Genomic DNA, 70,632 nt, shown 5'->3' with positions numbered 1-70,632 from the left:
ATTTGTATCACACCATGCTAAATGCTAACCTATGGTTCTTTTTTTGTTTTTACAATATCTCCACCATCTGATTCAATGAACTTGGGACTCCTTTGCGGGAGTTGTCTTTGAGACTTAGTCTACCCCAGGAAACTCGTCTTTGCTTTCCTCCATCTGTTCGCGGGCTTTAACCTTTCGCCCATCGGTTCTTGCGCCTGTTGGGATCATTGAGCTTTCGGTCTCTTCGAAGTACTCGACGCTCAGATCTCTTGTTTCCAACTGGGTCCGTTGACTCGAACTTCCCTCCCTACACTTGGTTCAAAGTGGAGTCAGCTCTCTTCAGGAGAGTGACAGGGCCTCCTATCGATGTCACCTCTCAAAACTCAAAACTCATCGCCATCAAGTCAGTGCTGACTCCCAGGGACCCTTTAAGACAGGAGAGAACTGTCCTGAAGCTTTCTGAGACTGTAATTCTTTATAGGAGTAGAAAGCCCTGCCTTTCTTCCGAAGAGCGGCTGGTGGTTTGAACGACTGACTTTGCAGTTAGCAGCCCAGCATGTAACCATGACGCCACCAGGTGGCTCTGGGGCTGGACACAGCTGCCCCAATGTCTTGGAGTGACACCCAAGCATTGCTTATCTCAATGCTGTTGGACGATCCCAACTCACAGCGACTGTGTAGGACCAGACAGAACTGCTCCTGTGGGTTTCTGAGACGGTAACTCTTTTTGGGAGTAAAGAGCCTCCTCTTTGTCCCAAGGAGCGGCTGATGGTTTCGAACTGCCAACCTCCTGGTTAGCAGCCCAACTTGTAATCACCACGCCACCAGGGTTCCCTTGGAGGCTTCATCATGTGCAGTCCTTGGAGGTCTAATTCCACAGTGCTCTGCGGGGAAGAGAAACAGGGCTTTCTACACCCATAAAGAGCTACAGTCTCAGAAACTCACAGGGGCAGTTCTACCCAGTCCTACCGGGTCCCGAGGAGTCGGCCTTGATTGGATGGCAGTGAGTCGGGCGTTGTATCTTGCAATCATTCATTTAAAAAGTAACAATCTGGAACCCTAGCACCGAGCCCAGTGCCTGTCCAACAGAAGCAGTATTGCTGCCGCTCCTCTCTCTCGGAGGGTCGGGTCGTGGCATCACCGTGAAGCAGCTGGGCACCGGTATGGGAGGAGCTCTGAGGTAGAGAGCTAATCAGCTGAAGCTCTGCAGACGGATGCTGCTTCGGTCGGTCTGCGTGCCCACTTCCTTTCCGGAGTCAGTGTCTGGTGACCGTTGCTGAGAATCTGCTTGTGCCTGTTCTCATCCTGTGTTCCTGCGGGCAGCATCCCGGAGGCAGCAAGCTCCTCTGGAAGTTCCTTCTGGGCCTGTTTTTGATTCTTGGGCTGACGGTGAAAAGGGCAGTGAGAGTGAACAGCGACTGGACCAGTAAGACCTTGGATCAGGACTGGGACTGGTTGCCCTGCCCCCAGGGAGCCTGCTGTTGCTGTGGGGTGGGGGTGGGGGAACTAAAGCCAATTCTCCTAGGGACAGTGAGTCACTGGCCTTTCTGATACAGGAGGGTGACAATGTCCAGTCTCCAAGGAGTCTTTCCAGGTGCTTAGGGAAGCAGTTTGGGGATCGAAATCTGCTTCGTTTGTCCTTGTTTCCCGGGTTGCCTGTGAGCTGCTGCCATGCTAGGCTCTGGGGAAGGCGGGAGTGTGGTGGGCCTAGGAGGGTCTCACTCCAGTTCTGCTCCTAACTAGCCAGGTGAGTTGCCCTCCATTGCCTTTCCTCCTTGTGCCTCTCAGCTTCCAAGTAGTGTACGTGTCTAGCACAGAGTCTAGGCGATCACTCGGGCCTCATGGGATGTGAGGAGTCCTTCTGGACATGAGAACCTGGTTGCTCCTTTCTCCATGTCCCTCCTCACACTGTGTGTGTGTGAGCTGTGTGTATAGGTGATGAGTGTGAGCTGTGTGTGTATGTGATGAGTATGAGCTGTGTGTGTATGTGATGAGTGTGAGCTGTGTGTGATGTATATGTGATGAGTGTGAGTTGTGTGTATGTGATGAGTGTGAGCTGTGTGTATAGGTGATGAGTGTGAGCTGTGTGTGATGTATATGTGATGAGTGTGAGCTGTGTGTGTATGTGATGAGTGTGAGCTGTGTGTGATGTATATGTGATGAGTGTGAGCTGTGTGTGATGTATATGTGATGAGTGTGAGCTGTGTGTGATGTATATGTGATGAGTGTGAGTTGTGTGTGTATGTGATGAGTGTGAGCTGTGTGTGATGTATATGTGATGATTGTGAGCTGTGTGTGTATGTGATGAGTGTGAGCTGTGTGTGATGTATATGTGATGAGTGTGAGCTGTGTGTGTATGTGATGAGTGTGAGCTGTGTGTGATGTATATGTGATGAGTGTGAGCTGTGTGTGATGTATATGTGATGAGTATGAGCTGTGTGTATAGGTGATGAGTGTGAGCTGTGTGTGATGTATATGTGATGAGTGTGAGCTGTGTGTATGTGATGAGTGTGAGCTGTGTGTATGTGATGAGTGTGAGCTGTGTGTGTATGTGATGAGTGTGAGCTGTGTGTGATGTGATGAGTGTGAGCTGTGTGTGTGAGTGTGAGCTCTGTTTATGTGATGAGTGTGAGCTGTGTGTGATGTATATGTGATGAGTGTGAGCTGTGTGTATAGGTGATGAGTGTGAGCTGTGTGTGTGAGCTGTGTGTATATGTGATGTGTGAGCTGTGTATGTGATGAGTCTGAGCTGTGTGTGTGATGAGTGTGAGCTGTGTGTATGTGATGAGTGTGAATTGTGTGTATATGTGATGAGTGTGAGCTGTGTGTGAGCTGTGTGTGATGAGTGTGAGCTGTGTGTATGTGATGTGTGTGAGCTGTGTGTATGTGATGTGTGTGAGCTGTGTGTATAGGTGATGAATGTGAGCTGTGTGTGATGAGTGTGAGCTGTGTGTATAGGTGATGAGTGTGAGCTGTTAGCTGTGTGTGTGAGTGTGAGCTGTGTGTATGTGATGAGTGTGAGCTGTGTGTATATGTGATGAGTGTGAGCTGTGTGAGCTATGTGTGTGATGAGTGTGAGCTGTGTGTGAGAGTGTGAGCTGTGTGTATATGTGATGTGTGTGAGCTGTGTATGTGATGAGTGTGAGCTGTGTGTATAGGCAAGGAGTGTAAGTTGTGTGTGTGAGTGTGAGCTGTGTGTATGTGATGAGTGTGAGCTGTGTGTGTGAGCTGTGTGTATATGTGATGTGTGTGAGCTGTGTGTATATGTGATGTGTGTGAGCTGTGTGTGTGATGTGTGTGAGTTGTGTGTATATGTGATGAGTGTGAGCTGTGTGTATAGGTGATGAGTGTGAGCTGTGTGTATGTGATGTGTGTGTGCTGTGTGTGTGATGAGTGTGAGCTGTGTGTGTGGTGAGTGTGAGCTGTGTGTGTGTGTGAGCTGTGTGTATAGGTGATGAGTGTAAGCTGTGTGTGTGGTGAGTGTGAGCTGTGTGTGTATAGGTGATGAATGAGAGCTGAACTGTGTGTCAAGCTGTGCGTGATGTGTATGCATGTGTTGTGAGCCATGTGCGTGTGTGAAGTGTACAAGAAAGCTTCTAAAAGTTTTTAGAAAGAGCCCATTTCAAGGGGGTGAAGGGAGACGTCGGACAGGGCAAGATATAACAAAATAATGATTTATAAATTATCAAAGGCTCATGAGGGAGGGGGAAGCGGGAGGGAGGGGAAAAAAAGAGGACCTGATGCCAAGGCTTTAAGTGGAGAGCAAATGCTTTGAGAATGATGAGGGCAAAGAATGTACAGATGTGCTTTACACAACTGATGTATGTATATGTATGGATTGTGATAAGAGTTGTATGAGTTCCTAATAAGATGTTTTAAAAAAAGAAAGCACCATTTCCTTTTCATTCCATTTCTCCTCAGGCGTGTGTGTGATGCGCATGCTTGTATGAGTTGTATGTGTGTAGGTGCTCTGTGTACATGAAGTGTATGTGTGATGTGCATGAGTGTGATGTGTGCATGCGTGTGTGTGCATATATGCAGAAGATTAGAAACAACCCCGAGCAAAGAAGAGATCCACTCATAATTCATGCCACCCACGTATTCTCTCACACACCCTGACTTCTTCTTATGATAAGTGGTCTTGTCAGGGGTCTCAGCCTGAAGAAACCAGGCTAAGGGATTTGACTGACTGCCAGAATGCCAGAACACTCCTCAGACATGCAAAGAACCTCTTCAAAGGACTGGTAGGACCCAGGGCACCAGGGAGAGTCCTCGCAGAGCACTCTGGGAGGAGGGAGCCCAGCTCTTTGCCTTCCTCAGCTGCTTCTGAGTCTTCAACTGCGTCATTAACTGGAGCAGGAGTCTTGGGCAGCACCACACAGCTGCTGGCTAGCGTTTTCCCTGGGGGAGAGCTGGGAGACTGGCTATAATCACTCCCATTAGCAGTTGGCACCTCCCCAGTCTGCTTGGTCCCCTGGACCGTCTCAGCCCTGACATCTGCCGGACCTGCTGTGATGCTCACACGCGAGTAGAGGCTGTATCCACTGTCCAACCCCTCCCCCCTTGTCCCCTGTGGGTGGACCTTGGCACAAGCTGGAATAGCTGAATCTCTTGCACCGTGAAGCTGGAGGAAACTGGCCCCAGCAACTTCGCTTCCTTAGGGCAGTGGCTCTGCTTCCTGGCACTTACCCAAGTGAAGCACCTTAGGCGAACCGCCGCTGAAGGTGGCCGCAGGAAGGGGTCCATCCCTGGACACAGCTCTCGGTGGCCTGTGCTCTCAATGAACCTTCTGCTGGAGGCTTCTTCATTGCCAAGTGGGATGACCATGGTAATGCCAGCCCCTGTTAACGGAGAGGAGCTGGCCACTGTACCCCGCCACTCACACAGGGTCCTTCTTCAGTCTCACAGCCACCTGTTCAGGTAGGTATTGATCTCTTTAAAAAAACAAACAAACACCCTTTTTATTGTGGGAAAATATACAGAGCAAGAAACTTGTCATTTTAGTCCATTTTGATGTTGAATGTGTAGATCGCTTTGGGTAGTATTACCGGCTTCATAAGAGTATTGTCTCCCAACCCTCGAAGGCATATCTATTTAGGCTTTCTTTAGTATTGTCCCTTTGGAATTTGACTTTTTTAGTTGAATAATCTGAAACTTGGGTGAAATAACTAGTTCAAGATCACAGACAGCTAAGTGGTAGATCTGGGGATCAGCCCTAATGGGAATCTCACTGTCACACCTGCTCTGCTTTGCATGGTAATGGATCATAGAACGTTTCCAAGATTGTGTGTGCCAGGGGGAAGTGGGGATGCTTAGATAATGTGGTAGTTACATAATTTCATGTCAACTTGCAGGTATATAAAAGTGTATGGGTGGAGCCTAGCCTGTCAATCATGTCACAGCCTGATGGTTCCTCTTTGTGGGCATGGCCTTCTCATAAGGAGGGTCTTGGGAACCTCTCCCCCTCTCTCTGCCTCCACTTTCCTGCGGGCAGCCACTTTGGGACCTGCTAGAGCCCTGTGATGCTTCCACCGCCATTGGATCCACAAGACTTTGCATCTACCAGCCTGTGATCTTCCTGCATTCTGCATCATTGCATGTGGCTGTGTGAGTCTGAAGAGGGACTTGTGGACTAGTATCAGACTTATAGACTTTGACTGGGCTAGGATGTTTTCTTGATTTAAAATGACTTGTTGATCTAAAGCTCTTTCTTTTTTAAAAAATAAATCATCGTATTGGGGCTTATACAATTCTTATCACAATCCATACATACATCAATTGAGTAAAGCACCCTTATACATTCGTTGCCTTCATCATTCTCAAAATTCACCTTCCACTTGGGTTCCTGGAATCAGCAGCTCATTTTCCTTTTTTTCCCTCCTCTTCCCTTCCCGTTCCTCCTCCCCCATGAACCCTTAATAGTTTATAAATTATTATTTTATCTTATCTTACACTGCCCGCCGTCTTCCCACACCCACCTTCCCATTGCCCATCCCCCAGAGAGAAGGTTACACATAGATCCCCGAGATCGGTTCTCCCTTTCTACAACCCCTTACCTCCCAGTGTTGCCACTCTCACCACTGATCCTGAGGGGTTCATCCGTCCTAGATTCCCTGTGTTTCCAGTTCCCTACTGCACCGCTGTGCATCCTCTGGTCTAACCAGGTCCTCAAGGTAGAATTGGGATCATGATAATTGGGGGGGAGGAAGCATTCAAGAACTAGAGGAAGGTTTTGAGTTTCATTGTTGCTACACTGAACCCTGAGTGACTCATCTTCTCCCCACTACCCCCTCTGCTATAGCTCTTTCTTACACATACATAAGTATCATTGAATTTGTTTCTCTAGTCAACCCCACCTCACACCGAGAATGCATTGTAAATCCCTCATCATCATGTCATCATGTGTCAGTCTTAGTTCAGACTGACTTCCCAAAGTTCAAACTGACCCTTATGCAAGAGTTCTGTTTACACCCAGCCCTGAGAATAATATTCCTGCTCAGAGCAGCCAAAACACAGAGAGTACCATAGGGGCGGCCCCCCTACAAGACACAACTTCCCTCACTGATCCGTAGTACTATGGGGACAACACTGGAGACACAGTGTGGGAATTGTGCCCAATCTGACCCCACCACCAAGGTGAAACACTAAGGGTGCACAACAGAACAGCCAGGGGAACCGAGCAACGAAGTTCCCAGGGAATACTAAAAGTAGACTTTGGGGCCAGGGCATGGCACCCCATCAGACTTGACTGGAAAACAGTCCGACAGGACAACAAACTTTGAACTATTTATACGCTTTTCTTTTTCTTGTCGCTGGTTTTTGCTGTTGTTGTTTTGTTTTGCTCTGTCTTGTTTTTGTGAATATTATTGTCTATCTTGATAAGGTAGGCAGGATAAACAATCTGGAGGAGAAAACAATGGCACCAACAGTTCCAGGGGGAGATGGGAAAGGGGGAGGCAGAGGAAGTGAAGTGGGTGTTGTTAACAAACCCAGGAACAAGGGAACAATAAGTAATCCAAAATCAGTGCCGAGGGGGGTAGAGGAGGCCTGGTAGGGCTTGATCAAGGGCAATGTAACTGAGAAGAATTATTGAAACCTAAATGAAGGCTGAGCGTGGTAGTGGGACAAGAGGAAAGTCAAAGGAAATAGAGGAAAGAAGTAGGAGGCAAAGGGCATTCATAGAGGTCTAAATATAGGCATGCACATATGTAAATATATTTATATATGACAACAGGGAAATAGATCCATGTGCATATATTTATATTAAGGTAGCGGATGGATTGGGCCTCCACTCAAGTACTCCCTCAATGCAAGAACACTTTGTTCTATTAAACTGGTATTCCATGATGCTCACCTTCCCTACATAATCACTTAAGACAAAGCGGTACATAAGCAAATGTGGTGAAGAAAGTTGATGGTGCCCGGCTATCAAAAGATATAGCATCTGGGGTCTCAAAGGTTTGAAGATAAACAAGCGGCCATGTAGCTGAGAAGCAACGAAGTCCACATGGAAGAAGCACACCAGCCTGTGTGATCATGAGGTGTCGATGGGATCAGGTATCAGGCATCAAAGACCAAAAAACATATCATTGTGAATGAGGGGGAGTACGGAGTGGAGACCCAAAGCCCATCTGTAGGCAGCTGGACATCCCATTATGAAAGGGTCTCGGGGAGGAGACGAGCCAGTCAGGGTGCAGTATAGCACCAATGAAACTTACAACTTTCCTCTAGTTCTTTAATATTTCCTCCTCCATAATATCATGATCCCAATTCTATCTTACAAATCTAGCTAGACCAAAGCATGCACACTGGTACAGATAAGAGCTGGAAACACAGGAAATCTAAGACAGATAAATCCCTCAGGACCAACCATGAGAGTACAGATATCAGGAGGGGAATGGGAAGGTGGGGAGAAAGGGGGGAACTGATCATAATGATTTACATATAACCCCCTCCCTGGGGGATGGACAACAGAAAAGTGGGTAAAGGGAAATATTGGTCAGTTTAAGACATGAAAAAATCGTAATGATTTATAAATTATCAAGGGTTTGTGAGGGAGGGAGGGTAGGAGAGGGAAGGGGGAAATGAGGAGCTGATACCAAGAGCTCAAGTAGAAAGAAAATGTTTTTAGAAGGATGATGGCAACAAATGTACAAATGTGCTTGACATAATCGATTGATGGATGGATGGTGATATGAGTTGTATTAGCCCCCTATAAATGATTAAAAAAAAAGAGTTCTATTTAGGTTCAGACCCAGGGAGGGGCAAGGCGTACAGCAAGTAACTAAAGTGGTTCTCCTGCACATCCTCCTTTATGCTCTGGACCGCGGGGTGGTGCTGGGTAGGAATGTGAGCCGCAGCAGCGGCAGCAGTGTGAAAGGTAAGGCAATGGATGGTCGCAGAGAGCCACTGAAGTATGTGCAGAAGAGGCAAGAAGCAGGCAAGCTGGGCCAAGGCCCTTTACTGGGGTTGGGGATGGGATGTCTGCATTGTGCACCAGCCTCAGATCTGTTCTGAGGCTCAGTGGCTTCCCTTATTTCCTTCTGACCGAACCCACCTAACGCGACCGTTTCCACCGAGATCCAGGCCCAGCCGTGCACTAAGTGCACCCAGTGAGTAGGCTGAGCTTGTTGGTGCACCCCACACTCCCCGCCACCCCCACTCAGCTGAGTCCGCCCAGCATGGGCTGTCCCATTCACCATCACCCCCTATAGGGGATTGTTTCTAATCAATTGTTTTTAATCATACAATGCCCCTCTCTTTTCCTCTCTGCTAGATACACCTTCCTCTTATTTCCAAGTCCCATTTCCGAAATCGCTAAGGCTACCCAAACCTTTACTGGGGCCCCTAGAACAACCCCTTCCCAAGCAGTTACATTCCAGGCAGTTCCATGCACTGGAAGTTGGGACCCCCTCCCCAGGGTGGCGCTGTTGAGTAAGCACGGGGTTGGTAACCGCGAGGTCGGAGCCCACCTGCGACGCCAAGGGAGAAAGACGCCGCTATCTGCTCTGGTAACGATCTACAGCCTCCGAAATGCTGCCTGCGGTGGCTGTAAGTCGGCATCAACCAATGGCAGTGGGCTTTGATTAAGGGGGTCCTGGTGCCAGAGTGGTTATGCGTTGGGCCGCCCTCCACAGCGGACTCGACTCCCGCGAAGTGACAGGAAACTCACAGGGCAGTTCACCCTGTCCTCTAGGATCACAATGAGTGGAGGCAGTGAGTTTGGATTTGGCAGGGAGACCAGCAGTTTGAAACCACCAGCTTCTCCGCAGGAGACAGACAAGTATTTTCAGTCCCGTCGGAACCCACAGGGGCGGTGCTACCGTGCCCTGCAGGGTCGCCATGGGTCAGGAGGGACTCGATGAATGGATGGCAGAAAGTTTGTTGGTTTTACTGTCGCTGAACCCAGGAGAGGGCGCGTGAATGTGTAGAAATACGTGACCCAGGCTGTGTGGGTCACTTTTCCTGATCCCTCGTTTTGAAGCACCTCGGGGAGAGGCCGGCGACCCAGTGGAAAGAGCTCTGGAGGGGTCGAGGCCAAAGCTGGCCCGCAGCCTGCGGAAGGTGCCGTGGCTGACCGGTGCACAGCCCTGACCCCGCCCTGCGCCGGGTGCCCTGGGGGCCGCTCTCACCCTGCGACCACGGGTCCAGCTGGTGGGACCTCAGGGCGACTTTGGCCAGACGTCCTGTGAGCAGCTGCGGCCTTCCCGTTGCCCGCCTCCTACCGCCTCCTTTCTTATTCTAGCGGCTGCTTGCCGCCTCCTCCCCCTCCTCCCCCTCCCCTCCTCCTGCTCGCCCCCCTCCAGGGGCAGCCGCCCCGCCTGCCCTCTCCCCCCTCCCCCCCTCCTCCCTTTGTCTTCCCGCTGATCCAGCAAGCCAGGCTTTCTCCTCCTCTGGTCTTTCCTCTTCCTCTCCCCCTCGAAATCCAGTCCTGGTTTCCCCGCCGCCAGCCTCCCCTGCCTCCCCGCCGGGGCTCGTCCCGCCTCCGCCCCGCCCGTTGCGCACCCAGCTCCCCCGCTCGCAGCCACCCGGGGATTGGCTCGCCCGGTCCGGCTGCTCCAGTCCGGATCTCGCTGCCGTCCGGCCCGGGTACGAACCCAGCCGCCGGGGAGGAAGCCGCGGCGGCTGGCCCCGGCTCCCGTCGGCCGCCTCGCCAGCGCTGAGTTGGCGGGGAGGGCGCAGCTGGGCAGCCCCCCGGAGCCCCCTCGGAAGACAATGCACCCCGTGCTGGGCCACCCCCGCTCGGTCTCGTCCCTGTCGGGCTCCTTCCCGCCGCCCCCCGCCGCCGCCCGGCTGCAGCCCCTCTTCCTCCGGGGGGGCTCGTGCCGCGGCCGGAGAGGCTCAGGCGACAGCAGCACCAGCACCAGCACCAGCAGGGGGGGCGGCGGCGGCGGCAGACGCGGCGGGGGCGGCGGCTCCCCGAGCAGCAGCACGGGCGCCGAGCGCGAGGACGACGACGAGAGCATCAGCGTCAGCAAGCCTCTGGTGCCAGCCGCCGCCGCCGGGCTCCTGGGGCCCCCGGTGCAGGGGGGCGCCCCGGCCGCCGACCCCGCGCGCACCGCCTTCTCCTCGTCCGCCTCGTCGTCCTCCGCCTCCACGCCCTCCTCCTGCAGCATGACGGCGGCCGACTTCGGCGGGGGCGCCGCCGGGGCCGTCGGGGGCCCCGGGGGGCGCTCGGCGGGGGGCGCCGGAGGCTCGGGCCCCGGCGGCGCCGCCTCCTGCTGCTCGTGCTGTGGCTGCTGCGGCCGGCCGGGCCGAGCGGGCCGCCGGGGTGGGCGCCGCGGCTGCTCCCCGAGCCCTGGGTGCCGCTGGGGTTACCAGGCGCTGTCCGTGGTGCTGCTGCTGGCGCAGGGCGGGCTGCTGGACTTGTACCTCATCGCCGTCACCGACCTGTACTGGTGCTCGTGGATCGCCACCGACCTGGTGGTGGTGGTGGGCTGGGCCATCTTCTTCGCCAAGAACAGCCGGGGCCGTCGGGCCGGCGCACACAACCACCACCAGCACCACCACCACGCCGCGCCGCCCCTGCACCTGCCCGCCGCCGGGACCGGGGCCGCCGGGGCTGGGGCCAAGGCGCGCAGCGGGCGAGGGGGCGCGGGTGCCCTGGGGGCGGCGGGTCCGGCGGGCGAGTTCGCCTTCGCCTACTTGGCTTGGCTCATTTACTCCATCGCCTTCACGCCCAAGGTGGTGCTCATCCTGGGCACGTCCATCCTGGACCTCATCGAGCTGCGCGCGCCCTTCGGCACCACGGGCTTCCGCCTCACCATGGCTCTGTCGGTGCCGCTGCTCTACAGCCTGGTGCGGGCCATCAGCGAGGCGGGCGCCCCTCCAGGCTCGGCGGGCCCCCTGCTCCTGCAGCCCCAGCAGCACCGCGCTGCCGGCTGCTTCCTGGGCACGTGCCTGGACCTGCTCGACAGCTTCACCCTGGTGGAGCTCATGCTGGAAGGCCGCGTCCCGCTGCCCACGCACCTGCGCTACCTGCTCATCGCCGTCTACTTCCTCGCCCTCGCCTCGCCCGTGCTCTGGCTCTACGAGCTCAACGCCGCGGCCTCGGCCGTGTCGTCCTGGGGCCAGGCTTCGGGCCCCGGGAGCTGCAGCCGCCTCCTGCGCCTCCTGGGCGGCTGTCTGGTGGACGTGCCCTTGCTGGCCTTGCGCTGCCTCCTGGCGGTGAGCTACCAGCAGCCCCTCTCCATCTTCATGCTCAAGAACCTCTTCTTCCTCGCCTGCCGCGGCCTGGAGGCCCTGGAGGGCTGCTGGGACCGGAGCAGTCTGCCTTCTCCCAGTCGGGCACGGGGCGGCTATGGTGCTCCGCCCTCTGCTCCACCACCGCCTCCACCACCGCCACCACCTCAGGGAGGCTCCCAACTGGGCCACAGCATCTCAGAGAACGAGGGGGGCCCCATGGCTATGTAAATACCCTGCCCGAAGATTCCCAGAACAGAGGGGGAAACCAACGCAGGGGACCTTGCTTCGTTGCTAAGCGCCCCCAGCTGCCTTGTCTTTTGCCCTTCCCTGGCCCAGATTTGATCAGACTGGTTGGGAAGCAGGAATCGCGTGCCAGCGTTTACTTCTGCGCCCCTTGAGTCAAGACTACTTGGAGGGAGATCAAGCAGTCAGTGGTGAGGATGAAGGCTCCACTTGTCTTATTCTGCCTTCTCCGTACCCTACCTGAAACCTAAGGGCCTCCAAGGGGCTGGATCCTCCTGCTACTTGCTTTTCTCACCGCCCCCCCAATCCCAATCTAGGAAAGGAATGCCTCGGCAGGGGGTGCTGGGTGCTAGATATCCTCCTGACTTGGAAGTGCCAGCTTCTGCTAGGCTGTGTGGTTCAGTGGCTATTGCCCCACATTTTGAAATTGACCCAGAATCCACTCTTTCCCTGTTTCCCTGATGTGTTTACTGGGTGTCTTCCCATTGGTAGATGCAGTGTGTGTGCACGCGCGTGTGTGTGTCATGTGTGTATGTGTACATTGTTTTCTTGTGTCTACCTGGTGGCCCCTTGCAATGGGAAGGAGACCTGGGGAGCCTCTGCCCCCCCACACATGCCACCACACTCCTCTTTCCATGTGGTCATGAAGTCCCTGAAAGAGCTGGGCTCCTGGGAGTGACCCAGTTGATCTCCTGCAAGAGAGGAGCTCACCAGGCTCTTCCTGCACCCTGCTCCTCTCTTAGCCTGGGGTGAGAAGGGACCTGTACTCCTAAGGACCAAACCACACCCTTTCTTGGGTGAGTGAGCATCTCTACCTCTGGCTTTCCACGTTTGTGGCATCATGTACTGATGCTGCTTTGCAAAAAAAGAAAGAAGAAAAAACCCCACAAAAACACTCGGCCTAAGCTGCATTCAGTATGGTCACTGGATCGCGTGGGTTTAGTGCCAGTATTATTACAGGGTCTGCGGACTTATTAGCCATTGGCCTAGTGGCCCCCTCCCACCATCCCTCTGTACCCAGCCTTCTTATTCCTCTTGTGGTTTGGCGCTGCTTGGGCCAGATCTTGTTGCTTGAGTAACAGCATCAGGGGGGCTCCTGGATACATGTGGTTGGGTCTCTCATAGGCCAAGAAAGTAAGGAACCCAACCCTTCATCTTTCCTCCTCAAGGAGGCTTGATGCAGATCAGAAAGGGTAGCGGTGACCTTTCTCCTCTGTTCTGGTCAAGGGTATCTAAGGAAAAGGCTGCAAGGAGTTACAATGGGGGGCGGTGCTGTCTGTCCAAGCTCCATCCTTCCTCCATCGAGTTCCTCTCGGTGAGGTTGAAGACAAGAGTCATCCACAGAATGCCCACCAGCAGCCTCGACGCGGGTGGTCACTTTTGGACTCTTTGAAGCAGGTCACATGCTTGTAGGGGAGGTAAGTGGGCAGACTCCTGGCACATTGTGGCTACACATTAGGTGCTAACTGCAAGGTTAGCAGTGTGAAACCACCAGCTTCTCCATAGGAGGAAGATGAGGCTTTCTACTCTCGTGAAGAGTTAGAGTTTCAGACACCCACTGGGGCAGTTCTATCCTGTCCCACAGGGTCACTGTGAGTCGGCACCTGCTCGGTGGAGGTGTGAAGAGCGCAGAAGGCCAGGATGGAGGAAGGCCAAGAAATGTTTTCCTGCACCCCTCCATAGACTAAGGCGAGGGCAAACCAACCCAATGAAGAAGGATTTGTTTCCTCGGCCTCCCTTCTCGTGTCTGGGAGGTTGAGGGTAAGAAACCCTAGACAAGGGACCAGATGGGCATCTGGTCCGACAGAGCTCTCATCTTTGAGAACGAGGCAGTTGGGTGAGTGATCTCAAAATTTCCTTCCAGTTCTAGCACCTACTTCGTGGGTCTCTGGATCCCTCATCATTACGTTCTCCTTGAAGCGGGGAGGAGAGGAGCCAGTCAGAATGGACTTGTGGATAGTTCCCGGCTTCTGTGTTGGCTGGGGGAGCAGGGCAGAGGGCTACCAGCCCATGGGCTGGAGTGGAATTACAGGGTTTGTCGTAGCTGCACTATCTCTGGTCGTTTCCAAAGGGACGGGCCAAAGGTTCCAAGTCACCGACCAGTTTTTGGTCCAACAGGGACTGTCTCGGAACCAAGGATGAGTGGGACTCTTTTCTCTCCAACTTCCTTGTTGGGGGCTTGCTGACAGAAGAAGATCCATGTCATCAGAGACACTAGAGAGGCCAGTGGCTTTTCCAGAATTTTCCTGAGCCACCCCATACTCTCAGGGGGGAAACGATGAGGGGAAAGGTTTACACTCAGTGCGTTGTCTGGGCCCTCAGCTCCTTACCCCACCCAGTGCAATACTAACTGCCTGGATTTTGTAACCAGTTTTAGTTTTGTTTCTGTCATCTCTCCTTGCCATTGCCTCTCCTCTTCCTTTGGATTCCGTGTCCCCCAGGATCTGGGGCCTTGCTCTGGGTGGGCCTCCATAACTGCTCCCCTGTTCCCATGTCCTCTCTCGAGCTCTATGCCACCTAAGCTCCGTGACTGAGAAAGGACACTCTATCTGAGCCATGGCCTGCCCCTGCCCCTCTTTCTCCTTTTTGGACACTGTGCCCGTCCCCCCTCCCACCCCTGCCTGGTGTCTGAGGGGGCGGCTATGACAGATTCTGGTGATCTGCCACTTTCCTGAGTTCAGCAAGAGACTGCTGGCAGCTGGGCCACTTCTGGCCAGCTTTAGGACAGTCCCCAGCTTACCCTGGAGCATTCAAGCACTTTGTGCTCAGGGGGACAGTCCCTTCCTTCAGGTATGTTTTTCGGGGCTCCTTTTCAATGGCTTCACTCACTACAAGAAATCACCCGACAGCTTCTTGCTTCATGGATCTGTGGTGCAGGGAGCATCGTGCCCTCTCACCCGAGGTTCATGCCAGCAGCTGGTTGTCAGAAAAGAATGCTGGGTTGGGATTCGAGTCCCCTGTGCCCCCCATCTGAGCCTCCAAGGCCTGACCTGTTTTGAAAGGGGCTGGACTAGACCCTCTCTAAGGGCCCTTTCCATGTTACCATGCACAGGGCTGTGCTTGTGGAAGAGAGCTAGCTGGCCGCCAGAGCCCAGAAGGAGGGGGAAGTAGCACTTCGCTAGCATCTATTACAGTTTCCCCCTCCTCCCTCTCCCTCTCCTTCTCCCTCTCCTCTTTTTAAAAATAAAACCAGACTCTGTTCTGAAAATAAGAAACTTGAGACTTGTGACAAGCTTCCTGTGTGATTTGTTTCAAGATCTCTCCTGTCCTGGATTCCTCCCTAAATTCCTAAAATGTCATCCACACATTTGCCATCCTTGTGCCGATCTGTGGAAACACGGAGGACACATCTTAGTGATTTCCTTCCAGGCAGCTGGCATGCTGTTTCAGGAGGAAGGTGACTTTGACCTTGACCTAGTGGACTCCCAGCCTGAGAATGACTTCCCCACTCACCCAGACTTTCACTCGCATCTCTTTCCAAGAACTTACCCAAAACGGAGGATGCACTTGAGTGAATAATGCTCTTGCTCTCCTCTCTTACCCTGGTCCCAGCCAAGTGTGAACACAAAGAAACCGCCAAGGTTTTGAAAAACAAAAACACACACGGGGGCTATTATGTCTAAGCAGAACACTGGGTGTGGACCAAAATAAAATATATGTCTGTATCTACACTGTACACACACACACACACACACACACACACGGATACAGAGACAGCTAGTACTATCAAACTGCTGTGTGTTACCCTAGCATGTGGTGAGTCTGCCTGTCCCAGCAGCTTTCAGGGGTCTGACCTAGTGAGGCTGTGTTGAGGTGCTGTGGTGTTGATCTTGACTCAGAGACCCCAGGTGACAGAGTTTGTTTTTTTTTTAAGAGAACATTTATTACATCTTACACGGGACAAGGATAAAGCAACTCCAGAGACATCACACTCAGATGAGGGAGACCATTGGCCTGAGGTCATAATGGGGTCCGAGGGTTTGCTGAGCTACACAGCTTCGTGGGAGGCCAAAGAAAAAGACGACAGCATGGTTGGTGGCAGGTCACTCCATCATGGTGACTGGTGGGGCTCCTCCCCAAAGTAGGACTGGGGCCACAATTGGGACACGGACGCCATGTGAGACAGTGGTGCTTACAATACTGGGCCAGAGGCCCCTTGGGTTTTCTTGACTGTCATTTTCACAGAAGGCTGCTAGGTTTCCCCCCCATACAGTCCCGGGGTGAGTTAGAACCACCAACCTTTGGGTCAATAGTCAAGCCCCTTCTCATCATTGTGCCAGCAGGGCTCCTTGACCGAGTAGTATGAGGGAGGTACCCCCACCCAGTGGAGGAACCCAGGAGTGGGAGCTTGGCTCTGTCATTTACTAGCCTTGGCCAATGGGTTGGCCCCCTTGAATTTTGGCCTCATTTATAAAACAGGATTCAGATTCCAATGATCTACCTCACAGCGACATTGGGCCAAAATTAAACAATTTGGAAAACATGGTGGGATGGAAAACAAATATACAAACTGATTCAAGAACAACTTAAGACTGTGTCTTCATGCCTTCCCAGATCTACATACAAAACAAGATGATTAATCTGACAACGTGTGTTACAAAAATTTACAAATTTCTCATGTACTTAAGCAAGCTAGCTCTCACTGATTTGGGTCACCTGGCACCTACCTGGAGCTGCCTTGTCAAAGGTGAAGGACAGGTGGAAGAGTGAGCTACTCGTGAGCTGGCAGTGCTGGGGCCACACTCAGGCTTGAGTCTGACCCCCCAGGAAGAGCACTGAAATAGACAAGCATCCCGTGGAGGACTGCATCAGACCACTGAGTAGCTGCCATCGAGTAGACCCCCCAACTCCTGGCGACCCCTGAGCAGTCTCACAAAATGTTGCCATGATCTGTTTGGGGCTGTCGGGTTTCATCGTGGGCTGCGTTTCAGAAGCAGAGAAGACCGGCCTCTCTCCCCCGGGAATGCACATCAGCTCAGCTCTCACAGCCACCTCGAAGGGGGCTTTGTCTCCATTTCCCAGAGGCTCAGGAAGGTGGCGGAGCTGGTGGCATGTGCTTAGCTGTCAGAAGGGGAACTGAGGTTTGAGCCCAGGACTGTGTGCCTCAGCCTTCAGGGACTAACAGGGCGCAACTGCCATTCCATGGAAGGTCGACAGCGCTGGCTGAACAGCTGGGCTGGCTTTAACCTTCTGTGTGAGTCTCCTGGGAGAGACACCAATGAGCGAAGGTCAGGAAGGGAGGACAGGACACCAGGTGCGAGCTAGCCCATCTTGCCCCACAGCTTTCCGCTCCCTCTCCGCTGCCTCCCAGGCCACTGTTGTACCTTCCTCCCATCTCAAGGTAGAGGGAAGGAGCAAGTAAAATGGTCACACGTGTGTCCAAGCAGAATTGTGCTCCATAGGGTTCCCCATGGCTGACTTTCTGGAAGCAGAAGGCCAGACCTGTCTGCTGAGGTGCCTTTGGGGGCTCTTGAACCTCCAGTCTTTTGGTTAGAGTCAGCACGTTAATCATTTGCACCACCTGGGTGTGCCAAGTAATTCATATTAAAGTGATAATGACCTCAGAGGCGTGTGAAAAAGAATGGTGTGGTGTGGGTGGTGTCTGACCTCCTTCCAGCTAGGGGAGGGGAAGGGGAATCGAAGTCCATGAAGCAGCGTAAGTGCGCCTCACCAAGGCAGGGTTCTATGAGGCTGGGGTTTGACATGCCCTCCTTCCTTACCAGCTCGGACACCAACACTCCCTCCCAGGGCACTCTACATTTTAGCTGGGGGCAAGAATTCGCTGCGATGGGCACACAGGACTTACAGATGACGCTCACCATTATGAGGCTTCTTAGGGAAGTTAACAGGCTACACAATTCAGGAGATAAAAGCTCAGGAGACAGTTGTTCAGCCAGGACAATCTCTTCTCTGTCATGTCCGCAGGCAGGCTTCTCCCTGGCTCTCAGCCTCTTGACCTGGGGTCTGTCCAGCTTGGGCAATGTCATAACACTATTTTAGGGCTACCACTAAATGCCCAAAGGGTATGTCACCTCACTTCTAGGAATCAGCAATCCAAGTTCCCCCAATTAAGTGTCCAGAGGCTCCGCTTCTACAAGCCACACTTTTGCCCCCACGCCTTCCAGCTCTGTGCGCTGGGAAGCCCACCACTCTGGCTCATGCTCTGGCTCTTGGTACCATTGCAGCCACCCCTGTTCTGCTTCTTTGGCATCACAGTGGTCTCCTGAACACAGGAGGTTCAATGCTGAGGAATCTCGGGGTCCAAGGAATGTGCTCCACTTCTGGCGCTTCCCTCTTGCCGGTAAAGTCCCTGCCCCTTCCTTGCTTCTGAGAAGCAGCAGGACGGCGTCACAATGACCTCTGCTCAAAGATCACTCACAACTGAATCATAGAATCCTTTCCATACCTTCCCAAACCCATCAGGAAAACGAAAGTCCTTTGGTGGGATAATAAAGGGCACGGCTAGAAGAGCCATATGAAGTCATTCACTGCATTGAATTCCTTTCCTGGGAAAGGAGGCTAGGTACCACCAGGTGTGGGTGGGTTGGTGGGTGGGGACATGCGTGGGCAAGCCTTCTTTAAAAAAATACAAACCACTTAAGCACCTTGCATCAGGTCCTCTTTTTTTTAGGTGGAGAGCAAATGCCTTGAGAATGATTGGGGCAGGGAATGTATGGATGTGCTTTATACAATTGATGTATGTATATGTATGGATGGTGATAAGAGTTGTATGAGTCCCTAATAAAATGTAAAAAAAGAAAAGAGGAGAAAAAAATGATTAGGGCAAAGACTGTACAGATGTGCTTTATACAATTGATGTATGTATATGTATGAACAGTGATAAGAATTGTATGAGCCCCTAATAAATTGTTAAAATTAAAAAACAAAACAAAACCGCTGGTCATCATGCCATCAATTCTGACTGCCAGCAACAAATCCCGTGTACAGCTGTGTTCTATAGTCTTCACATCACAAGGGGATTCAATGTCACCCTGATGACCAACATCCACCTGGCTGGTGCCTTAACTGAATGGGCAGGAGGAATGTGTGCCCCCATGGCCAGGCTCTGGGTGAGGCAGTGAGGTCGTGTCAGAAGCAGACACCCACCCAGGGTCCCTTCTGGGAGAAAGCAGTGGTTTACCGGCTGATAACCCTGCGATGGAGGTTATCAGCTGCGACTTTTTTCTTTTCTCCTGGAATACATCGGCCCTGGAATCCGTCAACACATTCACTGAGCTCCTACGATCTGCCAGGCTTGGCAGCACGATTTCCTTTTGTAAGAGAAAAACAGTCAAGACTTAAGGGAGGCAAGCAGGAAGAGAGGCTGGAGAAACAGTGTCCCGGGCTCATCAACTGCCCTGACCCAGGTCGGTCATGGAATTCCTTTTTTGCAAAGAGGCGTTGAGACCTTAGGAAGCCGCAGGAGTGGGACGCCTCCTGCTGGCTCACAGGCATGCATTGAGGGCTGTCTGGGTGCAGGGCACCTCCAAGGGCTTCCAGCAGCTAGCTTATCCTCTCCTCACGAGATCCCTGTAAGATCCCAGTAAGATCCCACTACTGCTGGGCCCACTTTAGAGAGGTTAAGCCGGAGACCGAAGCCACTCAGCTGGGCAGCAACAAAGCCAGCCCCTGCTCACTGCCTCCACATTCTTTACAGGGAGCCTTTCCAACTCTGAGACTTGTGAGAGGCAGGCCCTGGCGATCACACCTTGCACTCGGCCATGAGGTGGCCCCGGGGGACACACCATCAAGGGGGGGGGGGGATGGAGAAGCAGGCTGTTCAAATAAACCAAGAAGCTCTGAAGGACAAAGGCCAGCGGTCCACGTCTGTAAAATTCAGTCAAGAACATCCTACCCGGAGGTTCTATTCCGTCGGTGGGCTCCTCTCCGAGGCGAAGGTGGGCTTGATGGCCCCCAACAACAAAGCCCTCTTAGGTCCCGGGGCCTGCATGACCTGGCGTCCACAGATGCACATTCCTTACCTGGCAGGACTTCTGAAGAAGGGCTGAGTACCCCCGGGCTGGCACCTATCTAATTTGCTTGGGAGGGAGGATACCATTCGCAGTGTCTACATGCACTGAGGTTCAAATCGTCACCCCAGGCCTCTGAGCTCAGACTGCTCGACGGATGTCCTCAGACGCGGGCCTTCTTAAACAGAGAAGAAACAGGATTCGAATCAGTCGTAAGCAGCTCACTATCTCACATGTAATTGTGTGTGTGTGTGTGTGTGTGTGTGTGCTTGACTAGGAGGATCAAGACAGTAGGCAGAAACAGGCGTGGAAAACTTGTGAAGCTTCTGCAGTGGTATGTGCTCCATTGCAGGTGTTTGGTCAGAGAGGGACAGTGGAGGCTGATGCCCACCATACGCCACCTCAGCTGGACTCTTTTGGGGAGGGACCAGGTGGGAAAGCTGTGGTGTGGAGGCCGTCGACTCTTGCAGGGACTCTTCTGGGTGAAACAGGATATTTTTTATTAGTTCTGGTTCAAGATTAAAAGAAGGGCATGGCTTTAATACATGTGCGTCGGCAACTTTTAGCCCACGCTCAGGGCAGCTGCATCTCCAGCAATTGTGGTGAGCAAAGACCAGCGGGAGACTGAGCGCTCTGGGCTCAGGGTGGGGAGTGTGGAGGAACAAGGACGGACGCTGAAACCAAGGGCTCAACTAGAAAGTACATGTTTAGAAAACGATGATGGCAACATAAGCACAAATAAATATGCTTGGTACAATTGATGTATGGATTGTGATAAGAGCTGGAAGAGCCCCTAATAAAATGATCTCTAAAAAGAAAAAGAGGTGTGAAGAACTCTGGAGAATCGGGTGATTCTATTCTATGAAATGCCCAGAACTGGTAAACCTATAGGAAGTGGCACAGAGGGGTATGTTGGGCTGCTCACCGCAGGGTCAGCAGTTTGAAACCAGCAGTTGGTCCCAGGTGAAAGATGAAGATTTCTACTCCTGCAGAGTCACGTGCGTGTGAAAGTTGGACCCTGAATAAGGAAGGCCGAAGGGGAATTGAGGCTTGCGAATGACGGTGCTGAGGAAGACGATTGGAAGTGCCACGGCTGCCAAAAGAACTGACAGTGCTGTCCTGCAAGGACAGCCAGAGTGCTCCTTAGAGGCAAGGCTGGTGAGACTTCATCGCAGGTACCTTCACTGGTTGTCAGGAGAGACCAGGCCCTAGAGATGGGCGTTAGACTTAGCACAGGGGCAGCAAACCAGAGGAAGGCCCTGTTGACAAGATGGACCCACGCCGTGGCTGTGACAAGGACTCAAACGGAAGGATCATCGCGAGGACGGCCCAGGACTGGGCAGTGTCATTTTGTGGTACACAGGGTCGCCGAGTTGGAAATGTCTCAATGGCAACAACAGAGTCTCAGAAACCGACAGGGCGCAGCTTCCTCCACAGTAGGATCCCTGAGTTGGCGTTGACTTAATGGTAGTGAGTCTAGAAAGGAGGGGCCTTGCTGACTCTGGGGTTGGGTATTGGGTTGTGAACTGCAAGGTCAGGGCTTCAAACTCACCAGTTGCCTCGTGGGAGAAAGATGAGGTTGTATGCTTCCTTACAGATTTCGTCTTGGAAAACCCTGAACAGGGTTGCTATGTGTCGGAATTGAGTCAGGGGCAGGGATTTTGATTGTTTTCACGGACTGTGGTAGTTACATCATCAGTTGTCAATTTGAGGCTTAAGAGTGAAGGGGTGAAGTTTAGCCTGTCAATCAGGTCTTAGCTGGATGACCTCATTTGGAGATAAATAGCTCGCTGGTGGTGGGGCACGTGCTCACTCCCTGGGAGACATTGCAACTGACAACACATGGAGCTATGCTAGGGCCCTGAGCTGGAGGAGTCACATGGAGACCCCTGCCAGCGCTGAGATGCTTACAATGCCACTGGATCCACAAGACTTCCCACCCACTGGCCTGGGATATTCCTGCATTTGGTGTCATTGCATGTGTTCATGAGTCTGAAGAGGACTTTATAGATTGGTATCAGACTTATGAACTTGATCTGGACTGAGCTGGGATGTTTTCTTAATGTCCAATTACTCTTTATATAAAACTCTTTTTTATACACACGAGTGTTCCCGGATTTCTCTAGTTTACCGGGACTAACACGCGAGCAGAGCATAAGCTGGTTTGTGCTTGCCAGGGGGTACAGGATGGGGGTTCTGAGGTGATGACAGTGGGATGGTTTCTTTTGGGGGGTAATAAAAGGCTCTGAAATTGGTTGTGGTGACGTTTGCATAACGCTATGGATTGCCTTAAGAGGCAATGATCTATACACCTTAAATGGGTGCATTGTAAGGTGTGCAAGTTATCTCTCAAAATAGTTATTTAAAAACCCCAGAAAGCAGCATCCCTGGAGCGAAGGGAGACCTGGTGGACAGTGACTTCAGAGGACCTTTACCATCATGGTTTCAGAGGCCATCAGAGTGAGGATGCAAGTCTTGTGGGTCATGGAATCTAAAAGGAACTTGTACTTCAGGCCTTTCCCTAGCAAGAGGGACTGCCGTGCTCTAGGGTTACTCTGGGGCTGGCTCCAGCAAGGGAGGAGTCCATTATGGAATCCCCGCTCTGGACATCTGATAAGTGCTTGTTGGAAGCGAGAAGCCCTGATGGTGCAGGGGGTTACAGGTCAGGCTGTTAACGGCAAGGACAGCAGTTGGAAACCACCAGCTGCTCCATGGGAGAAACAAGAGTCACAGAGTCAGAAACCCACCAGGGCAGCTCTACCCTGTCCTATAGGGTCACTGTGAGTCCACATCGATTCGACGGCAGTGCGTTTGAGTTTCTGGGTTATTGAAAAGCTGGAGAAATGTCACCAGAAGCCTGCTAGATTGCTAGAGCTAAAGATGCCCACGTCCAGGATCACTGGAGAGAGATGGAGCCCCCGAGGCTGGTGGCTGGGAGGGCCTGATTCCTTTTCTCCCTCACCCGGTCCTTGGCTGCAATCGGGCTGAGTATGGGACACACTTGGACAGAGAGCTGCTTGCTGGTGGGCAAAATCTCCCTACAAGAGAACTCCAGCCAGGCACCTCCTGACCCAAAGTAATCCATGACTCACAATCACCACTGGAAAATCTCATTTGAGTGAACACATTTATTCATTCTCCTCTTGATAATCTTTCATATGGCCGCACACATATTCACTCACAAACACACACACACCAATTATAGTTTGGCTTCCCATCACCTTTTAGAATCGTCTCTTCCTGGAACTATAGTTAAGGACTCAGATGTGGGCAATGGGCAACACTCTAGTCTAGGGTCAGCCGGTACCCATGTGTGTCTTTTGGGACGCCAGAGACACAGACGTGTATACTGCAAGACGGTCCTTCCTGAAGAGCTCCTCCACGCACCTGGTCTTACAGACTCCTCAAGTGTGGCCTCTGCACCTCTGGCCTTTAAGTACCCCATGGGCACCTTTTTCTCGTAAAGGGCCAGCCTCCCACCTCCCTGCGCCTGCCCCTCCCCGTGGCACTTGTATCTCACATTTCAGTTGACTTGTATGGACAGGGCTCCCAGTGCCCAATGCTCCCTGAGCTCTGGCCCCGAGGTCCACACGACAACTTCTTTGCCCAGTTCTCCAAGCAACTGACGACCACGTGAGCTAGGATTGTAGCGTTCTCTTCCTGGCGAATGCTGTCAGAGGTCACTTGTCCTGCCTCTTTCTCCAAGTGATCCATGCGGCTTCTGGGTACGTGTGACCCTCAGGAGGGCAGCACTCTTCTTTACCGCCGAACACAGACCATCATATTGCAGGGTCACAGGCCTGGGGACAGAGGTCCCACCTCCCAGGCTGGCTAGGAGTCTCTGTCCCTGACCTGAGTTCTGCCTCCTCCTCCATCCTAGCTCTCGGTGAAAGAGCCCGCATACTGACCTGACGTGCAGATCTCTGCTCCTGGGCATTCCCAGCCCCAGTCCTGCACGCTTCTTCTCCTGGACTCTCATCCGTGACCCAGAAGCTAAGCTTCTTCTTCAGCTCACACATATCATGTCCTCCGGGAATCCCTCCCTGGGCTGCTGCCTCTTCTGTGGATTTTCACAGCGTGGAGGAGCCATGGGTACAGTGTTTTCAGCATTAGGCTGCTAAGGAAAAGGTTAGTGGTTTGAACCCAGGACTCGCCCGACAGGAGAAAGATGTGGCGAGGGGCTTCGGTGAAGGCGGGGAGCCTTGGAAACTTCAGGGCGCTCTCTGCATTGGAATCAACTGGATGGCAGTGGGTTTGGGGCAGCTTGGGGTCCCTGGGTGGAACAGATTGTTAACCACCTCGAAGAACCTTAATGATGCTCTTGTGACCTGCTTCTGAAAAGTCAGTCATGAACACCTGGTGCCGTGCTGCCGCACAGGGGTCGTCAGAGCTGGAGCTGGCTCGAGTAGGGCAACTGGTGTGGTCAGGTTTGGGCTGGGGGCCGACTTCTATCCCGTGTTTCCGTCTTGCATGATAATCGTCTGTTTGCTCACCACTCCCTCTCTCTACATGTTAAGCTCCTTGGTGACCGGGGCTCAGGTCACATGTGATTTCTCTTTGTATGCCAGGTGCCTGGCCCATCGCAGGTGCTAAAAAAATGATGGGACTCACCAGAAGGGGTTCCAAATTCTTGTAGGGAAATCGAAGATCACCAGGTGGTCATATTTTAAAAAGGGCAAAGGGGTGGGGGGATGGGGGAAAAACCCAGGGGCCCAAATCAAGATGTTTATACGAGTGGGGGGGGGGCTTAAAAAAATTTGTGGAAACATGGCATTATCTTTTCATTCAATTTTCCCAGAAACTCTTTAAAGCCCCATTGTATTTCAAAAATTCATACTTTACATCTAACACACGCATACCCATGGACACACACACATATACATACATACACACATATCTATATACACATATACATACACATATATATCTATATACACATATCTCTATACACACATACATATATCTATATACACATATATACATATATACACACATATCTATACACACATATATCCACCCATCCATACACACACATGTATCTCCACACACTCTCTGATACCCAGGCACACGCACGCAGCCTGCTCTCTCGGCCCTGGGCCTGGCCAGGGCCACTATAAGGAGGTTTGCCACTCCACAGGCAGCCTCTCCAGCTCCACACTGTCCCAGCCAGAGCTCTTCTGAAGCTCCTGGAACAAGAGCTGCTGCTGGAGGCTCCGCAGGCTCTCCAGTTGCTCAGGCGAGAGTTGCTCAGCCGACTGTCCCGGGTTCTGCTCGCCCTCGCCCTCCTCCGTCTCTGTCAGCGCGTCTGGGAGCTGTGGGGAGCTCCTGGAGATATAGCCCTGGTCGGACTGCACGGATTGCCTCTGCTCCTCCTCGTAGGCCGTGTGCGGGTCTTTAAGGACGTCCTGGGTCTGGCCGCTCAGACTCTGCTGGAAAAGTGAGACCATCAAGCCTTCGAGCTGCTCCCTGACCTCCTCTGGGAGGCGGTCGGGCGATGCCTCCGGGGTGCTGCAGGGGGGCGAGGCCTCTGGGTCCACAGGTAGGAAGAGAACATTGTTCTGCTGTGTGCAGGGGGCCGGCAACAGTGGGCAGGCCTCGCCTTCTTCTACCAGGGCCAGCCGACTGGCTGTGGCGCCCGGGGCGGCAGGGGACACGGGCCGCACTGCTCCTGCAGGAGCACCCCGCTCCACAGGGAGCACCCGGGTTTGCAGGGTGCGGGCTGCCAGCTCCTTCTGCAGCTGCAGTCGGGGGTCCAGCCTCAAGACACCTCTTTCCTCCTTGCTGATGAGCACATCTACCACCAGTGAGTCTGCAGAGGCGGGTTCTCGCACCAGTGGCTTCAGCTTCACGATCCCTCTCCCAGGCAGCAGGGGCGGCTCCTCCAAGGGCTCATCATCCAGGGATGGCAGGTCCTGGTCATCTGCCGAGCAAAGGTTCTCGCGCTCAAACCAATCCGGGCACCGCAGCTGGTGCTCTCGGAACCTCTGCACGGCTTCCCTGAGCTGCCAGCCGCTGGGGTTCTGCAGGTAGTTGTCCCCCGTGAGCTCCCCGACCCGGTGCATCTGACCGGGCTCGAACATCTCCAGGTCCTGGATGCGGAAGTACACCTCCTCAAACTCCTCCATGAGCTGGTACCTGGAGGTGATATGGAACAGGTCCGGGATATCCCCCTCGCTGCTGATGCCGCTGAAGTAGCAGACGATGTAGGTGCCGAAGCAGGCTGGCTTCTTGAAGTCTGGCAGGATCATGTTCATGGCTGCCGTGAAAAGGTCCCCGGAGGGCTGAGAGCGGTCACACCGCAGCTGGACGGCGGGCTCCTGCCAGCCCAGGATGGCCTGCCACTTGGCCCGGGTGCCTCGGGAGCACAGGATGAGGATCTTGGAGTGGCTGTCCATCATTTCCTGCTTCTGACGGCCCACCCAGGTCATGACCCCGACCTCAGAGATGACCCGTTCCTCCAGCAGGTCGAGGGCCACCTCGGTGCCACAGACCATGAGCAGGAACTGGGCAAACTTGAGGACCACCTCCACGTAGAGGGGGTGGTCGGCAGAGTAGATGACCCAGACCTTCCTGGGCTTCAGGGTCGGGGCGGTCAGGTCTGCCACGGGCAGGATGTCTGAGGGAAACAAGAGAAGCCACAACCACAGGTTCAGGGGTACGTCTCTGCTGGCTCTCACACCCCAGGTCAGGGCCGGGTCAGGAGGGGCCTGCACCCACCTGGCCTCCCACGTGCCCTCCCCCTAGTGGCTCCCGAGCCTAAGAAATGCAGCTGAGGCCGTGTGGGGGAGGACCAGGGCCATCTTGGCAGCTTGAAAGAATCATCTGGTCTGAGTCTTCAGAGAACAACAACATCTCCCTCCCGTACACACCCCCTCTGGCCTTTGGCTTCAACTTGGATCATCTTAACTGAAGAAAAGGCACCAAGGCCCGCTGATGGACACGGACTGGTTCCACGGAAGCTCTCGTCTCCGCAAACGAGGTGGCTTTACAGAAGCCCTGGTGGCACGCTGGTGCCGTGGACCTACCAGTGATCCGTCCCCACCAAGACCACAGCTCTGGAGACCCCAGGAGCCAGTCTCCTCAGCCTCTTAGGCTTACATGTCAAGTCCAAGTCAAGTCAAGGACAACCACGGACGTGCCTTTCCTAACTCCCGAAGCCCCTGCCATGGAGTCGATTCGAACTCCTGGCGATCCTGAATCAGGCTCCTGCAGCCGGCAGTCCTGCCAGGAGCAGCAGCCTCATCGGCCTCCGGTGCAGCAGCTGGTGTCTCTGGCACGCTGACCCCGCATTTAGCAGCGTGATGGCTAACCGGCCGCGCCCCCAGGCCTCCGTGCTCCTTGTCCAGGTGGTTGAGCACGTTACCCCAGGCCTGGCCATTCAAGGCGCCCTGCAATCCTGCTGTGTCAGTGTGACACAGCCATTCCTCAACGGTCCCTGGAGAGACCCAGGAGTCAACCCCCTGAAGGGACCATGCTCCGGAAGAACCCTCCACCACTCCTCCGAGACAGAAACCCGGCCTCCCAAGTCACTCACCAGGGTACGCAGTGGTGTCTCCACATTTTTCAGGCGGCCCTGAAAGAAAAGGGCAGACACGCTTCTGAGAGAGGAGTGAGGACCCAGCTTTTTGGCATGGGCGCGGTTGAACGAGGCACTTGCCTGCCCCTGACAGACAACGGCGCACACTAAGGGACACTTCGGGGGCCCTGTAGGGAGGTGGTGCTGTGTCCCTGTTCAGGGGAAATGACCCATGTCTGAAACTCAGTCTCTCCCTCTGTCCCGCGGGTCTGTGCGGGGTGGCATGAGAAAGGGTAGGCAGTACAGGAGCACTCATGGGCGTTTACAGCAGTTACTCTGTAAAGCCAACCCTGCTGGCAGCAGGGCAACAACGTTTTAGAAACGGAGCCCTGACCAAAGACCTTGAGGTCACGCGTCACGGGGCGTGGGGGCCTTAGGACCACAGTCTCTCGGGAGACAGCCAAGTCAACTGATAGCAAGAGTTCACACAACAACAATGCCCTGAGCATCCTACTTTGGTGAGTAGTGGTTGGGGTCCTCAAAGTTAGCAAGGGGTCAGCTACGGTGCATCCAGAGCAAAGCAGAGCCAAGACAATCATCCACGCGTAGACACAGATGGAGACCAGCAGAACTAGATGGTGCCTGGCTATCGCTACCCCCTGTCCTGAAAGGGATCCCGAGAGAAGGTCCTCAGTAGAGTGGGGAGAAATGTAGACGGAAACACCAAGAGAGGGTCCAAGTGTGGGGCTGGATTGAGAAGAAGGGGGAGGGGGGCTGTAAGAACAGAGGAGCAGAGGGGGAAGCTGGAGGATGTATCCCCGTTCCCTTTCCAAACCCCACCCCCATACCCCCGCCTCTTACCAGGCAGTCTCCGAGTCATGAAGACGACGACCAGGATGACGGAGCCCCCCAGCAGGATGACCCCGTACACCCACAGGGGCATGGAGTCTGTGTGAGCAGAAAGTGTGAGCGACACACAGGACACTTCAACCCCACAGCCACCCACCCCGCACCCCAGCCCAGGGCTCTAGCCTCTCCTGCCTGGCTAGTTTTATGTGGCAACTTGGTTAGACCGTGGTTTTCAGTGGTTTGGCCCAACACTAGCCCAGCTGCTGTTCCACAACAGAATCTAATGCAGCGGTTCTCAACCTGTGGGTCGTGACCCCTTTGTGGGCCGGAGGACCCTTTCACAGTTGTCACCTGATTCATAACAGTAGCAAAATGACAGTGATGAAGTAGCAATGAAACTAATTTTATGGTTGGGGGTCACCACAACACGAGGAACTGTATGAAAGGGTATGAGGCCTTAGGAAGGTTGAAAACCCCTGGCTAATGGAACCGCTCTCCAGAATGTAATCCAGTGTAGCTGGAAGGGGCTGAAAGGGGAGTCCTGTAGGGTGTAGTCTATCTTCAGCCCACGAATAGATGTTTGGGCAGAACATGCACACACATTCTCTCTCTCTCTGGACCTACGGATCTTAGGCCGTGAGCCTGCAGAAGGCTCAGCCTTTCTGCTTGATTTACAGATTTTGGACATACCTGTCCCCACAATCCTGTGAGCCATTAGAAGCCTCCAGTTATCATCTGATCCATGGGCTTGGGCCTTTCCAGCCCCACAACTGCATGAGCACTTCCTAGCACACCAATCAATCCATCTCCCTCCCTCCACCTCTAACTGGCCTCTCAGTTCAGCCTGTATACCTGGATCCTTGTCAGGTCCAGCCAGAGATTTCTCCTGGGGCCCTTGAGGACTGGCCCCTGAGGGTTCCTAAAGCACCCTAGCAAGGGATCTGGGCTTACCTGCAATGGTGTCTGCAAAGAGAACAAAGGGGAAACAGTATTGTTAATTATTTGTCACCATCCCCAAACTGTGGGATACAAAAGACTGTTCTCCAACTTTGTCTCCCCCAAAGATATGCCAAACATTAGAGGCTATTTCCCAGCTCATGGTGGAAGGTCAGATGGTAGAAATATTCTCCCTGAAGGCATCTGGTCCACTGTATGCGGGGCTTAAACCCTACTGATAATGGTTTCCATGGAGAGCCAGAGTACAGGTCAAACCTGCCCAGGGACATCCAAAGTTAGGCTGCATCCTGAATCTAGGCTGCCTATCTTGTCACATGTATACCCCAATTCCTCCCCTTCCTATTGCAGTGTACACCCCTAGATTGTCCCCCTCCCGTTACTGTATTACCTATAGTACAACCCCTTCCTGTGACGTATGTCTTTACCTATAACTAGGGGGCTTACATGCCCCCCAAAGATATAAACCTTAGTTAGTAATAAAGAGCTCTCTCCCCCTGGCTCTCTCCCTTGCCCCGCTCCCCATGTCCTTCCTTGTCCTCCCTCTCCTGCCTTCTCTGTCTGTGCTGTGCGTGGACCTGGCTGCTGAGATCATGGCCGTCCAGGAGGTGAGCGTGCTGCTATGAAACGTGTCTGACTCCATTGTTTTAATCTCTCTTCTTATCTATGACTTTACTATCTATCTATCTGTCTGTCTATCTATCTGTCTATCTATCTATCTATCTAAACCGTACAGTTGTGCCTATTGAACCTGCGGTTACTTGTGAGGGGCTGGCAGCCCCCCTCCAAGCCATTCCCTGACAGTCACTGTGGGCCCTTAGCGCTTCAGTGATGGGTTACAGGGAAGCAAGCAGCCACAGGAAACACTTTCAGCTGTGTTCAGCTCGCTGTCCACTTAAGGAAATGCCACCAAAGTCGCACAGGCTGCTTACGATGAGCATCTGACGGCAGCCCAGGGGGAGGGAGAGGGCTGAGTCTCAGTGGGACTGTGGGCTCTGCCACCTCCCGGATGTGTCCTGTGGGACAAGGGATTTGACATCTCTGTGTCTGTTTCCACATCCGTCAACGGAGGGAGAACCGAATCTCTACTTTTTAGTAGAGCCGTGCCTGACAGCTTGTGAAGAAGTAAATAGCAAACAGACAAAAGGACAACATCCTGAAAGCACCTTTTCTGGTACAGGGCACATCATTACCAGGATCGCTCGACAAACCGGGAAGGAAGCCCTGGTGACGTAGTGGGTTAGAGTGGAGATGCTCAGCGTGAAGGTCAGCAGCTCAAACCCACGAGCCCCTCTGCGGGGGAGAGACGAGGCCGTCTCAGAAAGCCACAGGGGCAGTTCTACTGTGTCTCACAGTCAGACACTCGATGGCAGTGGCTTGGGCTTGGGCTTTAGGGAAACCAGAAAGGAGTCCTGGGGGCACCTCGATGCAAGGACTAGGTAAGGCTGGCGGCTCGAAACCATCCGTTGGTTCCCCAGAGAACGACGTGCAGTCTGCTTCTGTACGGACGTACGGCCCTGGCCACCTCCCAGAGCAGTTCCACTTTGCCCTACAGGGGGCCCTGAGTTGGAACGGACTCAGTGGCAGGGTTTTATTGTTTATTTTTCCGGCTGGTATAAAACCCAGAAAGGTTCCTGAGTGGTGCATACGCCTTGTGTGTGACACTAACCTAACGGCTGGCAGTTTGAACCCGCCCAGGGATGCCTCAGAAGACAGGTCGGCAGCTGGTTTCTAGGAAGGTTACAGCCAAGAAACCCCCATGAAGCAGCTGGGACTGACTCGCATGGCGGCATAGAACCCGACCAGCGGCCTTCCAGCAGAGTCCAGCTCCTGAGGTTGTCAGAGGATCACCTTGTTCTACTGGGATGGCAAAGGCTGCTTTTTGTTTTGATTTTTCCCAGAAGTTGATTGCCAGGCCTTACTTCTTCTTCTTTTTTGGAGGGCGTGGTCCTTTATTAGGGCTGATGCTGCCCCTCAGCTGCCGGGGAGGGAAAACGCCCATGTGCTGGGTCACCACAGTGGCAGGGCCCAGGTCGCGCAGGGGGACAGTCTAGATCACGGCCCATGTCTTGGTTTACCTCACTTGAAACAGCCATCTCTGAGTAGCATCCCTGGCCAGAGGCACAAAACACTAGGAACCTGTAGGCCGAGACCAGCAAGGAGCGGGTGAAAGCCCCAACCAGAAGTTGCCTGGCTGGGCAGGGCCGCTCTAGGGCTGGCCTTGCTCATTCCTCTGGCCCCACGGCAAGCAGCCTGCACAGGGAGGGCCCACATGTGGGAGCTGGCTGGCTCAGGCCAGGCCTTACTTCTGGGAGGCCTCTTGAACCCCATGTTTTGGTCAGTAGCCAAGGTCATGAGCTGTGTGTACCACCCAGGGGACTCGAGGATCAGGATAAGATAGCGATAAAAGCAATCTCCAATTTCCATTCAAGGGAACTGAGGAGCAGCAAGGTTAAAGTGGGTGGGGGGGCGGGGTCGGGGAGGTGATGGTGCTGATGATTTGTCTAACCCCTCCCATCCGATGGGACAGAACAGCAGAACTGTATGTAAATGGATACACTGGAACGAGAAAGGTTAAAGTCCTGTGCCCCACATCACACCGTCCAACCCAGGGCAACAATGTCACTGCAAAGCGCTGCCTTAAATGACGCCCGATTATACTCAACTCTCCCTCGCCCTGGGAAGCAAGCCAGGCTGCAGCTCAAACTGCCCATCGTCCTCCACCCGCTCCCCACACTGTGCCCCAGGACAGCCTCGCCCCTTCCCACCTGGCACGGCCCGGGCCTCCGGGCAGCTGATGTTCTTGGCGTACCGGATGCAGTCGTTCTGACAGCTGCGGAAGAAAGGCTGGATCTGCGGAGGCAGAGGGGCCAGGGAAGAGGGGGTTGGTGGGGGACATGGGGCTCCCTGCCTGGCCCACAGAGGCTACAGGAGCACAGTCAGGCCTGGGGCCCCACTCCACCTTGTCTGTGCAGTTGGTAGGTCTGTCTTCCCTCTGGGAGGGGAGGGCCAGGGACCCGCCCATGTGACAGAGGCAGGGTATCTCTATGCATGCCAACCGGGCAGCGCTAGACCCCAGCGAGAGCACAGCCTGGCCTCCCGCACTCCCTTTCCCAGACGGCAGGCATGCCCACGGGATGCTACAGCCCGGCACCCACCTTCACTTGGTGACGGCAGCATTCACGAATGTTGCTGAGCGGGAGTGTGACGTTACACCGCTGGTGGAAGTTCTCGGGGCTGGGCTGAAAGGCGAAGACAAGGCGTGGCGGGTTAGCTGGATAGCATTTGCCAGACTGCCACTATCGGGTGCCCCTTCGACGGGGGCGCAAGGGAGAAATGGTTTTCAGGTCTCTGTCCCCAGGGGAAAGCTGGCATTTCCCCAGAGCTGCGGGTTGGGTGTTAGCTTGTGAGCACAGCTCAAAACAGCATTTCCTTCTGCGCTCTGGCTGCTGGGAACCGGCAGCTGAATGGGACAGGGCGGCAGGCACGCTCTACACCAGGGGAGTCAAACTGGCGGCCCCCGAGGTAATTGTTTGTGGCCCACCATGCTCTGAAATAAACTGTAACAAGGAAATTGTGTGCATGGTATTGCCTCGATCTTCCCTAAGTGCTATTTTCTTCAAAACAATTTTTTCCCTATTTTCATTTTATTTCAGAGCATGGTGGGCCACAAAAAAATTACCTCGGGGGCTGCATGTGGCCCACGGGCCACCAGTTTGACGACCCTGCTCTACACCAACGTCGATTTCTGATCTTTATGTTCCTTTGGCTTCATCTTTTAATCCTCAAACTTGAACACAGTGGAATATACAAAGCCAAAGAAGCAGAGATGAGGGGCAGGTGCGGAGAGGGGAGAGCCAGGCAGGGCAAGACGTGGAGGGGAAATCCAGAGGAAGGAGACGGGCCATGTGGCCCCCATCCCCGGGGCCAGGAGCGCACTTCTGGAAGACCGTTCTGCCAGAACCCCGAGAGAGGAGACTCAGCACGTCGAGAGACGACTCTGGGCTCTTGTGAGAGATTGAAACGTGGCCGGAAATTACCGCGGGGACCGAATCTGTGTACTGATAGCAGTGGTCCTCGGTGTGCAGGAAACTGTCCAGCAGGATCTGGTAGTGGGTGGACTCGTTCCACAGGGTGAAGCCCACCTGCAGCTGGTGGTTCTCCAGGATCTCCAGCGTGATGTTGGGGTCCCACAGGCTGCCTGCCGGGGCAAGACACAGGGTGGGTGGGAGCATGTGTGTGTACGTGTGCACTCCGGGCAAAGCTGGGTCTGTGCGCGCGTGTGTACATGTGTGTGCGCTCCCGAGTACAGTTCGCCCACTTCTTGGCCGAGCCAGCCGAAGCAGTTACCTAAGCTCAAACAGGGTGTGGTCCTCTTCATCCGGGGGTCCTCGCAGCCTGCCAAGCCAGAAAACAGACACCGTGAAGCCTCTGCCTAGGAAGCTGAGCCTTCCAGACTGAAAAAGTTGGCAGCTGGAACCCGCCAGCAGCTCTGCAGAAGAGAGATGCGACAGTCTGCTTCCATGAAGATCGACAGCCGGAGAGAGCTCACGGGGGCATTTCTGTCCTGTCACCTGGGGGACTTGACAGAAAGGGGGGCGGGTTTCTTAAGTTTTAAGCAGATTGTGTGTGTGTGTGTGTGTGTGTGTGTGTAGGGGGAGGCGGATGAAGGTCAGCCCCATCATCTTCAAAGGAGTACACAAGGGGTCTAAGGACGCCCATGCCCTATCCTCAGAGGGCTGAAATGGTGTAATGGGTGAGCACAGGGATTCTGGGAGGGAGAGCCATGGAAGGTGGACACACAGCAGACGATGCTTTAGAAGAGCAGGCTGGCAGGATTCTGGGCAGCATGGACGAGTGCGGGAAGGAGAGATGAAGTGGACACGCGGGTGCCGTTAAGAGAAATGCAGGTAGGCTCTGAAGCCAAAGTTAGGAGAGGACAAGGGAGGCTGAGAGGGGGCTGGAAGGAGGATTAGAACTCTTCCAAGAATAGCTTGTCTTCCCGATATTTTCTGGGCCGGCAGCACACACAGAGGGACGATCCCGGGGCCCATACAACTCCTGGGGTCTTGGGCCAGTGTGCGCACTTAGGTCCACAGGGAGGGGTCTCTGCCTTTCATGAGTAAAGGCGCTGGCCCCAAGAACGCCAAGAACTGTCACACCAAGGCCGCATGTTGACAGTGACGGCCAACGTCCATCCAGCTGAGCAGGCTGGCTGCTTCTCACAGGCCCGAGTGTGGGAGGGATGGCTTGGGAGGTGGCTTTCTTACCAGGCACGGAGAAGCTGGTAGAACGGTGGTTTGGGTCCCCGTAGGGGGTGGGCTTGGGCAGGTGGTGAACAATCACCTCGTACTTCTGGCCAGGTTCCACCACAAAATGGTTGAAGGAAAAATTCAACTGCAGAGATGGGGAGAGATGGGGAAAGGCGGACAGGTCATGTACATGTCTCCCATCCTCTGGTGCCCAGAGGACCCTCCCGATCAGCTCAGAACAAGGAGACAACGATACAGCACCTCGTTGTTCTTTGTCTCCTCTGGGCTTTCATGCCTATATTGAAAAAGTTTTATCTGGTCTGGTAAGGAGATCGAAATGCCCTTTTTAAAAGAATCTGGGGAGAGCTACCCCAGCATCCACCCCCTTCCACACACCACTGTGTGCTTGCACGTGCACGCGCACACACACACTCTAGACAATGGGTATGAGGAAGCTGTAGCCAGAAGGCCCACGGCTATCTGAGTCCTGGAACACCAAAGCAGTTAGAAACGACGTGCCAAAGGACTCTTCTTCCTTAAATAGGAAAGCCAGAGACGGCTCGAGAATGTTCTAGAGCAGGAGCTGGCTAACTTTTGAGTCGGAAGAGCCAAACCCTGTGCCTCCCAACAATTAAAAAATTACCTGAGAGCCAAAAAGATATTTTTACCAGTGAGTGAGATCACCATTATCTGAAGGCATTTTCTTGAACATTTTTCTATTTTACTTTGGAGCCACATGCACATATGCATGCGAGCCACATTAGCAGCCCCCTGCTGCAGAGTATAAAATAGGGGGTGCAATGGAGAACCCCCATGTCCTCTTGACCTACAGGGGCTTTTGTATCATAAGAATTTTTATTGTTAACCTCAGGCTGTTAAAGATCACACACGTTGACCCCAACTCTCATTCCAGCGCCCCTCGAGGAGGTAGTGGGGAGCACAGAGGGTGGCTTGCTTTCTTTCTAAGTAGAGCTAAGCACCTGGTCCTTACCCTCCATCGTGCAGTCAAGTTTGGGGTTACCAATAGACATGGGAAAGGGAATCAGAATTCTCTGCTGCCTGAGGTAAGCGAAAGATGAGGCTTTCTACTCCCATGAAATGGTACAGACTCGGAAATCTGCAGGGGTTGGCGGGTCCTACAGGGTCACCATGAGGTGGAGTCGACTTGATGGCGGTGAGTTTGGTTTGGGTTCTGTGTTTCTGGGAGACCTGCATATCACCACCTGTTCTACACAGGCAGTTGTGAGAATCACCTGATTAAGCAGGTCTGGGTGGGGCCCAGGAAGGCATATGTCTAGCTAGGTGGGGGTGAGGAGAGATCCTGGTGGTGCCCGTCCAGGGACCACCCGTGGAGAACCAGCGGGCGAGCAGCAGAGTGGGAGTCACCTGGAGGACCCTCTCCTGTGCTTAAGCCCCACCCTCACCAGCTCTTTGGCCTGGCAAGGTTTTTCCCTTCTGGCAGTAAGTCCGACACTGGTAGAAAAGGTTCTTCGCTTCACACTGCAGACAGACATCCTTCTTTCCCCTGCGGGCTGCCGTTGTGAATCCCTTCGATTCACAGCACCTCTGATCTTCGTGGATCTCAATTAAGGGCCCTCCCCAAGTTTGGGGAACAAGAAGGGCATGCTCGTGTCTTCAGAGGAGCACGGCCCCCTCCGGCTCGAAGCCTTACCCGAAGGTGATCATGCTTCAGTCTGGAGAGGAACTCGAACTTGACGCACAGTTGCTCATTGGTGTCCAGCTGCAGGATGGACAGCTCGGCGCCCCGCAGGTAGAGGAAGCTGGCTGAAGGTCAGAGGGATGGGAGGAGACACACGGGGATCAGCTAAGACACTGCTGGGTCTGGCTCTGCCCTCTCCATCCCGCTTCTTCACACTTCTACGACCATTTGCCTAACTCCTTTTGCCTCAGACCTCCGACTGCCACACTGCCGGCTCCTCCCCAGCGGAAGGACATGGGGTACTTGACACCGGGCTGGGAGGACAGCCTTTGCCTCTTTGGGGCTAGAAGGTTGGCAGTGTGGCATGAGAGTTAGAGACAGCCACCCCGACTGTCCACGAGGAGGCTGCGGTTATCAGTAATGACCATTCAGGCCGGGCAACGCACAGAGCGTCCCTGTGCCCTGCTCACAAATCTGGGGCTGGCTCTCCCCAAACCCCAAGTCTTTCTGAATCTGTAGTGAGCCTCTCTGCCACTCAAGCAGTCTAGGGGCTATTGTTTGAAGAGGTGCCAGTCATCAGTTGAGGGAACAAGCAGCTGGCACCAAGGGTCCAAACGCTGGGCAGTCTGAAGCCACCCAGTGGCCCCTTGGAAGACAGGTTTCTTGAAAGTCACAGTCAAGGATGAGCATGGTCCTACTGTTTTCGGGGACAAATGAGCCCCCGAATCTCAAATATAACTCAAGGAGGATATTGATTAAGTCTCAAACCAAGAAGAGCAACACACAGACACATCATCTGGGTAAGGGGGCTATGAGCACAAGGACCGTTCCGTGGGGATTGGCTGACGTCTTGTGATGGGCGGCTCCGTGGGCACCCACTGAGGCTATTGGTGCCGGAATCCTCACATTCCAGTCTTATGGAGGTTACTTATAATACTGTTTCTCAGCAAGCTCACGCGCTGCTTCAGAAGTATGCATGTGTGCATTTTGAGCTTGCACTTAGTCATAAAACTTAATCTCGGAACAATGAGTTTTTAATAACTTGACCTGAGTAGATACTTGCCCCTGTGACGCGTCCCAGAGACGCGTGGTGAAGAATGATCAGAGGCTGCCTAGCTAGCAGAAATGATAGTGTTTGTGTGTGTGTGTGGGTGTCTTAAAGGTGTGTCTTTAAACAAACAGTCATCCAAGTGAGGCGTCAGCACAGAGGGAGCACGCTAGCCTGTGTGATCACAGGATTGTTCCTTTAAAGCAATCTGTGACCAGAGGAGGAGGATTCTATGGGAGCTGACATTCCGAATAAGGGCTAAAGAAAGATACACAGCAGTGAATTCTTAAATTCAGCTGCCGAGTCCCCACAGGGATTAAGCCTCCGGTGAATTCCTCTGACCATTCACCAGCGGTGGGAACAGTCTGGCCCCAGTAGCCAGCCCAGGGGCAGCCATTTCCTCACTCGCTTGCCTGGGTCAGTCTCTGATGGAGAGCGCCAGACTGGGCTTGCATAGTCATGGGTCATGCCTTGACTGCTTTGATTGGAAGGCCCTAGACCAATCATTAAAAAAAAATCATTTTATTGGGGGCTCTTACAGCTCTTATAACATTCCATACATCAACTGTCTCAAGCATATTTGTACCTATGTCGCCACCGAGATCAATCTTGTGAACCTAACGCATGTGTCCCAATCAAGGTCCCATTCCTGTTTCTGTAGTTCCACCTGTAACTGTGATCTACTGATCTGCCGCCAACCAAGTGCGCTGACCGTTTCCCTTGCCCCCGTGTCCTTGCAAAGCCTCAGCATCTCTGCTCCCTCCTGGATGCCATTACAACCTCCTGCCTCTGGTCCCCATCAACAGCACGGTGTATCTTTGTCTTGTCTTTCCCTGTGTCTGCATCTTAATACATGTTCTCTTTCCATTTGGAGACCTGGGGCCTCCTTTGCATCCTAAAACACTGCTCTGACACACGCCGAGGCAGCACGAGTTGGACTAGATTGGACGGGAGTCGAACTTGCTGCTGCTGCTGCTGCTGGCCGGCAGCAATCATACAATTTACCAGCCGGCTGCTTTTCCCTTCCCAAGGAGATGAAGCTTTGATGCCTTTCCTTGAGGATGAGGAAATGCTAACCTGAACGCTGGCAGTGTGAACCTGCCCAGTGCTTCCTCAGGGAAAGACCTGTCTGACAAGGGGCTCCCAGAAAGCCCCCAGAAGACCTTCTGGGGGGGACAGAGCTACACTGTTCCAGGGCTGCCATGAGTTAACAGACTCGACAGCACACAGAAACAACACGCCTTTCAATTCTTGATACAGCTGGGCCCCATGTCTTGGCTCAGGGCTGAAGGTCCGGTTCTGAGTGTGGAGTCTGTAGAGCAGGTGTAGACTGGATTCACTTAGAGATGGACAGAGCCCCCGTCTCCCAGCCCCCTGAGCCCTACTCACCATCTGTTGACAATGTCCATTTGATGTGAATCACAGGGACCAAGGCTCCATCCTGGGTGTGGGCCAAGCACAGCTGGGTTTGGACATTTTTGGGGGATGAGGGGGTCAGGTTTTGAATGGAGATCCAGCTGCCATCCAGGCAGGAGCCTAGCAGCCAGGGAAGAGACACCATTAGAGACTGCAGCCCAGCTCCTGAGATGCCCCATTTGGGTTTGGTACAGCTCAGGCTCTGGAGGCCTTCTCTCTCTCAACCCTTGCCAGACCTTTTGCCTGGCAGCCACCTGGAAGGTCTGACATCTCCAGGCCATCTCAGGAGAGGAGATTGTGCATACAACTTGGTTTGGAAGTGAAGCAGTGGTTGGAGATGGGGACAGAGGAAGGATGAGGTGGCGATAAGCGGTATTTCATTTTTTACATTTCAGGGCTCTTTAATTCGTGAGCACAGACACCAATTGGAAGCGGTGGCCGCCTTCTAGAATGGAAACAAAACAAAAGCCCGGCCAGCGAGCCATCGGGCTTGGACAGCGACAGGCTGTGACAGATCAAATCATATTCTAGATTCACCATAGCAGCACCCCAGAGAAGACTTCTACCTTCCAGGTGACAGTTTGGTTTCCTATTGCTTCACTTCTGCATCTCAAATATTTTAGCTCGGACACCCAGGTGCATCTATTGGAGGTCCCCCAAGAATACCTCCTGCTGACAGTCTAACCCGTATCCTCACCCCCAGGTGGAGGGCAGAGCCCCCCCGCCCCCGCAGGTGTCAGCAGGAGGTAACTGTGCTATTAGGGAAGTAACAAGGAAGAGAAAGGATGACTTACTGATCTTGACAGTGCAGTTCAGCACCTGGGGGGAAAGAGAAGGCAATGACAGCTACAAACTGACTGTAATTCTCAAGCAAGGCTCCAGAGGCTTCCCGCTCCCCTTCAAGACTTACATTTAAACCCATTAACGCAAAGCATAAGGGCCCCCAAACAAGACAAGAATACACTACCAAACAATGAACAAAGTGCCCATACCACAGAGGACAAACAAAGGACTAGGGTTTTGTAAAAAATCCGACATCAAAAGACTTCATCAAAGAGTTCAAAGAGAGCCCCCAGGTTGAGAAAAGCTAATTTCAAAAATCTGTAGAAAACTACAACACGTCAGTAAGAAAAAATACAAATCATTCGAGCAAAGAGTGGGCACAAGAAACGAATAGATAATTTACCAAAGAGGACACTTAGGTGGCCAACAATCCTGTGAAGAAATGTGCGTTCATTAGCAATACAAATTAAAACAGCAATGAGATACCACCTCACATCAACACTCTGAGCAAAATTCAAAAAACAATCAATGCTGGAGAGGATGTGGAGAGTACATATACTGGGGCTACACCCTAGAGAAATAAAGAGCACTAACTCAAACAGACAGAGGCACATTGATAGTTACTGCAGCAATTTCCATAACCGCAAAAAGATGGAAACAAACCCAAACTCCAATTACAGAGCAATGGATGACCAAACTCTGGTACTTTCATGCAACGGAATATTATGCATCAATAAAAAACCATGACAACATTGTCAAACACTGCAAGCCAGGGACAAAAGCAGGGACTCTCATGCCTAGGAAAGTGAGTCAATCTTATAAAGATAAATGTTTAATGAAACCATTATCATAAGGGGGAAAAAAAGAGAAACGTGGTTTTCACGACAAAGAGTAAGACTTTAAGGATTAGAGGCGGCCAGGGAGGAGAGGGCGGGAACAGGGAGAGAGGAGGGACAGGGGACCAAACCCACAGCCCCAGCCCCCACCCTACTGGGCCAGACTCTTGAGTTGATGAGATGGCTGTCTACCTACAAAAAATATGCTTTTCTTGGAAAATCAGAAGAAAGTTAAAATGTGAAAAAGAGCGAGCGAAGGCTCACAGCATTTCCAAGCCTCCAGATTCCTCGCCCTCAGCCTAAGCCTTGGTCTTGAGAGGCCTACAGAAGGAGGAAGTTTTACTGAAACGAACTTGGACTCTTTAGCGACATACAAGTTCATATAGCTTCCCTTCTTTTTTACTTTCAGGGGGCTGTTTTTTGTGGGGAGCCATTTTCCCCACGCCTTTTCTCATTCTGTCCAACTGAGGTAGGGCAGGGGGAGGCTTGGGGAGAGAGGACGGCGAGGTGGTGCTGGCCCTGGGTAAGCAGCTGTCCAGGCGAGGCGCCTAATTGAAGACGACTTTCAAAGACACTGCATGGCCGGTCCCCTTGGTGCTCCGGGAGAATGTCCTCACACGCAATCTCTCACAGCAACCCTACCGGGCACGGTCGAACTGCCCTGGGGGTCCTGAGCCCGGCAATCTTTATGGGATAGAAAGCCTGGTCTGCCTCACCAGAAGCAGCAGGTGGTATCGAAGCGCTTGGAGCCGGCTGCCCCTCCTGCAGCCCCTAAGCCCCAAGGGCTCCCCACTAAGTGTCCAGAGGTGTCCACTCTAGAGTCTGGAGCACAGTGCTGGAGGAGGTGAGGAGGGGGAGGGAACAAAATGACCCCCTGAACAAGGTCAGCTGTGGAAATCCCATGAAGCTCCTCCTCCACCCACCCACCCAGGGAAAAATGTGCCAGCCTCTGTCTTGACGACTGTTGTGTATCATCTCATTGAAGCCTCCTTACACACTTACATCTAAGTTTTATCTTCAGCCTCAATTTACGGACACGGAAGCACAGATATGACCCACTTAATCCCGCTTTGGCAATAATGCATTCCTTTTCAACCCGGGGGGATGTTTCTGGAGCGTCATCCTTGGAAGGCCCAATGTCAGAAGTCAGGGGAGAAGAGGTCTCATTGGACTGAAGTGTGGCCAGCTGACCCTACTCGGAACACAGTCACACGCCCCAGTACCTGCGGGTGGGCTCTCACCACTGCTTCCCACAGACGGACGTGACTTCAAGCAAGATCTCTAACGTTGGCTGCGGCTGGCTGTCAATCCCGGTGGATAGCAACCCCGGGTGAGGGAGAACTGCCCCCACGGAGTGCTCTGAGCACAATCGTTATGGAAGTCACCTCTAGGTCTTTCTTGGAAGGAGCCACTGAATGGTTTTGAACTGCTAACCTTGCAGTTAGCAGCGGGGTACTCCATCATTGTGACACCGGGGCTCCTGGCATTGCCTCAGCCCACTTTGGTCGACTGTGAAATCAGGATAACCATAGTACCAACTTGGGGATGCTGTTGAGAATTACATGATAAAATAGAAGTAAAGCTCTTGAGGCAGGAAGGTGTGTGTGTGTGTGTGTGTGTGTGTGTGTGTATACAGGTCTATGTGTGCACCCCTGGACAGGGACCTGTTTACATTTAATTTCTAACATATATGGCTCATAAGACACTCCAAGCAGTGGAAAAAGATTCATGCATGTGTCACGGAATCAAGTGGAATAATGCGGTGCCCGGCTCTGTACATCAAACAGCATGATGGGAACCCAAGGGTTCTCCCATCCAAGTACTAACCAGGCCCGACCCTGCTTAGCTTGCGAGATCAGACGAGATCGGGCGCGCTCAGGGTGGTATGGCCGGAGATGCAACCCCACGGACTCTTAGGAGAACGCTTGTAGGCTGCAGTGCCCAGAGAACTTCGCATCGTCCGTGCAATGAGACCATGTGTGCACACGAGGTAGGCTTGTTCAGGACGGCTCCCATTGTTTCAGAACGCGGCACAGTCAATGCTCCAAAAGTGGATGCTTTTTCTATTACGTAATATAAGGAGCCCCGATGACCCAGTGGTTCAGTGCTCGGCGGCGAATGTGAAGGTTGGTAGTTGGAGCCTCCCAGCTGTTCCATGGGAGAAGGGATGGGCCAGGCTGCTTCTGTCACTATTACCTGCCGTGGAGGCTCTGTGGCAGTTCTCCTCAGTCCTAAAGGTCACGACGAGATGGAACGGACTCCACGGCAATGGGTTTGGTTTATAATAATAATACAAGGCAACGTAACATGATGTCGCACAGGTAACTTCTACACATTCAGGTTTGGCACGGGAACATGGGAACAGGGAAAGGCTTAGGCAGAACTCGGGCTCAGGCATCTCCAATTGTCTTGACTGGCAAAATGGTCCAAATGCCTTTAGTGGGAAAGAAGGTTGCTTGGTGAGGCAGACCAGGAGCGCCCTTTTAAGGACAACAGAGTGATTTGGCATCTGTGTGTAAAGAGGGAGCCGGGGGTCCCGGTGGACTTTTTCAGCAGCTCCCTTAGTCAGCTGAGGGTCTCACTCAGGAGGAAGCCAGAGGTGAGGCTTAGAAACAGCAAGGAACAAACGCTATGCCACCTTGGTGCATTCACAGAGCATACTCAAGGGCGCTCTGGGACGGCTTCCGGGCATCCTGTTTCATCTGTATCCTTCCTCTCTGCAGACCGTGGGGCCAGACAGAGCTGCCTCCTGCACTCTGTGGAGCTGCTGGAGGCTCATTCCCCACCAGTTCTAAAGCGAGCATCACAGACCTGCCAGGAGTCCCGCCGATGAGCAATGATAAAGCTCACCTTCCCACTTCTGCTCCCATGAACAGATGTCATTCTCCAATTCCTGACCGGTGAATCAGGAATTCCCCTAGCTCTGTCTTCTCTCCTCCCTCTGGAAATTTCTAGAATTGTAGCTTGGGGTTAAGAAACTATTTTGTTTTGACTTCGAGAAGGGGAGCTCTTCATGAAAAGGCAAATCAAGACTCCAGTGTTGGGGTTCCCCGCACCCACTGGCAAAACCCCAACCAAGCCAGTTGCTGTCAAGTCAGTTTTGACTCGTGACTTGCTGTGTGTCAGAGTAGACTGGGCTCCCTCGATTCCCCAATGGCTCCTGTTTCTAAAGTGGATGGCCAGTCCTCTCTTCCAAGGTGTCTCTGGGTGGACTTGAACCATCGCTCCTCAGGTTACACTGCAAAATGACGGCTGTGATGATGAAAGGTTCTTGCCTCCGTGTTGCCTGAGAGGCAGTCCATTGGTGTTGATGGGCACCTTGCGTTAGTTCCTGTGATTAATGGAATGGCTTCAGTCGGTCCCCATTTAGAACTGCGCTGGGTGTTGCTTTCTGAGAGTCATTCGTGTATGTGTTTTCCTTTAAATACTGCGTTGCTTAGGTTGTTGTTGCTGGGTCCCACAGAGTAGGGTTCAGACTAAGAGCAGCCTCAAGTACAGCAGAGCAAAACACGCCCTGGTCCTGCCCCAAGCGCAGACTCGTTTGTAGGACTTGCCCATTGTTGTAGCCACGGCGTCCCTCCGTCTCAGTGAGGGCTTTCTCCGTTGGTTGCTGACTCTCCTTTACCAAGCCACGATGCCCTTCTGCAGGGACTGTCACCCCATGTCTGAAACACACGAGACCGTGAAGCCATCCTCGCTTCTAAGGAGCATTCTGGCTACCCTTTGTCCGAGACAGATTCGCTTCTTTTTCCGGCAGTCCGTGAACTCAAAACCTCGTCACCAGCATCCTAAGTCAAAGGCTTGAGGCTCCTCTGGGCTTCCTCGTTCATTGCCTGGCTTTCGCTGGCCTATGAGGCGACACCCAGCAGTGTCGCCTGGATCAGGCACACCCCGGTCCTCCAAGTGCCATCTTCCCTTCTCAGTCCTTTCAAAGAGGTCTTGTGCAGCAGATCTGCTCGAGGCAACGTGTCATCGCATTCCTTGACTGCGGCTTCCATGGGTGTTGGTTGTGGATTCAAGTACAATGAATCCCTTGAAAATGTCAGGGTTTCCTCCGTTTACGAGGATGTTTCTTACTTTTCCAGTTATGAGGATTCCTGCCTACCCCTACCCCCTGCCTTGATGTGAAGGCGTAATCCATACTTAGGCTGCATACTGTCACTGATGGCATCAGTAAGTGCTTCAAGTCCTCTTTGCTTTCAGCCCTCAAGGTCGTGTCATCTGCATCGCGAAGATCGTTAATGAGCCTTCTTCCAATTCTGCCGCCACGGTCTTCTTCATACAGCCCAGCCTCTCTGCTCGCCTGCTCAGCATCCAGACAGCATAAACGATGGCGAAAGGATACAACCCTGACACTTACCCTCGATGACTTTAAACTGCGAGGTGCCCCCTTGTTCGACTCAAACTAGGCCTTCTGCTCCATGCACAGATTCCCGGTGAGCACAATCTAGGGTGCTGACAACCCCACTCTTGACAATGGCATCCCCACAGAGTCAAACACCAGCCAATGAAGACAAGTAAACAGCTTTCTGGTATTCTCTGCTTTCAGCCACGACCCATCGGACATTAGCAGTGAGGCTCCAACTTCTTCTCTTAATACAATCAGGATCCCAGGCAGCTGCCTGCCGATCTGCTGCTACAGTAGCCATTTAAAATGATCTTCAGCAAAAGTTCAAGCATTTGGTATTGATGATAGTGTTTGATAATTTGCTCATTCTTTGAATCACCCTTATTTACAATGGGCACAAATTCAAGTATCGTCCAGTCAATTGGCCAGGCGGCTGTCTTCCAAATTTCTTGGCACGGACAAGTCAACACTTCCCAAATCTCATCCATTTGTTGGAACATCTCAGCTCACCTCAACACTTCCAACATCGCAGCCATTTGTTGGAACATCTCATTCTGCCACTATGCGGAGCCTTGTTGTTCACCAATAGCTCAGTGCACCCTGGACTTCTCCTTTATCAGCACCAGTTCTGGATCACATGCGACCTCCTGCAATGGGTGAATGTTGACTAGTTCTTCTTGGTACCGTGACTCTGTGTACTCCTTCCATCTTCTGTCTGTGCTTCTGGCATTGGTCAATATTTTCCCCATGGAATCCTTCGATAGTGAAACTTGAGTTTGAAGGATCTCTTCAGTTCGAGAAATCCCAAGTGTGCCCTTCCCCTTTGGGTTTCTACCTTGAGGTCTTAACACCTCTCATCAGAACACGTTTTGTCCTCCTGTGTTATCCTTTGACTCTTCTGTTCAGTTCACGTTTTCTCCCACTTGCTTTAGCTACTCTACATCCAGAGCACGTCTCCGAGTCTCTTCTGACAGCCATTTCACTTTCTCTGTTCTGTTCAGCGACCCTTTGCTTTCTTCGCGTGTCAGGCTATTGATGTCATCCCACCACCTGCGTGGCAGTGTGTTGTACTTTGGTGGCTTGGATGTTTCTGAGACGCTGGAAATCATGTCATTTCAAATGCCAGCAGAGTCATCAAGGTGACAGGTTTCAGTGAAAGCTTCTGATTAAGACTGACTAGGAAGAAGGAGTTTAAAATCAACTTTAAAAAAAGGCCAATAAAAGCCTTATCAATAGCAGGTGATTGATAATCCATGGCTATGGTCAGGGTACCTCAGTCCTCAGCTGACATCCTGGCTCTCCAGCAGTTGAAAGAAGGAGGTCTTAAAAAGGGTACATAAACACATGTGGTGAAGAAAGCTGATGGTGCCGGCTATCAAAAGACATAGCATCTGAGGTCTTAAAGGCTTGAAGATAAACAAGCGGCCATCTAGCTCAGAAGCAACAAAGTCCACATGGAAGAAGCACACCAGCCTGTGTGATCATGAGGTGTCGATGGGATCAGGTATCAGGCATCAGAAGACCCAGAACAATCATATAGATGTGAACGGGGATGGGAGGGCGGGAGGAGTAGAAACCCAAAGCCCATCTGTAGACAATTGGACATACCCTCACAGAAGGGTCAGTATAGCACCGATGAAACATACAACTTTCCTCGAGTCTTTCATGTTTCCTCCCCCCCCCCCCACTATCATGATCCCAATTCTACCTTACAAATTCGGCTAGATTGGAGCATGTACACTGGCACAGATAGGAGCCTGAAACACAGGGAACCCAGGACAGATAAACCCCTCAGGAACAATAATTGGACTAGCAATGACATGAGGGTAGGGGCAAGGGTGGGGGCAGAAAGGGGGAACCGATCACAATGATCGATGTATAACTGCCCCCCCCAAGGGGGACAAACAACAGAAACGTGGGTGAAGGGAGACAGCAATCTGTGTAAAATATGAAAATAATAATAATAATTTATATATTATCAAGGGGTCATGAGGTTGGGAGGGTAGATGAGGCAGGGAAAAAATGAGGAGCTGATGCCAAGGGCTCAAGTAGAAAGAAAATGTTTCGAAAAGGATGATGGCAACATAGGTACAAATATGCTCGACACATGGATGTACGGATTGTTATAAGAGCTGTAAGAGCCCCAATAAAATGATTTTTAAAAAAGAAAGAGGGAGGTCCTTGTGCAGTGGATTCACCCACCAAAAAACCCTAATCTGCTGTCATTGGGTCTGTTGTGATGCCTGGCGGGCCCATGTGTTAGAGATGAAACTGCTCCACACCCGTGTCCTGACCAATCTCTACAGAAGTAGGACCACCAGGCCTTTCTTCTGCAGCACTGCTGGGTGAGGCACACTGCCAACCTTTGGTTAGCACACGACTCGTGCCACCGGGAGCCTGGTCACTGTTGGTTCTAGTGTCAACAGCAAGCCCAGCAGCTCTGCTGGCGGAGCCCAGGTCTGACTGACCGGAAGGGGCCTGGCTGGGACGCGCTTTGGCAAACAGAAGAGGGTTCTAGCAAGCACTTAGCTCCACCACCCGTGAAAATCGCCAGTCCTCAGGAAGAAAAGAGTTTGTAATGATCCACACACCCTGCCCACAAAATTGTGTGTTCACATTCACTGGGACCAAGTCCACCTTGCTGCCTCTCCTGCCGGGCTGTCCTCAGGGCTGGCTGTCATGAGAGACCTGCAAGAGCGAGCAGGCAGGGAGAACTGCCAACCCGACCACCCAGGGACACAGCGGTCACTGTGGTCTCTCCACTATTAATCCCCTGGGGGTTTTGAGGTGTGAAGCTTGAGCAGTGACTGCTTTTCAAGAAAAGCCCGTCTGTCCATTTGTCCTTCCTTCCCGCACTCGTCCATTCATTTCCATTCACCCAAGTAGCCACATCCACGGAAGGAGCCATGGAGGCCCAGTGGTTAAAGCCCTCTGATGTCAGCCAGCAGCTGCCCCCTGGGGAACGATGGAGCAATCTGCTGCTGGCGAGATCACAATTTTAGAAATGCATAACGGGAACTTCTACTCTGTACTCGGGGTCCTGATGAGTCAGCACTGAGGGGACGACGAGGTGTTTGGCTTGCCCACATCCTGTGCTTGCAGGGGGGGACGTGGGGGGCTAGGAGCAGAACCAGCCTCCTTCCTGTCTCTGGGGAGACTCACTAAGGGCTGAGCATCTCTGGGCTTCAGTCACCCCACCAGTTGCTATGGAACTGAATCTGACTTCAGGCTCTCTGCTCTTTTGTGTTGATGGGGGGGTCGGGGAGGGGGAGGGGCAGATGAGTCATGTGCCTGGCTGCTAACTGAAGGGTTGGAGGTTTGACTCTGCCCTGACGTAAGCTCTTCAGAAGAAAAGTCTGGCCATGGACTTCTGATGAATCAGTCACAGACAACCGGATGGACTCTGGAGAGTTTCTGGATAATGGACAAAGTGGTGTGCATCCACCTCAAGAGGGATCACCAGCCCTTTCGTTGTGGAGATGAGAAAACCCGGGTCCAGGATGCCTAAGCTGCTCAAGGTCATAGCGATTTTAAGAATTCTGGAAAGTCAGGATGTCAATCCAGATCTTCTTCCTAGGGCCTATTTGTGGCCCAGGACCTACCCATTGCCCAGAATGTTCCCTTCAGCCTGTCTTCCAGATTCACACTCAACCCACCCCAGGGACTGCCCAGGCATCCTTTCTTCCCAGAAAAACACCTGGCTGGAAGCGATTTCTCCTTCTCCTGGAAGTGCACACACTCCTTTGTGGTACAAGGAGCGCCTGCGAGACAATGCCGTGCACGATAGTTGTCTGACTTCAAGCTTTAGTTCCCTTGCTTGCTGGTTTGAGGCCCCGGGGCATGAGGAGCAGAGGCCTCTCAGTTCCACTGCACACAGGCAGTAAATAAATGACATCAAAAGTGAGCTCCAAATCCCGGATGTGGAAGACTTGTATACCAAGGCGCAGGCAGGGTCTGCTGAGCACATGTCTCTCCACTTCATCCGACAGAACGAGTCACCAGGGCATTTCCCAATACCATCCACATGCAAACAATGATAAAACTCTGCTCAATGCTCACTCGCCCTTTGCTCTCTCTTGGTAAATCCCCACATTGGCTGGTGTCACATTTTCTGAGTCAGATACTGATCGTCAGCCCTCCAGGGGCAGAGAAACACTTGAGCATGTGGAGGAAAGGAAGCTTGGGTGGGGGTGGGCACATTTATTGTTCAGGGGCATGAGTGCTTTCTGCCTTTCCTTTCTGAAGATGGCTCCTGGCTCCAACACAGGGTGCACGGCTGGCTTACCCAATGAGCAAGGTAAACATGTACTTAGGGTAACATGAAAACAGGGCACTATTTGTCCAAAGCAAAGACTCATAGATGCCCAGCAGACAGTACACAAGGAAAAGCAAGTGTCCCAGTGGAGGATGTTCAATGAAGTGGATGCCAGCTCCCTGGTGTGAGGATGTGCTGACTAGAAATAAAGTCCCCACCCCCACAGTGTCAGGAGGGCGCCCAAGCACAAAGTTGTTTAAGCGATAAAGGCCTACCCTTTTAACATCTCCTTGGCCATCTGTCCCCTCTGGTTCCTTCCCAGGGGATTACGAGTTGAGCTGCTAAGCACAAGGACAGTGGTCCAAACCCACAGCTGCTCTGTGGCAGGAAGATGAAGCTCTCTACTCCCATAAAGATGTCCGGTTTGGGCAACCCACAGGGGGCAGTTCTCCCCTGTCCTCTAGGGTCGCTAGGAGTCAGAATCAGCATTCTGGCAATCAGTCATCTCCACAGGTCTCTTGAGAGTTTACTGTTTATAGCTAAGTAACAAGAAGTAAGGTAGACTGTTGAGTCTAATTCTTTTCTTACTAAACAATCATTTTACTGGGGCTCTTGCAGTTCTTATAACAATCCATGCATCCACTGTATCAAGCATATTGATATCTAGGTGGCCATCATCACTCTCTAAACATTTACTTTCTAATTCTTGCTGCCGTCAGTCAATACGCAACTGCATCCAACATGAGTAGTTACTGGGCCAGGAGGGATGAGGGCAATCCTAACAGGTCTCGGATCCATGTTGAGAGAACTCTCTTGTACGTTCTTATCTGATGGTGGAGTGACTTCAGTCCAGGAGGCCAGCAATGCTCTTTGCTAGGGTAGAAACACGAGTGCCCGCTCTTCTGCACACGCTAGCAAGCCGTCCACGGGACCACCAGTCTCAGATGGCATGCAAAAGCATGGGCAAGCACGGGTACCATTCAACCATTGCAATGTAGCCAAACAATTTGCCTTTTTACCGTCTACATTCACCCACAGTTCTGTCCTCAGTTTTGTGACCAATATTTACAGTTTTAACTTGCAAATGTTTGTCCTCTAAGTGAACACAATCTAGCATCCATTTATAATAACACTGAAACCAAACTAAGGAGTCCTGGTGGCAGAGTGGTTACGGGAGTGGCTGACCGCAAGGTCAACAATCCCAACCCCCCAGCCGCTGCGCACTACACCTCAGGGCTCCCTTTATACTAACACAGACAATAATGTCATATAACGCTAACAGAGCCAATTAAAAAACTACTGGAAGCATGATGACTTCTCTGACCTGAACTGTTTTAGGAGACATTTTCTGTAGGACATCATGCTTGATATCACCTTGCATAATGAGCTGAGAAACGCGGTATGAGCCACACCCCTGCTGGATTCCATGGTGTCGCCCGTCCAGTCAGTTCTGACTCGTAGCCACCCTATCGATGTACAGCAGAGCGACACTGCCCGGTCCTGCCCATCCTCACTACTGGTCTCAGGCTGGAGCTCCCTGTGGCAGTGGCTCTGTCCATCCAGCTTGTAGAGGCCCTTCCTCTCTGTCACTGCCCCTCCACTTTACCAAGCACCACCTGACTCACCTGAAAGGACTTTAAATCAGATAGCTAAAGTGTGTGTGTGTGTGTGTGTGTTTAAAACTCTGGAGGTGTCCTCAGTTATGAGTTGGGGGTGCCGACCCTAAGGTCAGCAGTTAGAAAGGACCAGCCGCTCTGGGGGAGAATGGAAAGACCTCTCGTAAACACAGCCTGGAAATCCACAGGGACAGTTCTCCTCTGTCCCATAGGGGCACTAGGCGTAGGAATGGACCTAGGGCAGTGAGTTTGGTTTTGAGTTTTGTATCTCACTCACCTATTGTGAAGGAATGTGTGAGTGAGCTGCGAAGGGGGCACCCCTGATCATCAGAGTTTAGGGCCCCCGCACGTGCCTTAGTCTGATAATCCCAGGTTCCTCTGCCCTGGGTCAGTGCCTGCTCCCAGAGCTGGGGCGTGCTGGTGGATCAGGTGGGAGTGGGTGAGAGGTGCATTTTAAGAACCAACTGCAGGCAGGGAAGGGGGGGGGGTACCAGGTAGCCTGCCACCGCTCAGTCGCCCTCCGCACATCTTTCCCAGAAAGGTTACCGGGCACCTCTCCTACTCTGGGTTCCTAGCTCCCGAGGGTCCCGCGGAGACCACGGGATCGCCCAGGTGAGCCGTCTGATGCAGGTGGCTTGAAGCGGGCCAAGCAACCGTAGGTCGGCTCCGATCTAGGGTCTCCCAAAAGTCTCCCCAGACCCGGCCCTTGCCCAACCATTCCCGCGCGGTCCACAGCACTTGCCCAACGCCGGGGCCCCGCCCGCCTCCCGATTGCGCAACGCTCCGCCCCCGCCGCGCCCCCGCCCCCCCGAGCTCCGCCCCCACCCCGCCGGCCCAGAGCTCCGCCCCGCCCCCGCCGGCCCCCCTCTGCTCGCGGCTCGGCTCCCCCGCGGCCCCCGCTCGAGCGCCCGGGACGTCACGTCAAGCTCCGCAGCGCCCCGCTCCCCGCGGCGCAGACCGCCGGCTCCCCAGCCCGCGCCCGGGGGCCCCGCCGCCCACCCCGCGCCTCCGCCGCCCCCGGCGCGCCCGCGTCTCACCGGCTGCGAGCAGACGGGCTTCGGGTGGTCCAAGAGCCGCAGGGAGGAGCGGCCGAGGGTGGGCAGGGTCAGGAGCAGCAGCAGCCCCCGCAGCGGGGGCCCCGGGGAGGCGGGGGGCGCGCGGCGCGGGGCCCCCATGGTCCCGACCCCGTCGCGGAGGGCGCGCGGCCCGGGACGGGGGCTCGGCGTGGGAACGTCCCGGAACTTTCCCTGCGCTGACAACTGCGGACTCTGCCCTCCCCGGCCTGCTTCCGGCTTCCCGCGGGCGCAGGGGGCGGGCCGGGCCGGGCCGAGGGGAGGGTTGCTGGGGGACCCGGCCCTCCGCCTTCCCTGCGGCTCCGGTGAGTCCCAGGTGCGCGCCCCGCCCCGCCCCGCGCCGCCTGCCAGCCTTCGCCGCTCCCACGGTCCCGCCCTGCTTCCACGGCCATCCAGTTTTTCCTCCTCCCTCCCTGGACGGCCATCCCCGACTCGGGACTCGAAGGGAGCACCTTTTAGTTAGTCCCTGATGGCGCGCGCCCACCATCCTCTTCGCTCGCTCCCTAGCTCCTTTCCTTGCGCTTTCATGAGGTAGGGGCGCCCTGGGCGCCTGGATCGGACCCATTTCGCTGGGGGCGTGCGAGCAGCACGTGGTTTCTCACTTGGCATCGAATCTATCACGGCCCGCAGTGGCCCTATGGGGCAGAGTAGAACCTTTTTGGGTTTCCGAGATGATTTCTAAACAGGAACAGCCTTGTTTTCTCCCAGGAGCCCCCCCCCCCCCCGGGGGGGGGATTCCAACCTTGGAGCTCCAGTGCCTGACAATTTCATCCCCCCCACCCCCCAGGAGCTTACTCTGTGCCCAAAGCCTGCCATGATGTAATTACATCTGATTAGCCGAATCCTGCCCATTCACCCTTTACAACCTGACATTGGCTCCATCTCTCTTTGGACCCACCCCAAGTGGAGCCTGGCTTCCCTCTCCTGAGTGCCTGCCTCAGGCAACCCCGTCTGTCCTTACTTCATCTCCTGCCACATCTGCACGCAGAAAAAAAATGAGTTTTTCGTCCTCTTTCTGCATCCTAAACCCAGGTACACCCTGTCCTTCCCCACCCAGTCATCCAGACTGAATGCTTCTCGCCGCTGCTTGACTCCCAGAGGATTTAAACTCACTTAACTATCCCTTGCATTTCCCTCCATATGATCTGGCTGGTAGATTCCCTTCGTGTCCAAAGCTCCATTGCCCCTTTTCCTGCTGCTGGTGGGGGCTCTGCCAGAGGTGTCCCCCCATCCTGCCCGGCTTAATTAGAGTGGAGACTCAGTGGTCTTCATGTGGTTTCGCTTGTCTGTCTCCAAAAGAACTTTTGAACAACTCTGAATCCTCTCACACATTTTTAAGAAAATACCTAATTTTTCCATCGCTTAAATAGTGGTGAATGGTGCAGTCACTGCCATTTGGTACCTGCTGACATTTGTGGTGGGCAGTTCCTATATGATGATGGCTCCAAATGTGCGCCTTCTGTGTAAGCCCTGCTATCACTCTCCCCGGCGAGGGTGGGCTGGAGCTAGTGACATGCTTCCTCAGTATACTAAGAATTTAATAGACTAAAGTAGCAGGGACAGGATTAGGTTGCCTGAGGACCATGGTTTCTTTCTTGTTCACCTCCCTTCCTCTCTGGCCCTGCTGGATCCGAGGTCCCTCTGCTCCCTTTACTCCCTGACGATTTCGTCTCAGAAACTCACAGGGGCATATCCACTCTGTCCTAGCAGGTCACTATAAGTCAGATTCAACTCTAGCAGTGAGTTTGGTTTGGACTTGGAATACGTTTGTGTATCTGGATAAATAATGCTTCTACTGAACATGGACCCCTCTTTCTATATTTTAAAATGTTACAGAGATGGTGTTTTTGTGGCTTGCTGTCTAGTCGACCTTGACCCGGTTGACCCCACAGGTGCAGAGTAGAACTGGTCCCCAGGGTTTTGAAGGCCGTGACCTTTCAGAAGTAGGTCACCAGGTGTGTCTTCTGAGCCGCCTCTAAAATACCCAAACCAAACTCACCGCCATGGAGTCAATTCGGAATCATGGCGACTCTGTATAGGATTTCTGAGGCTGGAAATCTTTACAGGAGTGAATGGCCTCATTTCCACCTGTGAGCTAGGCCAGAGTTTAACTCAGTGGTTCTCAACCCTCCTGATGCTGTGACCCTTTCATATAGTTCCTCATGTGGTGGTGACCCCCAACCATACATTATTTCGTTGCTACTTCATCACTGTCATTTTGCTGCTTTTATGAATCGGGTGAACCCTGTGAAAGGGTTGTTGCTCCAAAGGGGTCGCGACCCACAGGTTGAGAACCACCAGTTTAACTGCTTGCTTGCAATGTCCAAGGTCTCTCTATAGACCTAAGGCTTCAAAAATCTTGTTTCCCTGTAAGTGTGTGGTATGTGTGGTGATGCTCAGACTTTGGTTGTAACTGCTACTCAGTTATTTGAACTCCTGAGTTACATGCCAAATGTCACACAGTGTCCTGTCACCTGGACACTGTTTTCTTTCTTTTTTAGGTTTTCAGAAACTGTGGCTCTTTATTTTTTTAATCATTTTATTAGGGGCTCATACAACTTTTATCACAATCCATACATACATCAATATTTAGGACACTGTTTTCAATGATTTAGCAGCTGGTAACATGACTGAACCTTCCTCAGTTTTTGGTAAAGTAATATTTGGAACCCACCTGGTTTACAAAAATAAAAGAAAATTCTACCAGGTAATTAGAGTTCTGTTAGACACCAGTTCTTGAGTTTTGCCTAGGAAGTTTTAATTAATTAATTTTAAAAATACCTCAAGGTGTATGAGACCTGCCTTCCTTTCTTTTGAAGGTGGGAGGAAGGCAGATATGCAAACAGAGGTGTGAGAGGGTCTTGGGGGCCTTTGCTGGGAGGAAATGGGCTTAGAGGCAGGAGATACGCCCAGATTGGCTGGTGTGAGTCTGTGTTATCTTAAATCATGTTGTTTGACTTTTCTCCTCTGTCAAGGTATAAACGTAAAAAAGAGCAGGGACTAGAAGTCATTCCCCCCATTTTCCCAGGGCCAGAGCAGTGCCTGCCCCTAGAAGACAAGGGAGCCCAGGGGGTGCAGTGGGATAAGTGTTGGGCTACTAACAGAAAGGTCAGCGGTTCAAAACTCAGCAGCTGCACCTCCGGACAGAGGGGAGGCTGTCTGCTCCCCTCTGAAACCCTAAGAAGCAATTCTACATCCCATAGGGTCACTGTGAATCAACTCAATGGCAGTGGTTTGGCAGATTCCAACTCTTGTTGTTGGGTGCCGTTAAGTCAGTTTAGACACCTAGCAACCCTGCGACCAACAGAACAAGACACTGACGGGATCCTGCGCTGTCCTCTGAGCTGTCCTTCTGTTTGAGCCCATTGATGCTCCTCCTGTGTCAATCCGTCTTGTTGAAAGTCTTTCTCTTTTTCACTGCCCTTCTGCCTCACCAAGCATGAAGTCTTCCTCCCAGGACTGCTCGCTACTGATGAGAAGTGCAAAGGACGTGAGACCCAGGGCAGCCATCCTTGCTTGTAAGGAGCATTCAGGTTGTCTTTTGTTTGTTTATTCTTTTGGCAAGCTCATTAAACAGGAAAAAACCTCACTATCATCCTAGAGCAGTGGTCCTCAGTCTTCCTGATGCTGCGACCCTTTCCTACAGTTTATGTGGTGGTGCCCCCCCAACCATAAAATTATTTTCGTTGTTACTTCATCACTGTAGTTTTGCTACTGTTATGAATTGGGCGACTCCTATGAAAGGGTCATTTGATCCCCAAAGGGGTCGCGACCCACAGGTTGAGAACCATTGTCCTAGAGTGACTCTAGGACACAGTAAGCCCTGTGGTTTTTTGAGAGGATAACTTTTTATAGGAGTAGAAAGCCCTGTCTTTCTCTTGCTGAGCGACTGGTCATTTTGAACTACTGACCCTGTGCTTCGTAGCCCAACGTGTAACCTACTATTCCACCGGGCACTCACTGGCAAACTCGTAGTGACCCTAACACCCAGAGGAAACCTGCTCCCTAGGGTTTCCGAAACTGTAAATTTGTACCCAAGCAGATTGCTCCATCTTTCTCCCAGAGCAGTTGGTACATTTGAACCCCACCCTTAGGGCTCCTTGGGCCTACTAGAGAGTGGAGAAATAGATTTTGAATATGTAAATGATCACATGGTCACACTAAATGAGGTTTATTAAAGCCTGAGAGAAGTTCTGTGTTTGGAAAATACTTAAATGTATTGCTGTTTTGATTTTTCTTTGTTGATGTTGATGACAAGTTTAAGTCCTGGTCTCTCAACTCTTCAATTTACACATTGTTGGTCCATATATTAATCCGATCATATATAAAATAAGAACCATCAGTTTTACTTGTGCTTTGATCCACGTGACGTTTACTTCTAAGTTCGACAGGTAAAATCCTCTTCGAAAATAGATCACTACTGAATCCTTTGTCTCCTTAGACATTTCAAGCTCTATCACCAATTTATGTCCACGCTTCTTAGAAAAGTCTCACATATCAGCCAGGCAAACTTACGACTTCTTTAGCAAGCCAAGTATTTCTAACCATTTAGGCAAGAGTTGTCAAATTAATGTATCAAACTGTTAAAACAACAACAACAAACTATAGTAAGCTTTACTCCTGGCACAACCCTTACGAGGTGGCAGTCGAACCCACCATGGTGAAAGACTTACTGGTCTGCTGTGAAAGTTATAGCCTAGATCAAGTGCGGCTTGAACCAGGACAATGTGGAAGAATTACTGAAACCGAATGAAGGCCGAGCATGGTAGTGGGACAAGAGGAAAGTCAAAGGAAATAGAGGAAAGAAGTCGGAAGCAAAGGACATGTATATATGTAATATGTACATATCTTTATATATAACGATAGGGAAATAGTTCTATGTACATATATTTATATGTTAAGTATTAAGGTAGCAGATGGACATTGGGCTTCTCCTCAAGTACTCCCTCAATGCAAGAACACTTTGCTCTAATTACCTGGTGTTCTGTGATGCTCACTTTCCCAACATGTTCGCTGGAGACAAAGCGGGTCCATAAGCAAATGTGAAGAAAGTGGATGGTGCCCGGCTATCAAAAGATCTAGCATCTGGGGTCTTAAAGGCTTGAAGATAAACAAGCAGCCATCTAGCTGGGAAGCAATCAAGCCCAGGTGGAAGAAGCACACCAACCTGTGTGATCATGAGGTGGCAATAGGATCAGGTGTCAGGCATCATCAGAACAAAAAATCACATCAATGTGAATGAGGGGGAGTGTGGAGTGGAGACCCAAAGAGCCCATCTGTAGGCAATTGGGCACCCCCTTACAGAAGAGTCATAGGAAGAGACTAGCCAGTCAGGGTGCAATATAGCACCAATGAAACAATCATCCTCTAGTTCTTTAATGCTTCCTTACCACCACCGCCGCCCACCCCCACTATCATGATCCCAATTCTATCTTACAAATTAAGCTAGACCAGAGGATGTACGCTGGAAACACAGCGACTCCAGGATAGATAAACCCCTCAGGACCAATAATGAGAGTAGAGTTACCAGGAGGGGAAGGGGAAGATGGGGGAGGAACAACAGGGGGATGGACAACAGAAAAGTGAGCAAAGGGACGCATTGGTCAGTGTAAGGCATGAAAAAATTAATAATTCATAAATTATGAAGCGTTCATGAGAGAGGAAGGGTGGGGAAAGAGGAAAACGAGCTGATACCAAGGACTCTAGAAAGAAAATGTTTTGAAAATGATAGCAACATTTGTACAAATGTGCTTGACACATGGATGGATGGATGGATTGTGGTAAGAGCTGTACGCGCCCTCAAACGATTAAGAAAGGAAAAGGAAAAAATTACGGCCCAGGAAACCCTAGGAGTAGTTCTGTCCCATAGGGTTGCGATGGGTCAGAATCCACTCTGTGGCTCCTGACACCACCAGCAGCAATGGTAGGTCCTTGCCGTGATGGCAGTCAATCTGTTCATTCTTTCTCCACTATGTTGAGCAGCGAGAAAGTAGAAAATGTGTGGCTCTTGCTGCCCTGGAGTCCTTAGTCCTGCCCGTGTGAAGAGCTTCCGTTGAAATCATGTGGAGCAGAGACAAGCCATCCCAGCTGAGGCCCTCCCAGCCCTTCAGCCCCAGATGAACCAGGCAGGGCCAGAAGAGATACCCAACTGACCAACAGACTGGAGAGAAATAAGCAGCGGAAACTTAAGCCACTAAGTTTTGGGTCCTTTGTTAGGCAACAAAAGTTAACCTCTTTCTTTGCGGTGGGTTCTTTTTTAAGACAAAATTTTTGGTTTTGTTCTTTTTCTTAACACCATCCGTTTTTTAAACATTAATCTTTCCCACAACTTTTGTGCTGCAGATTTGAATGGATGAGTTCATAAAGACGTCTATCCAGATTGTAATTTCCTACTTGAGTGAATTCCACACCCTTCTACTGTTTTAGATTCTCCCCTTTCAACTCTCTTTCTAAAGTCAATGTAGATGTTTCCCCTGGTCATTGAGCCAGCTACCCTTTTAAGTAAGAATTTTGACATTTAGAGCAAATTTTAAAATGTTCAGTAGTTTCAGATAATAGACACATTTGATGTGACATTCAATATTGACATTAAGGAGGTAGAGAATAAAAGGTTACCATTGGTTTATCCTTTTCATGGTAGAAATTGTCTTCTTGGAAATTTGGTTTTACTTTTTCTCTCTGGAACACTAAGTTCATGATTTTTTTTTTCTCTCAGACATGTTTCAGTGAAATTTAATGCTTACTTCATTTTTGTTAAATTGTAACATCTTGACCAGTGGAGGATCCTTTAAGCCGGCCATTGTTATCTCAGTATGTGATAGTTGGGTTTATTGTGCCAACCAAGCCAATGGGAATATGTGGGTGGAATTTGGTTTGGTTGAAGCTTGATTGGAAGATGACTGAAACAAGACAGCTGGCATCCCATTTCTCTCTTGCTCCTGGTGATTGGACCGGCATGTTGCTGCTTTAACTAATTCTCTGCCTCAACCTGTGGGACAAGCCAACCCATGGATCATGTCATCAGAGCTTGAGGCTCCTTTGAGACCTGCTTCACCACGCTGCTGGTGCACACATTGCTTGAGCTGCGGCTGGTGGATCCCGTTGCTGGACATGAGATCCAGATCCCATCATGACCTGACCCCCTAAGCTCTCAAGCTACTGACTGTTGGTGACCCGCCCTGCTGCCTCCTGACCTGCTGCTTCTGCCTGCCTTGCCTGAGGGAAGACCCCATTGTCTGCTTCCTTGACCTTGGATCTGGCAGCCCACGAGTTGAAGGACTTCCAGTATATTAACTGTTCCATGAAAGTGAGTTAAACTGAACCTTCTGTACTGCTGTGTGGACTAATTAGCTGTTATATTCCTTCTTGCGATATATATATATATATATATATATATATATATATATATCCATCCATAAGTGTCCTGGCTTTGTTTCTATAAGGAACCCTGCCTAACACACAGTACCACCCAGATCTGAAAGCAAAATGCTTTCTGGGAGTAAGATATTATAGACCCAGCGTATGAAGTTAGCTACTTTTCACCAAACATTGGTGTGTAATTAAGTTTTATGTCAACTGGGCTGGGCCAGGTGTCCCAGCAGTTTGACAATTGAAGTTTCCTCAATGACATGATCTGACATAAAGTAATCAGCTCCATGATGGGATCGTCTGTGAGCAGCCATGCAGCTGTGGGAAGATTAAGGTGAAGTGCAACCCCTTACAGAGGGGTGTGGCCTACTTCATATATTAATAGACGCTATGGAGAGAGACTTGGCTTCTTGCTGATCTGGATCCTGCATCTTGTTTATTGACTTCTGGCTCTTTGGATTTGAGCCAAATACCCACCATTTTGCTTGTCAACCCTGGGAGCCATCAGTGTTTGCAATCTGACCTACTAACCTTGGATCTATCTGCCTCTGTATCCACCAGCCATAGTCTTCCTGCTTCCTGCTTCTTGGTTCATCTCTCTGCTTCCTGGCTCATCAGACCAGTCAGGAAGAGTCTCCAGCTTAGCATCTGACCCACCACATGAACCAGATTACGTTTGCCTGCTTCTATAGCTGCGTGACCCACTTTTGCGATATAAACATCTTTCTTTATATAAATAACCCTGGTTTTATTCGTCAGAGAACCCATCCTGATACCATAGGCTAGTTAGTGGTATATTGGAAATTACATGTAGGACTTTAGGGGTACATATAACATTCTATAATAATCTCAAATGGCCGATTTTGCCGTGGGTCATTTTTAGTGATGCTGTTGTTGTTAGATGCCATCGAGTGAGTTCTGACCCAGAAGAACACTGTATACAACAGAGTGAAGTCCTGCCCCGGCCTCACCATTGTTCCTGTGCTTGAGTCCTGTGTTACAGCCGCGGGGTCAGTCCATCTTGTTGAAGGCTTTCTCTCTCTTCTTGATGTGCCTCTGCTTTACCAAGTCTGATGTCCTTCTCCAGGTGCAGTTTTGGTGATAGAGCTAAAAATAAATGATACTTTTTGTAGGTTAGGGGTTTTCAATATAATTTACACATAGCCAGATGTCTTGTTTTTTACTCTAAATTTAAAAGGCTTAACATTTTATTTCCATGCCTGTTTGCGTTTAACACAACACCATCTATTAAGTTCAGTAGAAGAGTTGTCTCAAGTTGCAAAACCCATCCATCGTGTTTTGTGGGACAGGTTGAAAGATGGAGAAATACTGCTCAACGGGGAGGATGCTACAGAAGTCTACGAATGCTTAATTTGGGTTTCTGGGAGGTAAATAAACCAAACTTTGGTTCCTTTCAACCTGAACCCTTCATCTTCCTGTGAGCATCAGGACTTTCCAGAATCCGGATAACGAGAGAGTGGCTGAGGGCATCAGAAGAATGATGCTTCCTCTCAAGGGCAAGCTCTTAGTAGGGATGGAAGTGGCTTATTTCTTATTTTTATTTCCAAGAGGAATTACTTAGAACCAGGGATTTTTAAAGAAAATTATGTTAAGTCATCTATTTTAGGAATGAATGGATAGACTCTAGGAGGTTTGTAGACACTTGGAGATAGTTTGCAACATGTTGGTGTCAATGTGCTTTTCCTTAGGAAGAGAGCTCATAATTTCTACCAGACTATTGAAGAAGTTTTGGCATAAATAACGCACCAGAAAATGACACCACTGGTGAAAGGTCCAATCCTTTCACCTAGTGGATAAATACGCTGTGGTCCTGCTAGAGTAAGGTCACACAGAAAAGTCAGTGGCAGAGCCCAGGGTAGAAAGCAAGGTAGGTGTGTTAGGCCGGTTGACTAGAGAAACAAATCCAAGGATCCTCATATATGTATAGGAAGAGGTTAATATCAAAGGGTAATTGTATATTAAGAAAACACTCCAGCCCAGTCCAGATCAAGTCCAGAAGTCTGATATTAGCCCATGAGTCCAATACTACCCCATACATCTCTCTCCAGACTCAGAGCCACATGCATGGTGCAGAATGCAGGAAGATCACAAGGGAAAAGTCTTGTGGATCCAAAGGTGGTGGAAGCACCACAGGGCTGGCACAGATCTTCGTCCCATGGCTCCCTCAGGTCTCAGCCTGGCTCCACGTGGCTTGTCAACAGGAAGACAAAGGCAGAGAGAAAGTGTGTGGCCCGCCTCCAGGGAGGAAGAGAGGAAGTTCCCAGAAACTTCATGAGAAGGTCACGCCCACAAGGAGGTATCATCAGGCTCTGACCTGATTGACAGGCTAGACTCCACCCCTACACTTAGGTCTCACGTTGACATGAAACTATCTAACTACCACTGATGTGAGTGTGGTAAAGAAGTGAGACAGTTGCTGACTCCTAGGATGGGCTTAGTCTTGTTACACGACACCCAGAGCAGGGACTCCTTACATCCAGAAACAGTGATCAAATGTAAAAGAGGAGAAAGAGGACATTGGGATTTAAATGGAGAGACAGGAGAAATGCAGCTGGTGATTCCGATGGGGAAAAAGAGTGTTGGGAGAGGTTGAGCAAAGCCGGCCAAATAAACTAGAGGCTCAGAAAGGGTTTCTGTTGATGATACAAAGCGCCAGAGATGTGAGTGAAGAACACAGAGTCCTGTGAAGGTGTCTGTCAATCAAATGGCTACGGAATGGAGGAAGGAAAATGTAAAAACATTTGCAGAATACTTCCCAGTCGGAATCCTACTAGGCTTTACTATAGGAACAAACAAGCAGATTTTATAACAAATAGAGGAAAGTCATCGAATATATCGTGAACTACCCGAAGAACCAATCCATTTCAGGAAAACAAAGCCAAACCAAAAAGTGCTGCTTAGAAGCGAGGACGAGGAAACTTCTGCTTCCTTTACCTCGGACATGTCCTCAGGAAAGACCAATGATCAGAAAAGTACACCATGACCAGTAAAACTGAGGGCCGGCAAAGATGAGGGAAATCTTGAGTGACGTAGATGAGACAATAGATGCAATGGTGGATGCAAACATGCCACTGACCATGAGGATGATGCAGGACCAGGCAGTGCTTTATTTGATCATATCTATAGTTCCCATGTAGACAGTAATGGTTGATTCAACAGCAATGAATAATAATAAAAACAGCGTATCCCAAACAAGAGTAAAGTTGGGAGATATATACTATCTGATTCAAGACTTACTCCAAAGCGACTTTATCCAGACTGTACCGGCATAAGGAATAGATAAATCACTGGAGTAAAATCAAAGACTCAGAAACAGATTCATATTCAGATGGGCATTTGATTTTTGACAAAGATAAAACAATAGGAAAGGGAAGCCTTTTAAGGAATAGTGCTGGAAAAACATGTATTTCTTTAGAAAAAGAAAAAGAAATCTCGGTCCCTTCTTCATATGCCAATAGAAGAGGAACACGCATAAAAGCGAAAACTATCAACTTTATGGAAGAAAATATAGGATATCTTTGTTGTCTGTAAAGCTTCTTAGAGCACAGAAAACAATAATTATAAAAGAATGATCAATTAAAATTTATAAAAATGAAAAACTTGGGATTGACTATAGCATGTCATTAAGAAAAAGAAAAGACAAGACCTGGTTGGGGGGCGGCGGGGACAAAACTGGTAAGGCATATACTGGACATGAAACTGGTATCCAGAAATAAAGGCAAGTCAAAAAATATTATAAACTCATGGAACCTGTAATTAAAGAAAAATAGCAGAATGTCAAACTATCATGTCCCAACAGATCCTCTAAGTCCAAACACTTCTGACGGCAGTTTTTAATTTCTCTCTGGGAGCTCCCATTTGCACCACTTCAAATGGCAGTGTGGGCATCTTCCGACAACTCAGAGCATGCTCCTTTAAAATGCTCTTTGAATTTTGGAAACAAGAAGAAAGCTGGAGGGGCGAGGCCAGGGCTTAGGGTGGATGAGGGAAGATTTCCAAAGAGATTCTTGCGGGACGCCCCTTGCTACTCCCACAGAACCTGCAGGTGCTTTATAGTAATGGGGAGAAAAGTCTGGGTGCAGCTCTTCTGAGTGTTTCTTCACCAGTCTTCTTTAGACTTCTCCCTAATAAACCCCACCATCATCCTCCGTCCTCTAGAAAATCTATCAAGATAACCCGTTGGGACCCACCCCACCCCCCAAATAGCTGCGATGATCTTCTGAGCTGACCTTTCTGCCTTCCATTAATTCGAGGGGGTGTGGGACCTATGAGGGGATTGCTGACAGTGAGCCATCTCCAAAGCAGGGACTGAGCTACGAGAGAGGTGCATCCAAGAGCCCTGTAGGGCAGCGGTTCTCAACCTGTGGGTCACGACCCCTTTGGGGGGAGGGCGTGTCGAATGACCCTTTCACAGGGGTCGCCTGAGAACATCCGAAAACATATTTCCCATGGTCCTAGGAACCGAGACACTGCTCCTCTTTCTGTCACCAGGCAGGTCTGCCCACATGCAGATACACCCATCTATGAGTACCCGGCATGAAGACTGTTACCCATGCTACACCATGCTACAAGACACAATTTAATTTATTTGTAATTAAAAATAAATATTTCACAAGATATAATTACATATTGTTTTTGTGACGAATCACTATGCTTTAATGCTGTTCAATTTGTCATAATGACAATACATCCTGCATATCCGATATTTACATGATGATTCATAACAGTAGCAAAATTACAGTTATGAAATAGCAATGAAAATAATTTGATGGTTGGGGTCACCACCACATGTAGAACTGTATGAGAGGGTCGCGGCATTAGGAAGGTGGAGAACTACTGCTGTAGGGAGAAGCTTTGGCGGCAGTGTGAGACAGGGCAGTGGGCAGGTTTCCCGGTCCATGGGCCAGGCAAAGCTGAATGCCTTTGGGCAAGGTTGCTGACTTGCAGAGTGGAGTGCTCTGTGGAAATTTATCATCGCTAAAGGAGCTTTGTAACACTTGGCTGAGCAGGGAAGAGGTCAAGGGGTCTTGTGGCTGAGAGGCCAAGGACCACAGAGAGATGTGCTTGCTTGCATGGCTATAAAGAAACCCTGGGTGGAGGATACAAGAATTGTATCCTTAACATTTCTGACCCTGACTTGCTGTAACCTAGTAACTTCCCTAACAAACCTCCATAATCCTGTGTGTTGTCCATGAGTTCCTTGTGAACTTGGCCATTGCATCAGCTTGCAGACCCCAGCAGAGACGTGGCGCTTTCTGGAAGGGACGGTCGGTATCAGAATAGGATAAAAACGCTGGAGGGTGCAGGCGTGTCTGGCCTCGTCCTCATAGCAACGAGGCTGGGGCTCGTGCGGAGTTGAATTCTCCTCCCCCCATGGCCTCCCCTACTTGCTCTTCACAGCTGAAAACTACTGTTTTATGTCAGGGCCGCATTTCTACAAACTTGTTGCGAAGCTGCAGCGATTTGGGAAGATGTCCCTTGAGTTTTGTTTAAAATTTTACCCTGACCACACAATCATCTTTTTTTTCCATGGTACAAGAGCATCGTTTTCTTTTTCAGGGGCCCTAACTGGACTAAGACATATCACTGAGAGAACGGGTCTGTCGCCTTCAACTGATGGCAGAAACACATTTAAACACCGTTCACTTGGAATAAGCCCGTGCGTGTGTGAACTGGTACCGCCAGTAGTAATGCTTTCTAAGTTACTCTCACATATGGAGAATTGTTGTAACTCAGAAGCAAGACCGGGCTGTGTTTCATTCAGTTACAAATACATAGGGTCGCTATGAGTCAGAACTTAGCAACAACAGTCAAAAGGCAAACCCCATTTTTAAAAAGTGGGCAGAACATAAACATTCCTCAAAGGTGTCGCTATGAGTCACTAATAGACTCACGATAAAGTGTTCGGCATCATTAGTCATTACAAAACACCAAGCCAGTTGCCATGGAGACCGTTCTGATTCACGGTGAGAGGCGTGTGTCATAGTAGAGTTGCACATAGTGTTTCGGTGGTTGGTTTTTTTGGCAAGTAGATGACCGCTTACCTCTTCCCAGGTGTCTTTGGGTGGACTTGAACCTCCAGCTCTTCAGTTAGCAGCTGAGTGCCTTAACTGTTTGCACCACCCGCCCAAACCAACTGCCACCAAGTGAGTTCCAATCCACAGTGCCCCTATGTAGGGTTTTTGAGGCTGTACTGTTTACAGGCGTTCCATAGCCTCACCTTTCTCCCACAGAGCACCCGGTCGGTTTGCACTGCTGACCTGGCGGTGAGCAGTCCAGTGTTTTCCCAACCAGGGTTCCCTGGCAGCACCCAGGCGGTCATTGTTGTTTCTCTTATCCGCTGTCAGATTGCCTTGGACTCTGACTCATTCCGACTGTGTGGCACAAAGGAATGCTGCCGGGCCGCTGCCAGCTCCACCATGGTTGCTGTGCTTGCTTCACCTGCCGGGTCAGCCCCTGGGTCTCTCCTGCTGCTCTGCCCAAAGTGTGAGCCCAAGGCCCACCTTCGCTCTCTCTAAAGGAGCCTGGTGGGCATTTCTGCTAGGATGGAGCTGTTTGTCGATGGCAGTCCATGCCTCGTCCATTTCCTTTGCCAACACCCTCATCTGAACGTACCCACTTACCCTCCCTCTTCGTTCCCCTTGCCCCGCTTTCACATGCACGTGAGGTGATTGAAAATACCGTGGTTTTGGCAGGTGCATCTTAGCCATCAAAGTGACAGCGTTGCTTTGTTGTTGTTGTTTTAATGTCGTTACATTTACCCATGTCTTTTTAAAATTGATTATTAAATCGAGATTTAATACATATATCACATCATTCATAGTTCAGTTGCGCCAAGTAGAATTGTACACTTGCTACTACAATCAGCTTCCAGACATTCTTTTTCTGCATGGACTCCTTGATCTTGTATCCCTCCCCTCCCCCAAACCCCTTATTCTACCTGCTGTCCCCGTAGGCTCATCAACCCTGGGTTCCAGGTACCTAAACACGGAAAAACAATAGCACAACTTCAAAAGGGTGACCTCCAATGACATCACACCTCTGCGATACACCCCAAGAGGAACAAACAAAAGCCAAACAACAATACAAACTGCAAAGACAGAAACATTTGGAAACAAGATCAGGTCCAGCCTGCATCATAGGGGGCCCTCGACTGACAAGGTTTTAATTGTTTGAGTCAGATGACAGCTCTGCTTTTTAACCCTCGACAGAGTTCTGTGAGAAGGTTCGTCCAGTGCAATATATTGCTTATTTGGCTGCTGCCACGTCCACGGACACTGATGATTGATCCAAGTAGAATGAAATTATTCACTACAATGTCCCCTTCACTTCGCAAGATGTCATTTGTTCAGTGGTGAGGGCGTTAAGGAAATTAAAACCACAGGGAGAAACAGCCGTACACTTAGGAGAATAGCTAGAGCTGAGAACACTGGCAGCACCGAGCGCTGGCAAGGATGTGGAGCAACCAGAACTCTCGTACTCGGTTGGTGGGCCTGCGAAATTGTCACACTACTTTGGGCAAAGTTCTAAAGTGTTCTTAGACTAGTAAGCACACACTTAACTCTATAGCTCAGCCACTTCATTCCAAAGGGTTTGCCTAGGAGAAATCAAATCCACAAACAAGCCACCAACGGACTTGTACAAGAATGATCATCGAAGTTTTATTTATTATAGCCCAAACCGCAATGCAACCCGGCTGCCTACCACCAGGAAAGCGAACAAACTGGTATATTTATAAAAGCTCGCGGTCTTTTGGCTTGTCTTGCTTGGTGGTCTGGTCGTCTTCGTGGGAGGAGAGAGATCCTTGCGTGACCTGGGGCAGTCTCTGTCAGGCCGCATGGTCAAAGGAATCCTATGGGTGCCGTGTAAAACCTGATGCTTCTTTGAACTTTCATTAAATTCACTTGGATCACGAAAAAAAAAAAAAAAGCTCGCGTGTCGTCGTGACGCATGCATCTTGAATGGACACCCAAACCACCACGTTCGTGTTGGAACCCTGCGTGAGAGTAGCTACTGGAAAATCCCACTGATAGGAAGGGGGGGGCAGCCAAAGCATGACGGCGAAAAATCTGACCAACGACTGCATTTGGAAAGTGGGGACCAGGATTTACTGGGAAGAGAGATAAGTTGCTTTTTCAATAAAATAAAGAAGATTCGGTGAAATTTGAATTACAGATAAGTGATGAATAACTTGTTGTGGGCCACGTTTGCTATATTTGGGGACATTTTATACTTAAAAAAGTGACCCATTATTATGGCACTGTTATGACGAGTGGGAAAATAAGAAAAATGGTTTCCATGCCAAAAAATCAGGCTTAAAAAGCACACAAAAGTTTTATTGATATAGAATTCACACATCACACCCCTCCACAGTTAAGTCATTCCTGAAAACAGTTGTTCATCGATCACTGCAATCCGCTCCAGTAACCCTTCCCCTCCCATAACCACCACCCACTTCTCCCCAGTTCCCTTCAAACCACTGCATCAGCTGCAGCCTCTGCATCCACTGCCTGACAAACTGGGAACCCCCCCGATACGTGCCAAACACGAAACAGAAATTACAAACAACAGTATAAAAATAAGCAGTAAAAAAGAAAAGACCACCAGCAATTAAAAGCAAACAAATGAATAAAAAAACCAGAGAAGAAATTTCTGTTGTGGAACAAGGGAGAAATATCCAAACCTAGAGCAAATTCAGGTGGGTCAAGAGGGCAGTCATCCAACCAGGCACCATACCACACCACCGTTCCATCCACCAGTCTCATAGCAAAGCTGTTGGAGACCCTCGACCAGGGCCAGAGGGGTGTGCATCTGGCTAGACACCTGTGCATGGATGCTGGGCGCCCGCTGGCCTTCCCCACGGCCATCCACGAATTGGGTGTTTACCATGTACGCTCTGGAGAAGCAGGACTTTGAAGGCTACGGCCCGACCCTGCTACCCCTTCCTGGGTGAGGAACCGGGAGGGAGGGTGGGAGGTGGGAGGTCCCGGAGGGGACACCAGAAGAAAGAGCCCCGGGCAGGGCAGGGTGGGGGGTGGCAGGAGGACCCTGCCACTGTTCCGAGGGGTTAGCTTTTGTCTGGTTGTATCTGAGCGGTCACAGAAGGGGGAAAGTCACCGGAAACGGACTTCAATACTTTGGTAGCATTAACAAACGAACAAATAATAAAACCAGCAGCAACAACATCAACAACCACCCCCGATGGCAGTGGATGGGTCAGGGGTCAGAGAGAAGAGCCACCAAGAGCTCCATTGTTTATCTGGAAAGTGTATGCAACTGGGCATCCGATTATTGGCTTTCTTCTAAATCTGCAACGTGAAGCACGAGAGAAGTTTCTGCCCTATGTCTTCTTCGTGGCTTAAGGTGCACGTATGTGCTTCATAAGACTGCTGTGCTAGACCAACCACTCATCTGTGTATATGTAGATCATCTCACGGCCCGGCATAGCCCACATTCCTCTTTGTTTGGCAATCCCTTAATCAGGCAACGCCACAGGACTATGCAGCCCACATGCACTACTGCTCGCGTGTGCAAGCTAAGTTGGACCACTTGGTGGTGGGGCTGAGAGAAGAGGAGGCGTGTTAATTCCCCTCGATGAGCCAGTCGCTACACAGGCCCCTGGACGAAGGCCGACATGACACTGGTCAGGATTGAGGAAATTGCTCATGGACTTGGAGAGAGTGCTCCTGTTGGAGTGGCCGGTGGAGGTCGCCTTCCTGGGAGAGGATGTGAGACTCGGGCCAGTCACTCACTGCCTTCCCCTCAGCCTCCCATATGCCTGTGTTTTCTACTCTCTTCCCTCCTTCCTTTCCTAGCTTCTCCGATTGTAGTTCTGTGTTTGTACCGAACAGCTTTGCCGATAAGCTCAGGAAATTTGGAGCCCCGGTGAGAGGGGAGGGGAGGAAGCTGGTGTTTGCTGAGTGCCGGCCCCATGCCAGGCCCTGGTGGGGTTTTACCTGGCTGTGTCAGGTTAATCCTCACAACCATCCCAGGAGGCAGGCATTTCATCAAAGAGCAAACAAGTCAAAGAGAGCCAGTCATTTACCCACCATGGATAGCAGGGGTTCTGAGTACACAGAAGTAAGTTGGTGCATCCGTCGTGAGCAACATGCCTGCTCTCACACCTTCACGGCCACTGCCCGGGTTCTTGGGCCTCTGAGAGCCTTTCTTTCCATCCAACCTCCCTTTTTATTTAGCTCTTTTTCTGCTCGCCTAAGCCTGAAAGCAAGGTATCTCCTAGTGACCACTCGGATGGCCCGAGGTCAAGGCCTCCACGGTGCGCGAGTGTAAGAAGAGCCATCAGTGTCACAATCCACGTGAATGGCGCCCCCTGGTTTGCGACGGAGCGGCGGTATGTGCAGAGTGCAGCTGGCACCCACCCCCCTTTCTCTCAAGTTTTCTTTTATTCCCCGTCGAACGAGCAAACAAGATGTAGAAAGGACACTTGGGAGGGAAAGCTATAGTCACCTTAGTAAGCTGGCAGCCTGGTATGCCCTTGATCCTCATAGACCCGAGCCTAAAGTTCCCATCCTCCGCAGTCTGCACAGAGCAGAGCATTCTCCACAGTCTAGCTAGACCGGCTGCGTTTTGGACTGTTGTGAGCCTTACCCATACCAGGAAGGCAGGTTCCTCTACTCTGTGTATCTCTACTGAACACACCCATGACACTGTGGTGCCAAGGCTCTGCACCTGACCCAGTTCACCCCACTGCTCCCTCAAAGGGTGGGGTGCATGGGGGTCTCCTCCCACATCAGTGTGCACCAGGGCCTCCCCCTACTGCAGTTTTCTTTTTATTTTCCAGTGGTCCTAATCAAACCATAGGCAGCGCTTCTAATGGTTCTCCAGTCACTGTGGAAGATCTTGTCCATCTCAAGGAAACAAGATTACCAGGAGGAGACTAAGACCAAGGCCAAGGCCAAGGCCGCCCATAGGAAATGTTCCCTCCTGGCAGCCCCTTGGTTCGCTGCGAGCAGTAGTTGGTAGTAGTGGCGAAGAGGTTAGTTACATTTTATTCCCTTTAGCAACGAATTGTGATTCGTTGCAGCTCCCATTGTCCTTGACCTTCCTGGGCTACCATATTGTATTCCCTGGAGTTTCTGAGATTACCCGCCTCAGTTTGGTTACCCATGCCTGAGCCACACTATTCTCTGGATAGAAATTGGACTGGGTAGGGGGAGGGCAGGGAGGATTAGAGACCCAGAATGGTGGGGACTTCAAATAGGACACTTCTATTTGTTGTTGTACGTAGACCCCGTGGAGGCGCTGCTTCTTGAAGACTTCAGTGAGAAAGACGGATTCGTTCTACCTTGTTATTCTCCCATCCCTGGGTCACCTCTGGGGGTAGTATTCCAACCAGCGGGAAGTGGGGAAGGGGAGAGGGAAAGAGAGTCCCTTTATTTGTGTGCACGAACCCAGAAGGGGGCACACCACTTCTATGCATGGCTCACTGGGTGGGGCATGATCTGCTGCAACAGGGGCTGGGAAAGGCAGTCTTTGTCCAGGGCTGCCTGTGTCCACGTCACCATTCTCGTGCAATGGAGAGAGGCCAGGATGGCAGTGTGGCCACAGACGAGGCCTACCCTCTCAGAGCCTTCATTCCCAAGGCCCCAGGATTTTGGCTTTCTCCTGGTTGTGAGGCAAACAAACAATAAATAGCATCGCCTCCTGCTGATCGTCTGGCTGCATCTTTTCCCAACACCCCTCCCTCCCTGGGTGATGCTGAATGTCTTAGTTATCTGACGCTGCTATACTAGAAATACC

The 70,632-nt window shown here is 51.5% G+C and overlaps 2 protein-coding genes across 2 annotated transcripts; one reads left to right on the top strand and one right to left on the bottom strand.

The window, feature by feature from the left end:
• Positions 1 to 10,194: 10,194 nt before the first annotated feature.
• TMEM121B (transmembrane protein 121B) lies at positions 10,195 to 12,362 on the top strand. The gene has a single exon (XM_075553154.1). It carries the CDS (start codon positions 10,195 to 10,197, stop codon positions 11,890 to 11,892), a length of 1,698 nt encoding a protein of 565 aa, XP_075409269.1. The 3' UTR covers positions 11,893 to 12,362.
• A 10,403-nt stretch (positions 12,363 to 22,765) lies between these two features.
• On the bottom strand, positions 22,766 to 51,675 carry IL17RA (interleukin 17 receptor A). Its single transcript, XM_075553392.1, has 12 exons — positions 51,448 to 51,675; positions 39,367 to 39,391; positions 38,546 to 38,692; positions 36,121 to 36,233; positions 34,467 to 34,593; positions 33,547 to 33,594; positions 33,237 to 33,397; positions 32,355 to 32,438; positions 31,863 to 32,049; positions 28,255 to 28,377; positions 27,412 to 27,450; positions 22,766 to 26,493 (listed from the first exon to the last, which is right to left on the bottom strand). Exons 1-12 carry the CDS (start codon positions 51,583 to 51,585, stop codon positions 24,989 to 24,991), a joined length of 2,697 nt encoding a protein of 898 aa, XP_075409507.1. The 5' UTR covers positions 51,586 to 51,675; the 3' UTR covers positions 22,766 to 24,988.
• Between the last annotated feature and the right edge of the window lie 18,957 nt (positions 51,676 to 70,632).

Source organism: Tenrec ecaudatus, chromosome 6 (genome assembly GCF_050624435.1).
Source record: "Tenrec ecaudatus isolate mTenEca1 chromosome 6, mTenEca1.hap1, whole genome shotgun sequence".
Taxonomy (NCBI): domain Eukaryota; kingdom Metazoa; phylum Chordata; class Mammalia; order Afrosoricida; family Tenrecidae; genus Tenrec; species Tenrec ecaudatus.
The sequence above is the reverse complement of the archived record's forward strand: the minus strand, read 5'-3'. Positions and strand labels throughout refer to the sequence as shown.

Bases quoted from the DNA above. Each gene is read 5' to 3' on its own strand.
- TMEM121B (XM_075553154.1), top strand. From the start codon at position 10,195: ATGCACCCCGTGCTGGGCCACCCCCGCTCGGTCTCGTCCCTGTCGGGC.
- IL17RA (XM_075553392.1), bottom strand. From the start codon at position 51,585: ATGGGGGCCCCGCGCCGCGCGCCCCCCGCCTCCCCGGGGCCCCCGCTG. The intron at 33,595-34,466 runs GTAAGAAAGCCA...CTGGCTTGGCAG, and splicing joins TACCAGCTTCTCCGTGCCTG to GCTGCGAGGACCCCCGGATG. The intron at 33,398-33,546 runs GTAACTGCTTCG...TTGCCCCGGCAG, and splicing joins CACACCCTGTTTGAGCTTAG to GCAGCCTGTGGGACCCCAAC.